General features: G+C 36.9%; 1 pseudogene; it reads left to right on the plus strand.

The window, feature by feature from the left end:
• The first annotated feature begins 23,761 nt into the window (after positions 1–23,761).
• LOC101039280 (Y-box-binding protein 1-like) lies at positions 23,762–24,838 on the plus strand (annotated as a pseudogene).
• The last annotated feature ends 47,251 nt before the right edge of the window (positions 24,839–72,089 follow it).

Below are 72,089 nucleotides of genomic sequence, written 5' to 3' on the forward strand. Positions count from 1 at the left end.
GCAGAATTTGATGAATTATGTGAACAGCAAACCCTTTTCTAATAATGGCCACTGTTATTCCTACCCTACTCTTAATGTGGCTCTCTAAAAATCCTATTTGGGTAGAACAGTAGTCTTTAAAGGGAGAGAAATTACATGAGCCCATGAATTAAATGAGTGAGGAGCAGTTAAAAGCAGGCCATACAGAACCATCTAACAGCCTTTGGAATGAACCCATTTTTATCATTCCCAAAATGTCTGGCAAATGGTGACTTTTGCATGACTTATGAATTATAAACACTAATCTGCAACATATAGAGCCTCTTCAACAGGAGCTCCCTTCCCCCACAGCAATTCCTAGAGATTGGCCTATAGTAATTATTGACTTAAAATACTACTTTTATACTATTCCCAATGCAGAACAGGACAGAGAAAAATTTGCATTTACAATACCAGCTATCAATAATGAAAGGCCACCTTGCTGATTTCATTGGAAAGTGCTTCCTCAAGGAATGCTGAAAAGTCCTACCATGTGTCAATATCACATAAATCAGGCTTTGCTCCCCAGTAGAAAAGAATTTCCTAATTGTAAGATTATTCATTTTATGGATGATATTTTACTAGCAGCCCCAATGGAGCCAGTACTTTTAAGTTTATATGCCTCTGTCTAAAGGAATACACAGTTAAGAGGTTTAATCATAGCACCTGAAAGAGTACAAATGTCCTCTCCTTTGAAATATCTTGGATACATACTAACTTTCCAGTAAAACCTAAAAAGGTTAAATTAAATATTAGCAACTTATATACCTTAAATGATTATCAAAAATCACTTGACAATATTAACTGGCTTTGCCCCACCTTGCGCATAACTACTGATAAGTTGCAAAACCTGTTTTCTATCCTAAAGAGTGATACAACCCTAGATTCTCCCAGGTATTTCATTGCTGCAGCAAAAAAGGAATTTGAGGAAATAGAGTAAGCTATTTCTCAGAGGCAACTAGATCACATAGATTCACAATATTTAGTTCAGTTGTTTGTTTTTCCTACTAAACATTCCCCAACAGGATTGCTAGGTTAGATGGCCCCAGGACTATGCTTCCTAGACTGTGGTTTTTGCTCACATGCCACGACTAAAACACTATCTCCCTATATCCAGCTAATTAGTAAAGTCATCCATATGGCCTGCAGATGATGCAATCTGTTGCTAGGTTATGACCCTGATGTTTTAAGAATTCTTTTGACTAAAAAGCAATTTGAAGCAGTACTCCCCTATCTCTAGATCTTTAGATAGCACTTTCTGATTATGCAGGCTATATAGAACATGCTGCCCTTCCTGCTGACAAACTATTACAGTTCTTACCTTGTACTCCTGTAGTTTTACCTACAAAAGTAGTTCACTCCACCATTAAAAATATGCTCAGAAATTTAAAACGAGGGGGAATGGGTAAAGACCCTGCAACACTACTAGCACAAGTCTTATTTACCCTTAATTTCTTAAAATTTAGATAATAAATTTCAATCAGCCATAGAAAAGCATTTTGAAAACCTCTCAAGACATAAAACCTGCAGTTTTGTGGAAAGATGTAAATAGTAATGTATAGTGTGGTCCAAATGACTTGCTAACATGGGGAAGAGGATATGCTTGTGTTCACACCCCGTCAGGCCCTCTGGATTCCAGCATGATGCATCAAACCATGCTATGGTGTGGCTAGGACCAACCTGGTACCAGAAATGAAGGAAATGATCCCGCAGGACCCGCAGACCTGGACAATGAGGCTTCCTCAAATGATACATACCCCAGACAAGATACTGAAGAAACCAACTCAGGAGGCTGAGCAAATCCTGCTCCAAACACAAACACCATTCACTCCAGATAATTTGTTTCTTATTCTCTCACTCCGCCTGCAACCCACACATGCAACACTCTATTGTGCTCATCTCCTAGATCCACCTTTTTTTCTGCCTGTTACTTAAGCAGACACTCTCTTACCCGCTGAGGTGCCAAGTAACACTACATGTCACTCCTTGATTGGAAAAGAATGTTACTGCTTATACTCATGTTTGTCTCATGTTATTTACTAATTCTAGGATGCAAAGCCAGAACACGAGTTATAAGTGCTATGCCTGACAAAACTGTTGCTGCACACATCTGTACTCTTCAATCAAAAAAACCTGATGTAAAACACAGAAAAGGAGGCGAGGTAGGAGGTTGGTCAGGGTGGTGGGAAAATTTATAGGAAAGATGCAAACTCTCTTGGAAGGCCGGGAGGTTTTGCAAAACCTTCCGGAAAGGGTTATGGCTGAAGGCAGCCTAATCAGCTTACCTTGAGCTAATGGCAGAGGGCAGATAGCAAAGGAATTTATCTAGATACATTTGTTTACCTATTTCTCCTAAAACGAACCTTTGACCATTTGCGCAGGCAGAACTGCCCCCTACTCAGGGGTCCACAAAGTTAATTACCCACAAATTGTGTATGCTCTAAGCCTTTGTCATTAAATCTGTACTAAATAAATGCAATTGTCTGTGGCCTATCGAGCCACACTTTCTCATCAGCTGTGCTAAGCCATGCCGTCCCCTAGCCGCATACACAGGCAAAATATCTGTGTCTGCAAACTTTGTTCATTAGTGGCTTGGCCAGAGTCTGTGGGACAGACTAGGCAAGTCACTTTAAGTGATTTTCTACTCTGCATTTAAATTTTCTAAAATTTTTCCCTGCAGTATCTAAGTTGCAGTTAATTTTATCCATAATACGTTCATTTATATTTTTCATCATTACAAGTTCCATCTGGCATTGATTTTTTTTTAATCTCAAATTTCTTTTCTTGTTATATTTTCCTTTTCATCCATGAGCATATTGAGTGTACTTATAATAGTTTAACTTCTCAGTTTGTTATTGATAGTTTCATCATCTCTGTCCTTTCTGGATATGTTTCTATTGACAGAGGTTTCTCCTGGTTAGAGGTCAATTTCTATATCTGGTCCTGATGAAGAAAGAGCTTTTTATAATTAGCATTCACTGCTCAGAAATAAAGATTATATGCTGGGCTAAGAAAATATGTTATTAAGCTGAAAAGAGATATGCTCTATCAAAGTTTTTCAATCCTCTTCCCCATTTCCAGTTATAAAGAAATTACATAAAATCAAACCTTTGAAAAAATTCAGCAAATTAAATGTGAGTTAAAATCAAAATACAAACAAAATTAACATCCAAGGGAAAGTAACTAAACAGTAAAAAGGAAAAGCAAAATTTTAAACACAGGAAATATCCATACAAAGTCTCTTCAGAATAATTCAACTGATAAAAAACAAACAAAAACACAATGAAACACTTTTGATAAGAAACAATCTACTTTTGAAAGTTAAAAGCAGCTGCATGAAGAACCACCTCTTAATAGATATGTAAAATAGTAGCAGGTGGGGGATGCATGGCAAAAGGTTGAACAACTTGAAAGATGCAACCGAGCATTTCTTTCAGAACACGAATTAAAAGGACAAAATGGTGAAAAGCATGGAAAGATGAAAAAGAGAGCCAGGAGTTCCAACATTTGTCTAAGATTTTCAAAAGCTGTCTACTTGTAAAATACATACAGAATTGAAATAATACAATAAGGAATATTAGAGGGAAAAATATCTCTGAGCTGGAAAAACAAACAAACAAAATTGTTTCAGATTGAGAAACCGGCAGAAATATAAGAAATGGAAAACATCTTAAATAGCCTGATGAAATCCAAAAAAAAAAGAAAAGAAAAAGAAAAAGAAAAAAGAAAATTCTAAAAGCATCTAGAATAAAAATAAAACAAAACCAACGAATAGATTTGCTAACAACTATTCCAAAGCTTTGTAGTCATCTCTCCAAGAATATTTAGGAAATCTGAATGCTCCCCTACTTATTACTATTTTTAGTGTAAACAGGAATGAATCTAGGGATAAAAATAGGTAAACACAATTTTAATTGTGTATTCAAACGTTTATTCTCCTTTTACATTATTTTTCCCATGGCACTTTAGCTTTTTACTTACTGTATAATTTACATATTTATAAAATTTAATGGCTATGTTTCCTTAAACAAGATAAGCTCCATGAAGGTATATGTTTTTGTTTACTGATTGTCCCCAAAAGTTAGAATAGTTACTGAAACAAAATAGCTTCTCAGAATTTGCAACATAAATTCTTTATAATATAAAATATTGGAAACTACCTTACTGTTCATCAATAAGAAAATAGTTATACAACATATAGTATATAGTCTATATCTTGACCATGTATCGTTAAAGTGACAAAATTCAATATTTTTGAGTACAAAGCCACAAGCCCATCTGTAAGTATGAAGATGTCTAAAACAACTAGTATATTGTGAAATACTAACTATAACTATCAGTTGGAATTGAGAAATGGTCAGTCGATACTCAAGAAGCATTTTACAATGATTCACATGCCAAGTAATATTCTGGGAATTGGGGTAAAACAATGAACAGATTCTTACAGCAAAGGTGACTTTATTTTAGTGAGTGGAAAATAATTTACAAGCATAACTAAGTTAATTTCCGAAAATGAGAAGTACCACAAAGAAGATGAAACAAGGTTGGATTGTGGAAATTAACATGGGAGATGTTGACTGTCTTTTATTGGTTGGTGGGGTTATTTTATAGTTTGGTTTGGACAGTGTCTCTGAATGAGGAATGTTTAACCTGAAACCTAGATATGAGAAGGAGGGCAGAAAAAAGATTATGAAGATTCAGAGATTAAGCATTGGAAGCAGAAAAAGAAAAGAAAATCAGCAAACGCAAAAGACCTGGGATTGGAACGTACCCAGCAATATGCGAAGAACAAAGGAAGACCAAACCATGTGGCGCATGGTAAATGAGGACACGGCTTGAAGGGACAAAATGAGAGAGGCAGGCCAGGATCCCGTTTCAGCCATGTGACATCAACATTGGAGTGCATGTTTAGTGGGGGAAGCATCAGTGGTGATGGTTTGGCTGTATCCCCACCCAAATCTTATCTTGAATTGTAGTTCCCATAATCCCCATGTGTCATGGGTGAGACCAGGTGGAAATAATTGAATCATGAATCATGAGGCAATTTCCCCCAACCTTTTCTCATGATAGTAAGTTAGTTCTCATGAGACCAAAAGGTTTCATAAGGGGCTTCCCCCTTCGCTGGGCACTCATTTCTCTCTCCTGCCACCATGTGAAGGAGGACATGTTTGTTTTCCTTTCCACCATGATTGTTAAGTATCCTGAGGCCTCCCCAACCCTGTGGAACTGTGAGTCAATTAAACCTCTTTCCTTTATAAATTATCCAGTCTCCGGCAGTTCTTTATAGAAGTATGAGAACAAACTAACACAACTGGAATTTCAGAAAGTCAGAGGTGTGGTCTGATTCACACTTAGAACTGGAGGATTCATCATCAGGAGGATAAAGAGTGTGTCCAGACTTAGACCTGTTAGAAGCTGATACAGTAATCCAGGTGAAAGACTGTGGCAATTCAGCAGTGTAGTGAGCAGTAGGACTTTCATTTATCAACATCTACTCTTTTGTGTGTCCTTTTCTCATCTCATTCTTTCTGCTCTTCCTTTCTCTGTCTCCTTCTCTTCCTCCCTCTCTTTGAGAGCATAAATTGCGTCATGCTGGCTACACAGAAATCTCTCCAAAATTCATATTATTCTAGATAAGGCTCTAGAGATCATTGTAATGGTGACACTGATTAGTAGCAGTCCTGTGACAGCCGGTTTGAAAACAGAGATTTATTTTATCCTACTTGTACTACTTTGGGGTATATTTAGTTTCAAGGGGGAGGTGCCATCTTCGCAATATTCATTTACAATCCATCATATGTACTGCAGTGGGAAGGGCATCCACATTTGTTGTGTTCTCAAAGGCTTGTCAAAAAGAGCTGACCTAAGAGACATTCACAGAATTTGGAGAAATACTTGTTTTACTCTAAAGTGTTTTCAAATAACAGTTTTCAGACTCAGAGTAGAATTGGAAATGTACTAAAATGTTTAGAAATCTCTCTCCACTATAGGGATTTTACTATTTGTATCTGCTAGGAAATAGCTTTCTATAGGCATAAATTTGAGTTATTATTTGAAAGGAAACAAAATCTGATTGCTAACATCCATGAAGGAAGAAGTTCAGGTTAGTAAATTAGAAATTTCTACTTTGGATCTGAAAATAATTTCTTATAACCCATAGAGAAAAGATTTGGCTGAACTGGTCCCTGCAAAAAGTTAAGAAAGGAGGTACAATTTTACTCCTAATTGGCTAAGTCAAAAACTTTGTTAACCCTTGGTATGAATGACATTTTGGGGAATATAACACTTTGTCATTTCATATTTGACCCATTTATGTGGGGCCAGTATGCAAATAAGCAAAAAACTGAGGCAGGCTGGTGCCCATTATAGCACTGCTGTTTATAATGCCAGCAACCTAGAGTTTGAGTTCTATATGGATTAAGTTACTAGACAGCAGAAATAGCTGTGCTTATTGGCATAGAAGTATTAACATAGAAGACAGAAAATGAAAAAAATCCATGTGAGAAACATAAAAAGTACAACTTACAGTCCTGCAAATATCAGGTGAATATACTGCTTTGTGGTCTGCTAAACAAACTAGAAATGAATAGAAAATACTTGTGAGAGTTTTAATTCCCATTTCCTATTGAGTAATTTTGAGTATGTATAGCATCTGAACATGAGACACTGCGTCTTAATTAGTAAAACAGCTATGATTATGCTTTCTGTAGCAAAAAATGTTGATTAATTTTGTTTCAACTCAGTAGAAACAATACAATGATCGCTAAGTTCAGATCTGCTCTCATGGCATTCTATATGCTTTAGCATTCGTCACCTTCAAAAGTTTCCAAGTTCTGATGACAAACAACATGGTCACCATAGCTCTTAGGCCCCTCTTGCTAATCTTGTTCGGGAATCCACCATATATATCCCTTAATCAGACCAAATGGCTCAAAGGAAGGTGACCATCTCCATGTGCCGAAGTAGGACCTGATATGTCTAATCTAGAGACTGGTTTAGAAACTCATGTTATGCTTTATGTAATCAGCAGGGGGTATTCTCCCAGGGACACTTTAAACTCTTAATCTTTACAGTGTACACATGACCTAAGTTATCCAACTCAAAAGAAATATTTCACACCTGGGGAAGGCAGAAAATTCTCTCTCCATGAGAAATAAACAGAAGAATACGGTCTTTAGGTTTGAAGGCAGTTATTTTGCACCCATGAGGGTAGGTAGCTTAAAGATGAAGCTGACTCAGACAGGCAAATTAAGGAAGTTTCTGGAGCCCTACTCATAGCCAATCTACCTTCATACATTCTGCTCTTTAAGACAATGAATTCCTTTATTGTTTATGGCAGTTTGAGGCAGTATTTTAAACATCCTAGTAAATATACTCATGAGGTTTTTCTAAAAATAAGATTATTCAAATAAAATGTTTTGCAAAGCATTTGGAATAGTAAACACAGTCATTTACTTTTAATATATCTGGAAGAATGCTGCTCCAGTAAATCAAAGTGAAAATACTCAAATATTCAGAATTTTGGACCTTAGATATGCAACATTCTTTTTAAACTCAAATAGAACACTTTCTAGAGAGAGGAGACATTTTCTCATATCAGCAACCAAAATCTAGACAAATTGGGTTAGAAGCTAGTAAGTACTTAGATATTCTTTCTTTGGATATAACTTCTCTTCAGCAACAACACTGTTTCTTGAGTGGAAATAACTTGTGACTAAAGATCAGTCTGACTCAAGGAACTATAATGGACATCTGCATGGGTATATAAATGTGCACATTTCTGGACTTCCAGTGTGTAGTCATTGTGCTTCCAGTAATAACATTTCAAAAATTGGGAAAAGAGAATCTATTCCTTTCGTCAAGCTATGCAGTTTGGAGAGGGTTCTACCCGCTCTCCTAAGACAAAGCATGTGTTCAAAGTCAAGTTGGAATCCGGGCGCACTTTTCTCCCTGGTCAGGAATAAACATGTGCCACGGCAGTGTACCTGCGCAGCAGATCAGCTGCTCACTGCATGCAGAGTCCAATTAACAAGAACAAGGGCTGCTGTAAAGAGGTTCATTCTGAAGCTAGCTTAGAGGAAGAGGTCTAAGCATCCTGTCTTTAAATGTAGTGCTTCACTTTTGGAGCAGAAAGCTGGTACTTCTATAAGGCAGGGCAGGAAGCAAGAAAGGGTGGTGGGTCCGTATGCTAGCTTGGTACCAGGGAGTTGAGTTGGCACCTTCAGAGGAAGAAATAAGTTGTAAAAAAAAAAAGTAGCCAAGTGGGCATGCTTTTGACTTGGCTTCCTGGAGATGAGAGTTCCAAGGTGACTCCCTGGAGGGTGAGAGTTCCGAGGCTGGTATCCTTTGGTCTGTAACTTGACCATTAACTCTCAAGGAGAGTTTCATCTTAGAACACATAGTTAAATGTAGTTGCCCTGTAGGGAATGCCTGGTGAAGGGGAGGTAAAAGGTCATATTTGCATTTCTAAAGTGCTAAGTAGGAAGCAGAGAACAGGGGAAAGGAGAAAATAGAATAGAAAATTTAAAAAGGTAATAGTAACTCAGTTGGGCACCATGGCTCACGCCTGTAATCCCAGCACTTTGGGAAGCTGAGGCAGGCAGATTGTTTGAGCCCAGGAGTTTAAGACCAGCCTGGCCAACATAGTGAGACCCTGTATCCACTAAGAGAAAAATACAAAAATTAGCCAGTCCTGGTGGTACATGCCTGTAGTCCCAGATACTTTCAAGGCTGAGGTGGGAGGATCATTTGAGCCTGGAAGGCGGAGGCAGCAGTGAGCCAAGATTGTACCACTGCACTCCAGCCAGGACAACAGAGCAAGACCCTGTCTCCAAAAAAAAGATTAGTAATTCATTGCCTTTTTCTTGGAAAGAGTGAGGGTACTTGGTTACATCAAAACAAACCAACTAGAGTGAGAATCACAAGGTTTCTGCTAACACAACTAAAGAATAGTATATTCTCATTCTCTGCTTGAGTTTGAGAGCTTCTGTGGCTACAGCTGCTATGACTTTAAAAAATTTCATGTTTCATGCCACTTATGTAGCTGCCTCAATTAAGAACTTCTATAGCTGTTTTCCTCCTCTCCACTTTGCTGCAAGCCCATTTTCCAAAGTGTTGTAATCCTACAATGTAATTACTTCATGGAAAAAGTAAATTTTGTGTTGGGTATCACATATACTAGTACCAGTCCTGAGATTTATCAGACAATAAGAGACATAGACCCCATCCTTGAGGGTCCTCAATGAAAAGTCTGCAAAACATGTTGTCCAGGTTGTATGGCGATTAAAATAGCTCAGCTCCTGAATATCTTTGTTTCAGGTATTTCAAGTACTAGTCATTGTATCAATAGCCCCTTCTGCAGTGTAATGAAAGAGTCACATGCCTATTTCTTTTGTTGTAAAAAAAAGTTATAAATTTGATAATCAAATTATAAAACCATCTTAGAAGCCAGTATTAAATTCAGAGCCTCTCTTCTAGTTTTCCCCATAGCACAATTAATACAGAAGTAAACAAGAGTTTTTAGATTTCTGAGTCTGATACAAATCATGCTAGCCAGCTTCAAGCAATTGGGGAATGTATTATCATCAGGAGGGAGGAGGCCTCCAGGCATTTTCTCAGTGTCAGTACCCAAGAAGACCTAAAACTAGAAGGAAGACAGCAGGCTTTGAACTTATAAAGATATCAGCAATTTATCCACAAATAGAATTGCTGAATTACCATATCTTTTGAGACTCTGGTTAAAAATAAAATAAAAATAGCAAGAAAAGGGAAAAAAAGCAACCCAAATTCAAGCCTGTCACTCACTTAATTTTCCATTTATTAGAGAAGAAAAATCAGAGCACCATTAGCAGAAAAGAAAGGCTGAATTAGTTCTGTGAAATCATAACAGGATAACTAACAACTCTAGAGGGAGATGAGGATCACGTGTTAAGAGGTAGGCCAAGCAGCTTTGCCCGCCATGCTCGACCCTTCAGAAATGTTAATTTTCACAAGAAGAATGGAAGGATTGTTTTATTTTTAGGAAGAGGGTGATGGGTAGTCTATTTTGATTTTAGGTATATAAAGTAGGGTGTCATGTGTCCCTGAACTCTCAATGGAAATGAGCCCTTGATTGGACTGTGCCTGCCTTGCCTACAGTAGGAAAAACCACTGAAAGATGAGAAAATGGCATGAATTAATGCTGAAAATTTCGCCAGAGGGGAGGCAGAGAGAGAAAGAGATGATCTGATTATACATTCAGGGATGACAGGTGAACCTCCAGAAGTTCAGAGGTTTAGTGCAGATATCCATCTCGACATTTAGCTGCTCATTTGAAGCTTTGCCAAGCACAAGGGAATATAATCTGTTTCAGAGACTGTTGACAATCTCTCAGGATCAGTGGGGCTTACCATAAGGCCTCTTGTGCCTGCATTTTTCCTCACTCTATCTCTTAATAAAAAGTTACCAAAATTGTGTATATTAAAATTTCCATTTACTGCATATTTTGCTATTGTTGCTACCCTTGCAGGTTCTGAAATATAATGGAATTTGCCTACATAAAGAATATTGCTGTTCTTAATACTTATTCTCAGCCCCAAATCAGTCAAATCATAAAAGAAAACAAAGGTAAAAGTTGCAGTATCAATATCCTAAATTTTGTTATTTAACTTTGTAGAAGTCTTATATTGACTTTATTTGGTCAGTTAGTAAATAATTAAATCATTCTCTTTTAACTAGTCAGCTCTGTGTCTAATTACAGAATAAGAACACACATTTGTTGTTAACCATACAAATTTTAACAGCACAGTCTACATAATTTTTACCACAGCCCAGCATTCAGTTATAGTCACTAATTTATTTGTCATAGAGTATAGGAGATTACAAAAACAAAGCAACGTAAAACTCACATGAACACTCTACACACACAAATTCTGACAAAACCAGGCCTAATTCTGTCTGTTGCCAAAACAAATCATCTCCATGTGCTTGCCATACAAAGTGTGATCTGCAGACCAGTAGCCCCGGCATCACCTGGAAGCCTGTTAGAAATACCTGGCTCAGAGTCCATCTCAAATAGATGTATTTCACCAAAGTCTGCATTTTAGCAAGTTCCCAGGTGATTCCTGTTTGCATAAAATCTCTGGGAAGGAATCATATACTACATTATGATTTTTCCTTGATAATAAAATTTTATTGGGACATCTCAGTTTTGGGGTAAAAAAGCCTTTTTAAATTCAAAATTAGTGTATCTTATTTTTCTCATTATAAGATTAGATATGTCTATTTAAAAATAAAACATTCCTGAATTTATAAAGAAAAAAAGTAAAATATCTCGTAACTTTATTCTCTACAAATGATCCCTATTAACAGTACAAAAAGTAATCAAAGGAATAACTACTTTGTGAGGCAAAAAGTACCGGAGACAAATCTCAATTTAGAAAGTTTATTTTGCCAAAGTTAAGATGCCCCTGTGTCCCAGCCTCAAGAGATCCTGATGACATGTGCCCAAGGTGGTTGGAGTATGGTACAGCCTGCTTTTATATATTTTAGGGGGATACTATACATCAATCAGTACATGCGAGATTTACATTGGTTCCTTCTGGAGGGGCGGGACAACTCAAAGTGGGAAGGCAGGGGAGGGGGCTTCCAGATCATAGGTGGATGTAAAAATGTCCTGATTGGTAATTGGTTAAAAAAGTTATCAATAGAAAGTAATATCTGGATTACCATAAGGGGTTGTAGAGACCAATGTTTTATCATGTAGGTAAAGCCTCCAAGTAACAGGTTTCAGACAGAAAAGATTGTAAATGTTTTTTATGAGCCTTAAGGTCTGTGTTGGTGTTAATGCTGGAGGGGAGGTGTACACGGAGGTATGCCTAAGCCCCTCTTCCATGGCGGCCTACACTAGATCTTCAGGTTAGGTCTAGAATGCCCTTGGCTGAGAGGATGAGTTCATTCATATGATTTGAGGGCCTTAGAATTTTATTTTCTGTTTACAACTTTCACTATTAAAATTTAACAAAACAACGCAATTTACTTAATATATCCATCTTAGAAAATCATTATCTCATTCATAACAATTAGGTTAGGGTTTAACTTTTAAAAACAATTCTAAGACTATCTGGGCATTATCTTCAGTAAGATATCAATAAAGACGACTTTGGAAGCTTAGAGGCAAGGGAAAACATGTAATCCATTGAGTTCACTCTAGAGCAGTTTGCATACATATCTGCCCTTCACCATGCTGCTCTTCACTTCTCCTTTTCTAATAAATTAACTTTGCCTACTTCCCCCTTACACAAACTATTTGATATTTAACAAAGGCAGAAACCAAACCATTAAGTGAAAATCCTGATAAAATTGATACATAAAGATTTAACATAGCAAAAGCCAATATCAAATGACAAAACAAAATGTATATGAGAAAAAAATGCTGTTTATATATGAACACAGAGGAACACTAATGAATATTCCAACAGGCAAAATATATGGACATATTAAAAATTATAAATGGCCAATAAGCATAGAAAAATCATTTTACCTTAAAAAATAAGACAAATGAAGTACTATTTTTTTTCACATGATGGAAAAGATATAGAAACAAAATGGAAAGCATATGAGGAAATATAACTTTCATATACTTATGAGTCATGAATTGGTGTATTTCTGAAGTGTAATTGCATGACATGCAACAAACTTGTTATAAGAGGCATACATATTTACTCAAATTCTTTTTCTCTAAGTTTTAAGATTACTGTGAAAACTTTATAAGTATGTTTATTAAAACAGCTTTTATAATATAAACTATGAATAAAAAATCATGGTATCGGTAGAAGAAAAAGGGATTGCTTTATTGTCCATTATAAAAAAGAGAAACCACTGGGTGCGGTGGCTCAAGCCTGTAATCCCAGCACTTTGGGAGGCCGAGGCAGGTGGATCACGAGCTTAAGAGATCGAGACCATCCTGGTCAACATGGTAAAACCCCGTCTCTACTAAAAATACAAAACATTAGCTGGGCATGGCGGCACGTGCCTGTAATCCCAGCTACTCAGGAGGCTGAGGCAGGAGAACTGCCTGAACCCAGGAGGCGGAGGTTGCGGTGAGCTGAGATCGCGCCATTGCACTCCAGCCTGGGTAACAAAAGTGAAACTCTGTCTCAAAAAAAAAAAAAAAAAAAAAAATTAATTCAAAAAAGAAATAAGAGAAACCACTGCAGATTGAAGAGGCACAGCATTTAGTACAACTGAAAGTGTGCTGTTCTCCAAAGAACAAAAAAAAGTTAGAGATTTTATTAAAAAGATAACTGTTATGAACTGCTTTTTGAACAACGTCATTGGCACCAATAAGGTTTTGAAGATCTGGCCAGCTCTAATTGGTAAGTGATTGTGGTGGGCAGAATTAGTCTGAGTTGTGGCAGGTCTTTTAAGTAATCATCAGAGAAAACTGGTCTCAGGTTACTGCCGGCAGTTGTAGCTGCCAGGCTTGCAGAGAATTACATTTTATGTTTCATGCCCTGAGTGCTTTCTCCCCCTGGCTTCTCAACTCTGTTTAGTTGGGTATGACAAGAACAACCCAATTCATATGAACAACTTCCACAAATTAAAAGATAAACTAGATGTCCAAAAATTTAAGGTTTGTTAAATAGATTATACTAGATTCATACAATGGAATGTTGAGCAATTATTAAAATTATACTTCAAAATATTTTATATTACTCATAAAATGGAAGAAAATGATAGTTTCTTGAGTGAAAATATATATGATCCTTTTGTAGCAATTTTTATTTTGCAATTTTGAAATTAGACAATTTTGTAGCTACTAAGTCTTCTAACCATTTTTTCCCCACATGAATAAAAGTGGAAGTAAAGTATAGTGATTTTAAAATATTAGAAGGGAGAGGACAGGCAAATCCCCAACACCCTCTTCATCATGATGTTGGGGATTTGTTTATTCACATTTGATTCAACAATTCTGAGGTCAGGGTCTGGCATTAAGACAGCTGTTACCATATCTTTCAAAGCCCAGGAAAACTGGCATATTCATAGCCAAAACCCCACAATCTGCTAAGTACCATGCTATTCCAGGGAAGCCTCTGCCTGTCCCTTAACCTATTATTAGTTCTTTCACTTCGTTCATATGCACAGGAAAACAACACTGAGTAAACAACGACAGTTTCTGTCTGCAAAAACTATCCATCCATCCATCTATCCAGTGTAACTGATGGCTTTAACTTTTTGGTCCATCATTCATTACTTCCTTCCTTGTCTCCAAGTTAGGTCACAAAGCTGAGAAATGAGAGATAAATGTGCACATAGGCTTAGCTGGGATCCCAGACATATCAAGGCAATATGGAAAGCATTGTCCATCTTACCTCACACAACAAGCAGATATTGGGGTTTATTGCAGAGGAGAGTTCTTTAATGGGAATTTGCGAGAGTAACTTTTCACCAGCTCAACTTCTAAGTCTGGGGTGATGAGGGGACTGGGGATAGACAGGTGGGTGCAAGAGAATCTCTTGAAGAACAAGGAAGGGAACTGGCATTTTACAGCTACATTTAATGCTTGCTGAGCTGCAGGAATTTTTAGTCCTTTACCCTGCTGTTAATAGAAAGATATGTAATGTAGAAGACTTATTGGGAGAACTTGATATGTGTTAAGGGGTGGACTGAGGCAGCCAGCAAAAAAATGCATGAGGAAAGAGGGCAGTGAAGGGAGAAGGCTACGTATATCCTTACCATTTTGCTGGACAAGGGCTAGTGAGAGGCAATACGCTACAAAGATGAACAGTTGTCAATTACCTGAAAGACCCTGCACAAGACGCCCACTTGCCTGCCTGGGTGAGGCGACCTGGGCAGAAAGAGGCACAAGCTATCTGGTAAGTCCTGGGAAGTAACCCGACTGTGTCTCCTGCAACAGGAAGCTAACTGAACAATGCACTCTTCCTCCCTGACCCACAAGATCACAAAGAACACTCTAGAGCACTTTCCAACATACAGGGTGTTTTGTAGTTAAGAATCACTACAAAAATCTCAACAGCTAAGGAAACAAGCCTGTAACTTTTCCCTCCCTGGTCTTTCCTCTCCTTTACCTGACCCCAAGGGAAAAAGAAGAGATAGAGAGTGACATGTAGGGCGAGTACCACTTTCCGTACTGTTGCCCATTGAGCCATTCTTTATTTTGGATCTGAAGGGCAGGACAAAATGTGTTTTTTTCTAATTTTTATTTTTAGACAGTCTCGCCCTGACTGGAGTGCAATGATGTGATCTCTGCTAATTGCAGCCTCTACCTCTTGGGTTCAAGCGATTCTCGTGCCTCGGCCTCTGGAGTAGCTGGTGTTACAGGCACGTGCCACCATACCCAACTAATTTTTGTACTTGTAGTAGAGATGGTGTTTCACTATGTTGCCCAGGCTAATCTTGAACTCCTGATATCAAGTGATCTGCCCAGCTCAGACTCTCAAAGTTCTGGGATTACAGGCGTGAGCCACTGTGCCCAGCCAATAGGGAAAAATCTTTAATTTGACTGTGAGATTAAAGTTTTTATTTAGATTAGCTTAAATTCATGAACACCCTGAAAATGAAACTGTTCTAAGACTCTAACATGTTAAAATCACTACAAGTATATGGCATCAGCCAGAATTTTGCCTATAGCAAGAAAAAAGATCTAACAAATCATGTTTGAAGGCATTTGTAAGAGAAAAAAAATGCTGTTTCTTGATTGCACCCCAATGAGTTCAGCTGACTCAAAAAAACTGCCTTATACATACATTCAATGTGGGGTCATTCACTTGGAAGTGTGCTTTATATAAATTACTTTGTTTTTAAAGTAAAGTATGCTGAAAACCCCCAGATATATCACATACAACAGAATGCAAAATAAGTTATTTCCTGTCAAATATAACTTTTAGAAACTTCAACCACATTAATCTATCAACAAATAGCTATTTCACATTCATTCATTCAAATATATATTGAGTACTGCAAATAAGCACTAAAACTATAAATACAGGCCTGGAAGTCTTATATATACACGTTTTGTATAAACCTTAATATAAAAAAAGAACACATTCATGCATTTTCCATGTGTTAAACATTGTACTTGTGATTTTCTTGCCAACCTCACCATTAGAGTGATACCAGAAACTGGACTTAACGATAAAAAAGCATACACTAAGAAATACAAATAAAATGCCATGGATTGCAAAAGAAGAATCCCATGATAACAGAAGGCATTTCAGGCACAGGAAATTAAGATGCTAGATTGTGATCACAATAATGAACTGGGAACCAGTGTTTAACAATCCAATTTCCAGACTTACTCTGCCTTACGCCTCCTACACTCTAACAAGAATAGTAGCTCCATGCCTGAGGTCTTTTCGAGGGCTCTGCACTGCCCTGAAGTATCATTACATCTTTACAACAACTTCCATGTTAGGACATACCGTACCCTTAATAGAGAGGAGGAAATTAAGAGTTTGTCCGTTTTCCTTGTTTCTCCACTCACAGCTTTGATCACATTATTCTTTCTACTTCCACGCCCTTCAATCTGGGGCATCCCTCTTTCCACATTAGGTTCAAGTGTCATTGTAGAGGGAAAGATAGAGGATCTAAAGTTAGAAGTCTGAGATTTGTGTCCTGGGTCTGCTACTTACTTAACATGTTAGTGATTCATTTCCAAACTGAGCTTCATTTTACTTTTCATAGGAATTTCTCTAACATTTGTGAACATATCGTATAGTACCATTTTTGGAAATACTCTGCAGGCTAGAACGCACAAGTGATACAGGTGTAAACCTTCTAAAACAGTAGAATTAAATCGGTCACTTCTCTATTTTTCCAACAATACATTGGTTGCATCAACGTATATTTTGGCACTTGTCACTATATAGTTTTAATCTTTTTCTCCCCCACCCAATAATGGATTCACAAAGAGGAAGGATTGTTCCTATTCTTTGCAGCCCAGTCCATAGCACGGCCTGTAGTAGATGCAAGAGGGTTAGTCAAAGAGCAGGTTAGTGGTGAGAGGGAAAACGCTAAGATTATTTCAACCACAGCCATATTAATTAGAGGCCCAAACATAACCATGAATATAAAATGTAACAATTTATAAGCAGAATCAATGTAGAAGTAACAGTGAACTTGTTTACAGGATGTTTAAGGAGCTTAGGAAAAATGGGTAAGCATTTAGCCAATATAATATATCGTATCATTTGATCTTTTAAATAAATGAAATTAAAGCTCTATCTAAAAGAGCATTCCTACCCTTTTCCCCATCTATCAGGAGACTGATTTCTAATAGGGTTTTGAATGATCTTAGCAGTTTACTTAACTTCTCTATGATGCTCTCTTTTTCTAAAATGGTGGTAAAACCCCCTTTGATCTATTTCATAGGATGAAGATAAAGTTATGCATATGAAAAGCTTGGAGTTTGTTTTCTTTTTGCTTTCCCCTCCTCCCCCCCGGAAGGGTCTTTTAGTCTTCAATTCGATGTCCTTTCCACATCCATGACATTTGAGTTATTGTTTTAATTTGTGTTTCCTTCAGGGCACTGGCCCATGGATAATCCTGACAGAGGAAATTTGTTTTCTGCATGGGTTCTCCTTGGTGTTGGTGAAGCTGCTGAGCTGGGTGCCTGTCGCATGTCGCTGGGCATCTGTCCCAGTGTAGGAAGGACCTGTGCTGCTCTTGGGGATGAATTTTGCTAGCGCTGTTTTTAGTGAAGAATGGCTGTCCTCACTGAAATGCCCTCTCCAGAATCCTGCTGCTCCCATCCCTCTCTCACTGCCGGGGAAGCTGTCACTGCCCACGTTTAGTGCAGAAGCTACTCCCAGTGGTTCTGCCACACTAATTACCCCAGACCAGACCTACTCACCTCATCATGGACAGGTTTACCCTCCTGCCACATGACTCCCAGCCCCTCTACTAAATCTGCTCCTCCAGGTTGACTGAGGCCTTCGTCCTTACCTTTCCTGTTATCTTGGGATGAAGAACAGTGGAATCTCCCTGTGAGAAGCTGCTGCCTGAGCCTGCTTGTTAATACTGCCTTAGAATCCTATCTCCTCATATATAGCCAAAGGAATTTTAAATGACTCTCCTTCTGTTGGTCTTATTGACCTTATTCTTATCTTGTTCTGTCAATGTCTTCCTCTCGATATTCCAAACTCAGTGGTGTTCCTGTGGTCCAGAGTCCACCTCAGTATTCCTGGTGAGGCCTGGCTGTTCCACAAGGCAGGTGATGTATCATACTTCAGTCTGGGTGTAGTTCTATATTTGTGTTGAAACCAGTAGCTATCCCATAAAATTTCTGGCATTTCGATGGTTCTCTGAACTTGTTTCCCAGACAGATTCAAACGTCCTATCATTTTACATAATTGCTGAGGGGTATATGGCAGAGTATCATGAAGGTGTCAAGCTTCCATCTCTTCCTCACAGATAAGTCTTGACACTCGAATAACTGAATATTCTTGCAGGCACTTCATTTTTTTTTTCTTTTTTAGTATGTTGGGAAAGATTGCCTTTAATAGTATCTACTATCTTTGCACACTACATCATAATGTCTGTCCAACAGTTTTAGGACTCCTTGTGGCTTCACATGTACCTTAAGTAACTTGTACCTTCACTTGTATTTCAGCACTGAAAACTCACCTGGAACTTCCCATCTCCAGAAGTAAAATAAACATCATCAGCTTCTTTTATGCAGTTTGTTCTCTTTTACAGTAGCCCGACTAAGCCCTTCAAGTCTGTGTCAAATGTACTTTTTTTCCATTTTTTTTTACTTCAAAAAAAAAAAAAAAGCTCAGAATGGATTTAAGTTGTTGTTACAAATAAAACGTAAGCTTAAAGAATATCTTTGGAGGAATCTCTGGATACTTAACAATAGAAGCTATATTATCAGTTATACAGAGTCTCTGTACAGGGATGAAAGATATTTTAAACATGGAAGGTACTTTTTTTTTTTTTTTAAGCAGAAAAGGCCTTTTCTAATTTTTCTTGGCCTTGTCTCCTGGGAGTGTTTTTAGAAAAATTAACGAGATATGGTCGAGAAATCACTTGTGCTCCTTAGAGCGGTGCTATGCAAATTTAAGGTAACAGCAACAGGAGCCATCACATTAAGAGTCAGGTAATTATTTGAAAGACTGAGAAACTTAATTTTAACCCATATTGATTGAAGTATTTGTTGAAATTTTGAAACGATTAATATCCAATTCCAAATGAGAATCATCATCATTGTTGGAACCCTTGGAAAGCATCATCAAACAGGATTCCTTCTGCTGTGTTAAGCATCTTTTAAAAATAATTATAGTCATTTTCCCACAGGAGAAAATATAAAATAGTTTGCTTTGGGTAGTTTTAAAGCATTTCCAGGGAGAGCTTTTATTTTTATTTACTATTCACAGAGGTGTTTTACTACAGTGCACAGTCCACAGCCCACTTAACTAGCTTTTCAGTGTCATAAACCTAAGGTTACCTTGGGTTAATTTTCCTCTGTGTCCACCTGATCTGCCAGCATTTTTTTTTTTTTTTTTTTTTTGGTCCTTAAAACTGACAGCAAGATGACTGATTACAGGCAACTGCAAGGCCCCTTTTAGAATGCATAACCTTTTCTGGAATCAAGTTAGAAATTCAGAGGATGTAAAGAAATCACTGTACATTAAGAAAGGAAAAGAGTCTAACACCCACTGACCAGCTGAACAAATCATCATGTTCATTTGCTCCTAGAAATCATTTGCAATAGATATTCTTTCAATTACAGAGAAAATTAACTACCTCACAAGAACCAAATTAAGAAGTCCAGTGCAATGAGTTGGGAAGGTCTTTATGAATGACAGGGCCACCTGATGAGCCACGATTTCACATTAAATTACAATGGTGTATAATTTATAACTCTCCCTTCTTTCAAATTATGCCTCACTGGTAGTTTCCAGCTGAGGAAACTCTATGCTGTGAGGAATTATATGCTCTGTGAGGAATTGTTGCTGTGAGTAGGCTCTGCATAGGACCATTTGATCACATCTATGTGACACAGACAAAGGAATCATAACAAATAGTACTCATTTTGCTCCAAGAAGACACCAAATGTCTTTAGCAGAATTTCTCACACAGAGCTCCAAGCCTATGTTTTGATTACATGTCCTTCTCGACAGTCTGTGTGTCTGGCAAGTAAGATAAAGGGAACTTAACAGAGAGTATTACTTGATGTGTCCCCCACTTACTCATACTGGACAACAAGGTATCTTTAAGTCAAATAATGATCACTGGGACACATTCTGAATCTTGGTGAGGTAGGGAGGCCAGAAAACAATGCAGGAGAAGAGAGAAATGCCTATTAGCTTCGTAGGGTATTACTTACTTGTGATATCAGATAGGATCTGTGAGATTCCCAATGGGAAAGACAAAGTGGCCGTAGCCTCAGACCTGTACCTTGCACTCTAGGTTAGTCTCACTATAGTGTGGAACTCAGGAAATCAAATTTAGCTTATCATCTAGAAATTTTGAATACTTCTTTCATATATTTTTAAACTGTCATTTAACAAATAACAATACTGTAAAAAAAAAAAGGATGTAGCTATTTGTTAAAATCATAACCTCTCTACCTCCATTCATCATACATTATAATCTGACCATCCTCAACTCTATCAAAATATTTTTAATCCTTAGAGAATAACCTCACAATTTATAGTTTTATATGACAGTGGGGAGACAGTTTTAAATATTGAACCTGCATCTATTTTAAAATACAACATTTAATAGGTTATAATTCAGTAAATTAATTTTAAATGATTTAAAAAATGGTTTTATTTTATTTTTTTTTTAATTTTTTTTTTATTGCATTTTAGGTTTTGGGGTACATGTGATGAACATGCAAGATTGTTGCATAGGTACACACTTGGCAGTGTGGTTTGCTGCCTTCCGTCCCCTCACCTGTATCTGTCATTTCTCCCCATGTTATCTCTTCCCACCTCCCCACCCCCCGCCCCTCCCCCATTTCCCCCCAACGGACCCCAGTGTGTAGTGCTCCCCTCCCTGTGTCCATGTGTTCTCATTGTTCAACACCCGCCTATGAGTGAGAATATACGGTGTTTGATTTTCTGCAAGGAAAAGGCTGGCACAATATTTAAGGAAGAAACATTAGCTACATTAAAAGTCAGGAAAAATATATCTAGTTCAGCACAATTATTTAATATTTTAAGAAACCACTGAAACTATAAAACATTGCAATCAGAGAAGAAAAATAAATATACAAAAATAGGATTCACAGATCCTTCCTAGAAGGGAGAAGAATTTTTCAAAGATTTTCGATTACAACAGAACCATCCTTCAAAGGGCCCAAGTCTTGCCTTGCCTGTTCTGAGAGGTTTCATACTAACTACACTAGAAAGGTCAAATGTTAATGAGTGGCTAGTTAGACATAGTCTTGGAACATTAAAGAGTTAGCTCTAATTTATACACTCATTTGGGTTAATGGACTGAGAATTCTTCCATGGATTGCAGGACTTCGGCCTAGTTCGGCTAAAGACGGGGTGTTTTCCCTCCCAGAGACATGAAATTCAGTCTTGCAGATGGTCTGAAGGGTGAATAAAGCAGGGTTTTATTGGGTGAAAAAGGAAAAAGGCGGAACAGGGACTCTGCAAGGTCAAGAGTTCCTGCCCAAGAGCTTCCAGCCTCGCCTTTTGAATCCCAGGTTCTACACAGGAAGGGGAGGAGCCAGGCTCCTTTATGCTGCAAACCGTGAGAACCTGTGGCTCCGCCCCAGTGCCCAGGCCCGTTGGAGTTTTGCCAGGGAGTCCCTCCCATCTGGCTGTCTCACCTGGAAGGAAGCAAGATGGCTTTCTGGGTATGGGGCCACTGTGTCAGCTTTCACCCAGCTCCTTGGCACTCACCACTAAACATCTTTTCTGGAACCCCGTCCGGCACCACAAGTTCCATCTGGCTCATCTTTCTTGCCACACTTGTCTTTGTTCCCCAAACTGACCATTCCTTCTGATGCCCAGAGCCTTTACACACACTCTCTACTGCCTGGTAACCTATCATTCTTCAACCCTTCCTTTAGTCAAAATCTGTCCTCATTAAACTTGAAACCCTGATGCCACTTCAGATAATCCACGAGATTCCTGTCAAAATACTCATAGTGTTTCGCTATCCTCTTTCACAAGTATTTAAGTTGTAATCCAATTATTCTGAAATCGGTGGTACGGCATCTGTCTGCCTCCTACTTTATCCATTATGAGTTCAAGATTAAATTGGTCACCACTGAAAACCCAGACCTTGCCCATTACCTGTATTATCAGAGGCATATTTGGTAAATGATTTCTACTAGAGACCTCATATTTTTAGAAAGATATCCTCTCCCACAGAGAACACACACACATGTATAGATATGTATACATATGTGAGTGTTCTCTATCTTGTGCTCTAAATTATTCTCACTGTAGTGAAGAATTTAGGAAATCAAATTTAGGTCATCCTCTGGAAGAGTTATAACCCTTCTTTCATGTATTTTTAAACTATCCTTTAACAAATAGCAACATTATAGAAAACATATATCACATATATCATTGGCATATTGATCCATGATATATATCACATGTATCATGGGTATATCAATACATATGTGTGATTGATAGGATATATATGAATATATATCATATATATGAAGATATATGATAATACATATTACAAAAATTGTTCTTTCATCTTTTTCTCTTCAATCTAAGAGTAGTCCTTTGAGTCAATCAAAGTCTGCTTTTTCTTTCATAAAAACAACTGTCTAAATTCCCAAGACAGTTCTGATGCCCTCTATTTTCTTTTCTTACTGACCATCATGCACTCATTCATTGGAAAAGCATTGATTGAATATCTAGTTGGACTAGATGTAAAAGTCCAGAGCTTTTCCTCACTCCTCATGTGACACTAGGTATTTCAGGCTTTTCATCTCAGTGCCAGTATGGAGAAATCTTCAGAACATTGTGTTTCTATTTCTTTCCCTCCAGCCCATTTTCCACCACCCCTGGTTCTTTTCTTTAGTCTGCACTTTATCTAGTTTCTGCTATCTGAGAAACGCCCTGGTATGTACCTCTTGTTCTGTTTCAGTATTCCCGAAATTAGACTGTTTCCCCAGTAGATATTTGATGTTTATGAGTGGGTAGAAGGTGGTGACAGCAAAGAGGTTTACTGGGTTCAGTTGCAAGAATTACATAAGTCATAGATGTAGAATAGAGTACAGAGCAAACACTTAATACTTAGATTTTCACACAACTTTTATGCCCATTAAAAAAAAAAAAGGAAGCTATACTACAATATAAAATTCAAAAAGGTGCCTTATTTCACAATGGAAACTCTGAAGGAACTGTCTTTTCTATATAAAGAGGCAAAAACTTGAAACAGAAAATATTCTGTATAAGATGTGAACAAAATAAATAGCTTGAAAAATCAAAAAAGGACACACTTCTGCTTATATAGCAAGTCTGGGAGACGAAACTTATGCATGTAGGATTTTCTTTTTTTGTCGCTGTGGTTCTTGGGGCACCCTGGGGTACTCTTGATGAGAAAGAGGAAATAATTTAGGTTGTGCCAACTTAACGATCGCAGTATAGTAGGCTATATGCATTAGTTCTAATTCTAACTTGAAGTACAGCACAAAATGAGAGAGTTTTGTCAAGGGCAAATGTCCCAAAAATATCTTTATCAGCAATGAGAGGTGAGGCTATCCAGTATGGGATTTTAAAAGTGAAAGAAATAACAAACTCGAGTTGGATCGGTAGCGGGAGCGGAGAGCGGACCCCAGAGAGCCCTGAGCAGCCCCACCGCCGCCGCCGGCCTAGTTACCATCACATCCCGGGAGGAGCCGCAGCTGCCGCAGCCGGCCCCAGTCACCATCACCGCAACCATGAGCAGCGAGGCCGAGACCCAGCAGCCGCCCGCCGCCCCCGCCCTCAGCGCCGCCGACACCAAGCCCGGCACTACGGGCAGCGGCGCAGGGAGCGGTGGCCCGGGCGGCCTCACATCAGCGGCGCCTGCCAGCGGGGACAAAAAGGTCATCGCAACGAAGGTTTTGGGAACAGTAAAATGGTTCAATGTAAGGAACGGATATGGTTTCATCAACAGGAATGACACCAAGGAAGATGCATTTGTACACCAGACTGCCATAAAGACGAATAACCCCAGGAAGTGTCTTCCCAGTGTAGGAGATGGAGAGACTGTGGAGTTTGATGTTGTTGAAGGAGAAAAGGGTGCGGAGGCAGCAAATGTTACAGGTCCTGGTGGCTCCAGTTCAAGGCAGTCAATACGCAGCAGACCGTAACCATTACAGACGCTATCCACGTCGTAGGGGTCCTCCACGCAATTACCAGCAAAATTACCAGACTAGTGAGAGTGGGGAAAAGAACGAGGGATCAGAGAGCGCTCCCGAAGGCCAGGCCCAACAACGCCGGCCCTGCCGCAGGCGAAGGTTCCCACCTGACTACACGCGGAGACCCGTCCACCGCAATATTCCAACCCTCCTGTGCAGGGAGAAGTGATGGAGGGTGCTGACAACCAGGGTGCAGGAGAACAAGGGAGACCAGTGAGGCAGCGTATGTATCGGGGATATAGACCACGATTCCGCAGGGGCCCTCCTCGCCAAAGACAGCCTAGGGAGGACAGCAGTGAAGAGGAGAAAGAAATTCAAGGAGATGAGACCCAAGGTCAGCAGCCACCTCAACGTCGGTACCGCCGCAACTTCAATTACCGACGCAGATGCCCAGAAAACCCTAAACCACAAGATGGCAAAGAGACAAAAGCAGCCGATCCACCAGCTGAGAATTCGTCCGCTGCCCAGGCTGAGCAGGGCGGGGCTGAGTAAACGCCGGCTTACCATCTCTACCATCACCCGGTTTAGTCATCCAAGAAGAAGAAATAAGAAATTCCAGCAATAAGAAATGAACAAAAGATTGGAGCTGAAGACCTTAAGTGCTCCCTTTTGCCCATTGACCAGATAAACAGAATTATCTGCATTATCTATGCAGCATGGGGTTTTTATTATTTTTACCTAAAGATGTCTCTTTTTGGTAATAACAAACAGGTTTTTTAAAAAAGCCTGGTTTTTCTCAATACGCCTTTAAAGGTTTTTAAATTGTTTCATATCTGGTCAAGTTGAGATTTTTAAGAATTTCGTTTTTAATTTGTAATAAAAGTTTACAACTTGATTTTTTCAAAAAAGTCAACAAACTGCAAGCACCTGTTAATAAAGGTCTTAAATAATTTTAAAAAAAGAAAGAAAAGAAAAAAATAACAAACTCACAACTTTCCTAAAAGTCTACTCATATTAATCAATTTCTGTATTTCTAAATGTGGTCTGGGTACAACAAGATGTCATCGTTTTATTTTTCTTCATTGTCCTTTCAGTTTACATAGTCTTGTTTTTTCCTATTGCAAAATAAAATTTTGGATATGTCCTATAACTTTTCTGATCTATTTTAGTTAGAAGGATCTCCCTCAGTTCACTAAATAAATTACAGTCTCAATAATGAATTTTTTTCTCTTTATACTGCAACCACCATTCTGGAATCCCCACAGACTAGAAAGGAGAAATTACTACTGCTTGAATTGCCTGTACCAACGGAGATTGACCACTTTCCTTTATGATTTCAGTGTCCTTAGTTCCTGTTTCATTGTTTCAGTTTCTGAGTCCTGAGCATGAACTGAGAGAGATCACCATGATACATTTTCATTTCTAAGTATGAGCAATTAAGAGAAACTTACTATCTGTTTGAGGGAAAATCAGCAAGTGGAGCAAATGGCTTCTACTGAAACACAATAAATGTGGAAGGATTTAAGGTCTCAGCATTTTCAATGAAATCTGATCATTGATAATAAAAAGATGCAGTAATAAAATGAAACTCTGAGGAAAATAATTATTGAATATTAACCTGTTCCAGCAAAAATCTCAAAATACGATTTTGGAAATGAAAAGAATTTCAAGAGAAAAAGAATAGAAAAAATGATAAGAGTTTATCACAAGATTTTAAATTAAATGAGGAACTAGGGCTTGAGAATGAAGAAAGAATAAAACATAAATGACATCATATACATGAGATCAAATAATTTTTAAAATAAAAGTTTCAAATAGAAAACAAATGACAGGAGGTTGTTTTTCCATCTGGAAATAAAATTTAAAAATTATACAATTTTATCATTCTGAACTTCGGTTCCCATATTCCCAAAACTTCCACCTTTCAAAAATTTTTCTGTTTGCATGTTCATTTACATATTAGTTCACTCCACTCATTCCTGTGTTAATTTATTTAACCAACATTTACTAGAAAATCATGCTTAAGAGCACTAGGCACACAAATTTTTTTAAGATGGTGTTCTTGCTTTTAAGAGTTTCATGTTGGGAGGATACCATGCCATAATACATATGAATGTTTGCAGCTCAGAGGCAGGCACCTGGCAAAACAAATGTCAATTTCCTTATTTCATTGCCATATCCCATACACACTCTCCATTATAGTGAAAATAATCATAAGAGCTAGTTTTGTGATGGGAACTAGATTTTATGTGATAGAGGTTTATCTGCAATATATTGCAGATAAGGTAATAGTATCATACCTTATTTTGCAGTAAACCATTTTATTCCATTTTCCTTCAACATAGAAACATTTCTATATGAAATGAATTTATATTGAAGCAAATATTTTTAATAGAAAAGAAAACCTATTCATCCTCACTGATCATGCCATTTTAAATATATTTAAAATAATTTAAGTTATATGGGAGCTGGAATTGCACCAACGGCAGCTGAGGGGTCTATATTGTATATGTACCTGTTGCCCTATCACTTCTTCCTGAAATTGATTCATGTGATTCTATTTTCTCAAGATTTTAAACATTCCAAGAATAGGGGCCATGCCACTTTTCCTTTAATTAGGTTTCCAGTGCTTAATAATTACTGTAGGCAGATATTAACTATGAATGGTGACTGCCTCACTTTATAATATGCCTATATGTCCAACCTATGCTAATCTACATTGTGCAAAGGGTAATTCATTTAGAGGTCAACATTTTCATATGCCTTTATTAATATCCTTCAAGAGCGAAGTCTTCTCTGGGAAGTTTCAGTTAAATTCTGGTTAGTGTTTAGTTAGCATTTCAGAAATTTGTATGTGATACCAATGATAAAGAGGAAACAAATAACTAAGAAATCTCCACAAAGGCGTATCTCCACCTGATACGTGTTTATTTTGTAAAATTTGTATTGCATAACCTTTTAAATGTACATTTAAAATTTTTATACTTATAAAGTTAAAATATTTCTAAATTTCCCTGAAAATTGACAATCATCTTGTTGTCAATCACATATTTTAATTGTCAAAAGTGTTGTCATTTTTAACTTTTGAAAGTCCATGGACACGTTTTCCCCATGACAATATTAATGCTCCTTATTAAAGATGTCGTTATCCCAGTTTGGGGCAGAATTGTAAGCAATATTATATAAATGTGAAGTACTGCATATTTATACCTGAAAGAAATGTTGGGATTTTCCATGTTCTGGCAACAGCTGTCAATAGAACTAACATGTATCAGTAATGTCATTCCTGAGAAGAGGACAAGATGATTAAGGTTGAAGTGGTGGCAGGGCGGTGTTGGGGCAGGGATTATTGATTGCAACAGAAATAGAACTTCCTAGCTGATCTTGAGCATTAGGTATACAATGCAATAAAATAAATTTTAATAATTATTTTATAAAAAGATCAGCCATGATTAAAATAACTCAGGATTTTTATACACTAATAGTCACTGAGGAAATGAATTGAAATGAATGGTTAAATTTATAGAGGAATATTACCATAGTCAAATATATTATTTTACTACTTAATCAGTATGTCCTCCCATTCTATTCAAAGTCTCTTCTCTGCTCATCGAGATAAATGCATATCTGATTGCCGCCTTTGGATAGGCTAATTAGAAACTCAAAAGAATGCAACCATTTGTCTCTTATGACTTGGAAGCCTATGACCTGGAAGCCTCCTCCCCAATTTGAGTTGTCCTGCCTTTCCACACAGAATCAGTGTTCATCTCACATATGTTGATTGATGTCTCATGCATAAAACCAAACTGTGCTCTGACCACTTTGTATAAAACCAAACTAAAATGTATAAAACCAAACTGTGCTCTGACCACTTTGGGTACATGTCATCAGGACCTCCTAAGGCTGTGTCATGGGTACATATCCTCAACCTTGGCAAAATAAACTTTCTAAATTAACTGAGACCTGTCTCAGATGTTCAGGGTTCATGCCTTCAATGAGTCCATTGGTAGACTTGGCATGACCCAAATGTGGTGGTGGGGGGAGATTAATTAGCTTATAGACATGTCAGTAGAAACTTTCTGAACTGAAAGTCAAAGGAAAAAATGAGTAATTTTTTTTTTAAAGAGAAAAAAGGATTAGGACATTAACAAATTTGGGGTGGAAATTTGAGTTGAATTCCCTAATTCAAATCATAAAGCACTGGTTATAAAGTATCTTTATTACACATAAAGTGATACATTGCTATTTAAAAGTGGATCTAGATTAGTTGTGATTGTACTTCAAATTTTTAAGGCAACTCAAAATCTTAAAAAGTATAATTGAATAGCAAGAGAGGAGAGATTGAAATCATAAAATGTTCATTTAAAAGTAGATAAGGCAGAAAGGGGGAAGACTAAAAGAAAAAAGAGCAACAAGTAGAAAATGGTTACAAATGTAATAAATATGTCTTAGTCCTTCTGAATTGCTATAACAATAACACAGACTGATTAATTTATAAGGAGCAGTTTTTATTGGCTCATGGTTCTCAAGGCTGAAAAGTCTGAGACTGAGGGAAAGGCATCTTCTGAGGGCCTTCTTGCTGCATCCTCCCATGGTGGGAGGGCAACAAGGGCAAAACCAGGTTTAACTCATACTTTATATAAGAGACTCACTCCTGCTATAACAAATCCACTCTTATAATAACAGCATTAATTCACTCATGAGAGAGGTGCTCACAGGATCCAAACACCTCCCATTAGGCTCCACCTCCCAACAGGCACTACCTCCCAACACCAATACATTGGGGATCAAGCTTTCAACATATTAACTTTAAGGGACACATTAAAATAGCATGATGCTAAATCAACTATATCAATAATCACTGCATATGTGAATCACTTAAATCAATTAAAAAATAGATTGTCAGAATGGGGGAGAAAAACCAACAAGACCCAACTATTATAAGAATATAAATATAAGGAATTTCTGGAACAAGTAAGAGATTATAGCAAAGCTTCAGGATGTAAGGTCAATAGACAAATATCAATTACCATCCTATATGCAAACAATTGTTACAAACAATTGGAACTTGAAGTTTAAAAAGCAATACCAATATTGTTAGCATACCTCCTCAGAAATGAAACACTGTGATAAACCTAACAAAGCATGTACAGCATCTATATATGAGACACATTCAATGCAAGCCCAATAAAAATCTCAGTAACTATTTGTAGATACTGAAAAAGTGAGCTAAAGAGTATATGAAAAGATGAGATTTCTACAATAGCTAACACAACACTGAAAAATAACAAAACTTGGGGAATGAAGTACCCTACTTCAAGTTTAATCAACAGCGAACTGTAAACTGCACATCACGGTATTGGAGAAAGGATAAACATCATAGATAAATGGAACAGAACAAGGAGTCCAGATATGGGCACTCTGATCCTTGATAAAGCAGCAAAACACATTTCAATGCAAAAAGTATAGTTTTTAAGCAAATGAAGCTGGGACAATTGGAAATCCATATGCAAAATGTAATCCTACATACCAGCCTTATAACTTTTGCAAAAATTAACTCAAATAGGACCTTAAACCCAAATGCTAAACTACAAAACTTGTAAACTTTGAAAACTTCTAGAAGAAAACATCAGAAAATATCTAGGTAACTGAGTTTGAGCATCAGTTTTTAGACACAATATCAAAAGAACAATTCATGAAAGAAAAAAATTGATGTGATATTTAAAACCTCTTTTCCGTGAAAGATACTTTTAAGCAAATGAAAAGACAAGCCATGGACTGGAAAAAAAAATACTTATAAATCCTGTTACTGATAATTTGTATTCAAAATATAAAAAAAAAACCCTCAAAAATTACCAATATGAAAACCTGATTAAAAAACGGGCAAAAGATCTGATTAAAATCTCAAGAAGATACACAGATAGAAAATTATGAAAGTTTATAATATTTTTCAGGAGGGAACTACAAATTAAAATAATAATGAAATACCACTATATTAATTAGCCTACTAGAAGGACTGAACACTTTATTTTAAAACTGACAAAACCAAACGCCTGTGAGGTTGAGGAGCAAAAAGTACTTTTCACTCATTTATGATAGGTACTGTCTTCCAACGGCACAGCCACCTTAGAAAACAGCTTGGCAGTTTATTTTAATGTAAGATCTAACCTTTGTGCATACGTATATTTACCCAATTGATTCGAAATCTTTTGTACACATTAAAACTGTACATAAATGCTAAGGCATTATTCATAATTGGAAACTGGAAACAATCAAGCTGTCCTTCAATAGGTGAACAGATAAACAAAATGTTATGGTGCATCCATGCAATGAAATATTATTCAGTGATTAAAACAAAAAAGAGCTATCGAGCCATGGAAAAATATGGATAAATCTTAAATGCAAGTTGTTAAGTGAAAAAAAAAGTCTGAAAGGGCTACATACTTTATGGTTTAAACTCTATGAAATTCTGAAAAAAAGGCAAATCAATAGAAACAAAAGGATCAGTCACTGACAAGGGTTCTTGGGGAGTGGGGAAGGTTCAATAGGTGAAACAAGCAAACTATTCTGTATAATCCTGTAATGGTGTATACACAGCATTATGCATTTGTCAGATAGATATTACAACATAAAAAGTTAAACTCCATGTGTGCACATTTAAAGGCCATTTAGGAGATTGAAGTGGGGATACCAGGAAGGAATTCAAACTCTGATAAAACTGTGTAACAAATGTAGCATACTGAAACATTAAGGGGAATTTACGGAATTAAATGCATATATTTGAAGAAAATAAAAATTGCATATCAGTGATGTTATGTATCAAGAAATAAGCAAAAGAACAGCAAAACGAAGAAAACAGAAATAAGAATTTGAATGGAATAATAAACAGTTGGTGATATTGTCCAAGGAGGTGGGGAGGGAAGAGAGGAAATACAAACAAATGTCCTTATAGACGGGATTAAAAAGGCCAAGTGCAGTGGCTCAGGCCTCTATTACCAGCACTTTGGGAGGCCGAGGAGAGTGGATCACGAGGTGAGGAGTTCAAGACAAGCCTGGCCAAGATAGTGAAACCCTGTATCTACCAAAAATACAAAAATTAGCTGGCCCTGGTGGTGGGTGCCTGTAATCCCAGTTACTCAGGAAGCTGAGGCAGAAAATTGCTTGGACCAGGGAGGCGGAGGTTGCAGTGAGTCGAGATCACTCCACTGCACAACAGCCTGGGTGACAGAGCAAGACTCTGTCTCAAAAATAAAAGAAAAAAAGAAGGGATGAAAAAGGAGCCATCACCATAGTTCCTACAGATACGGAAACACTAAGACTATTAAAAACTAACTTATGCCAACACATTTGAAAATTTAGATAATATAGACAAATTCTTGCACAAATAACTAAGGGTGACACAAGAACAGATAAAAATGAAATCATACATTGATTCAACAAGTTAAATTCATATTGATATTTACATATATGTGTACATGTAAATATAATAGTTTATATACACACACCTCTCTATATGAACTATCTGACCAAATTATGTTTATTTCAGAAATTTGAGGTTAGAATTTGAAAACCAGTCAATGTAATTCACCAGATTAAGTACAAAATACATATACATATATCAAAAGATTTTTAAAAATTTTGTAAAAATAATACATGATAAAAACTAAGGCAAAATAGAAAGATAAGGAAATTGCCAGCATCATAGGCAGAATTTTAATAATGGCACTAAATGATCCTTGTGTTTGTATAACACTCTGCCTCTTGAATGTGAGTGGAACCTGTTAATTTGATGTGATGTTACTCCAATGATGTTTCATTTTATCTTAAAAGGGTGGGGCTTAACATTATGTAATGGCCAAAAACCCTTTATAAACAGTTTCCTCTTTCTGACAGCAGAAAGTAAGGGAGACTCAAAGGCACCAGGAGCTGTGACTAATATTGAGCAGGGCAAAAGGGACCTCAATTCTTCATTCACACTGAATTTAATTTTGCTAACAACCTGAGTGAGCCTGCAACTGAATTTTTCTCCAGTTTTTAGATAAGACCCTAGCCAACATCTTGATTTTGACCTTCTAGACCTTAAGCACAGAACCCAACAGAAGCCACCAACTTGATCTGTGGAACTATGATCTAATAAATATTGTGTTGTAAGCTATTAAATTTTTGATGAATTGTTATATAGCAACACATCTAATCTGACAAATTATGCTCCTTCCAAATAAGCAAACAAAAACCTATATAGCATATCACAATTAAAGGTGAAATATTTTTTACTTCGAAATTAAAACTTATTGGCCAGGTGTGGTGGCTCACACCTGTAATCCCAGTACTTTGGGAGGCCGAGGCAGGCGGATGACTTGAGGTCAGGAGGTCGAGACCAGCCTGGCCAACAGGGTGAAACACTGTCACTACGAAAAATACAAAAATTAGCCAGACGTAGTGGCGGGTGCCTGTAATCCCAGCTACTCCAGAGTCTGTGGTAGGAAAATCACTTGAACCTGGGAGGCAGAGGTTGCAGTGAGCCGAGCTTGGACCACTGCACTCCAGCCTGTGCAACAAGAGTGAAATTCCGTCTCAAAAAAAAAAAAAAAATTAAAACTCATTAAAAATTATCAACATCTATAAACTATGTTTTTGCTAGATATCTCAGCCAGTACAAATGAAGTGTCATTTTTCATAATTTTGAACATAGTATCGACAACTAAAAATAGGATCATCTAGAATTCTCATTGAATTCAAGGTTATTATACAAAATCAATTATATTTCTATATACTAGCTACAGTGAATAAATTGAAAATAAGAAAAATATAACATTCACACTAGTTTCTGGATCAAAGGCACTATATTTACAGGAAAATCTCATATAAACTGTGTCACCTCTCAAAGAATGGTATTTGAAATATTGTGGAATTTTTTCACAAGTTAGAAATTTCCAGTCTTAGAATTTTCGGCCACCTAGGTTTTAATCAAAGTGACTTTCTTCCATGTTTAAAAGCTTTGTATTTCCACTATTTGCCATGTGTTTCTGGAATGTCCGTATTCAAGCAAATAAAGGTAAATAGCAGGCATTTTTTAGCCTGTGAACAGTCACTGCCCCCAATGCCTCTTGCTGTGGATTGCTTGAGCCCTTTTTCACCCACCCTGGCTGTGACTTAGAATCACTGAGGGAAGCTGTGCAAAATATTGGTTTCCAGACCTCACCCTCTGGCTTTGGGTACAAGCTCAGATTTATTTTAGCAGCTTTCAATGAGACTCTAACATACCTCTAAGGTAGAGAATCATTTACTGAGGCTTATAAAACAGTAGTTCTTAACTATGGCTGCACATTAGACTCACCTGAAGAGCTTTTAAAAATACTGATGACTAGGTCCTACCCCAAATTAATTAAGTCAAAATCTCTGAAGTATGTCTGTGATTGCAGTAGTTTTAAAAAGCTCTCCAGGTGATTCCAGTGTGCTGTCAGGATTGAGACTCTCTAGTACACAACTTGCTTCTTAGGGAAGTAGTCTCACTTATCACCACATTTGTTTCAGCTGGAGAATAACCTTCTCCAGGTTAATTAACTGATGTTGTTGATTCTCTTAGAAACAAGTGGAGATCTATGCCACTGAAGTTTGATTTTCAAGACACTGGCTTTCTATAATTTTTGAACATACTAAGTATGGATTAGCATTTATTTATATTTATTTTCCTAAAGTGATGGGATATGATGGCCCATTTACCTCTACTATTTCTATACTACTTATTTATTTTTATAAATTTAGGGGGCACAAGTGCAGTTGTTACATGGCTATATCATATAATGGTGAAATATGGGCTTTACTAAAAGCCCATATTTACTAAAGTACCCGTCACCTGAATAGTGTACTTTGTACACAACAGGTAGTATTTTATCCTTCACCCCCTCACCCATAGGCTGGCACATTCAAGAAGACTCAGTAATTTCTTATAACTTAACCAGCTTCTTAAATTGATGTTTCTCTCTCTTTCCTTGATTACATGTAGGGGCAGTATAATTTCTTGGCTAGTCCATTTGTACAGCTATAACAGAATACCTGAGACTGGATAAATTATAAATAACAGAAACTTATTTCTTACAGTTCTGAAGGGTGGGAAATCCGAGATCAAGACACCAGCATCCACAACAGACTTCCTGCTGCAGCCTCAAGCAGCAGAAGGCGGAAGAGCAGGCCCTTATATAAGGGCGCCTAATCCGGTGAGGGAGAAGCCCTCGTGATCTAATCACCTCTTAAAGCCCCACCTCTTAACGTCATCACATTGGCAACACCTGAATTTTGGAAGAGGCACATTCAAACTGTAACACTAGCATTCTGTGCATTCATGCTTTTTAAAAAAAAAAAATTTGCTTTATGCCCCAGGTATATAATTTTCTAATATCATCCTTTAATTTTGTTTTGCATTCTCTTTTAGTGAGAAAAGGGATATTCAGAAATTGGGGTCTGATAAAAGCATCCACAGTTTGACAAAATCCTGTGCTCTTTTTTAAAAAAAAATAAATAAATATTATTACTCCTTTCAGTCATGGTATCTCATTATGTTGTTCAGGCTCAGTGCAGTGGCTATTCACAGCTACAATAATAGCACACAACAGCATAGAACTCTTGGCCTCAAGTGATGCTTCTGCCTCAGAAGTCCCTGAGAAGCAGGGACTACAGGCACATGCCACCACACTTAGCTCTTCTTTTTTTTGAATTGGATAATCCCACATAGGAAATATACTGCCCTCAAAACATTCAACCCAGGTCTGAATGTAATCTGTGATTTTCCTGCCTGCTCTCTTGTTCTATATTTCACCTTTCCTATGTTGGCCTTAAGGTGTTAATCTAAGGCACAGTAAATATCCATGTGCTCATTTTGGTATGGTTCTATCACTTTGAAACTAAAATACTTATGCTTTGTTGATGGTGTTGTTTTTCTTTTTTTTTTTCCTCTGATCTCCCTGGTCTTCCCATATCCAATCTTTCCAGATTTTCTGCAAGCACTTTGTAAAGCCATCATCACCTGTACAGGGTAGCACCTCAATTGCTAATTATTCTAAATTATCTTTTCATGTCTTTAAGAAGCTACCATGAATTTTTGCTTAGACTCTGGCTACTCCTGGAGATTATTTCAGATTTGGCTTCTCTTTTGTCAAATTTTTCTAGTTCCCTACAGCTTTTACTGATTTAACGGCAAATAAATTTTCCCCTTTCCCACAGATACTTTAAGAGAAGCTAGAAATGAGTATATGGTTTTCTCTATTTGCATATCACGACTTGTAAGATATAAACTAATCTTCATGTCTATCTAGTTTTCTCCTAATATGTGCACCTTTCTCCTAGTGAAATCTCTGTCGTTACCCTGAAAGTAATAATTTTGTCTTTCTTTCTTTGATTTTCAGCCTTTACCACTCTTGATATAAAAGCAAAGCTAATTCGTACTTTCTCACCTTTGTTAATACCTTCTACTTTTTTAATTTTATGTGCAAACTGGACTTTTCAGTTTGCACATAAAATTTAAAATTGCCTTTTTATTCCTTGTGTGTGTAATAAACTGAGTTTGTTATCTTGCTCCAAGCAGAAAATATGGCATATCCTATTTCTGATTTGGGCTCCCTTTACTTTTGTTGATTCATAAAATATCTCTCTTATTATAAGTGAATTAGCTAAAATCCATAGTTAGAGCATGTATAAATATACTGAGCCAAGTTGGAAACACGCAGGGAAAGCAACCTTTAAGAGCTTATAAAAGTCATCTGAGTTGAAGAATTTAGCCTTTTCTCAGATTACTCCTTTGGAAGTGAATGCAGTTTAAAAAACAAACAGAAACATGAAAAACAACATAAATTGGGTGGCTTCCAGTATGTGCAGATTGGTTCTTTTTAGAAGAAATAGATCCTAGTTGTTAGAAGACCAGACTAAAAAATTCTGAAAAAAATACATTTGTGTTCGGCCTCCTAATTTCTAAGAGGGCTACAAAACGAAAGACTCCCTTTAACAAATGCAATTCTCGCCCCAAGCAATTCAGCAAATATTGGACAAACATATACCAGGGAAAAGCTGCAGAAGCCTCTTCTTTAGAACCTACATCATTTAAAGTTTGAGCTTTTTCTGATTCTGATTGATCTGTCTTTGTGAGGCTGTTAAGGCCCTACTACAGCTGAATTTTTCTCGTTGAGACTCTTAAGAATGCCTAGAATTTGCAAAGGCTCAAGCAAGTTGTGTATGGCTAATTCATTTAAACCATCCAGTAATCATTAGGCAAAGTCAGTTTTAACACTAAAACAAATCCCAGAACTCCTGGTACTGGAATTGATATTTCAAGAACACACCAGTTAGTACTAAATTATAATACTTTAGGAAAGGGTTTTTTTTCTATGAAAATATTATAGGTGACCTAGCACTTAAAATCTACTTGGGTATGCAGTTACTAGGCAACTTCAAAAAACATCCACGTAGAACAATCTAAACTGCTGCAAACCACCAGGTTTCAACTATAATTTTAGTGGCATTATATTTCCAAATTTTCATTTCTTCTCAGTCTTTAACCCAATGTTTCATTTTTCTGAAGTAAAATTACCTCTATGTACCATACCTCTACACCTTGCAGGGACAGGCCTAAACCATTAGCATGTGAAGCACAAAGGAAAAAAGCAGAATGTATGCTGTTTTATCTCTGTTGCTTTCTAAGAGGAGGAGGCAGAAGCAACTGATATAAACATGCCCATAGGCCTCTCCTAAACTCACCTTTCCCCTAGAAAGGAGCGAGGAGGTAAGGATTGACCACACATTTTACTATACAATGGAGCTTCCTCCACAAGTTCCATTGTAAGTAGGGAAAAAGTTTGTTCTCTGCATTATGACCCCTTCCATTCCAGAAAAAATTGTGATTACAAGCTGAAAGACAACTTGAAAATTTCTTGGGAATCTTACTGCAAATGATTACTGATTTAATTCCCACGTTAAATTATTTTTTGCTTAAAGGTTTTGTCCAAAGGAAAAAAAAATAAGTTAACAAATCTGATACCAGATCACATCTAGAACATTGTTCTCTGAAAATTATAGGCCTGCTTTTGTACTAAGATGAAAGATGCTTCTCCAGGGATTAGGAATCTCCATTTAGACGTGGCTATAGGTGGGCTGAACAAGAAGACCTAGAGTTGCCAGGCTATGGTTTACAGGCCAGGAAATAACAAGAGGGAATGTCTAGAAAAACGTACATGATTCTTTCAACATATGGTAATCAGAGGGTTTGTTTACAGTCAGGCTTCATTTTCATACCTAAGAGAAGAGGGATGGTTTTTAGCCCAGTTGCCTCCCACTTCTTATTGGTTCACCAAGTTTGGGAGACCCTACTGTCTTTCCTTTGTAGGTGCCAAGGAGCACACAGCTTTTCTATGTTTTCTTTTAAATTTATCGCTTGTATAAATATAAGCCTGCATTTTGTTGGGGTTTTATTTTTCCATCCATTTGAATAAGAATAGAAAAAGGATGATTAATCTAAGAAGATTTGGTAAACTGAGAAGGAAAGATTAGGCATAGAGTTTAGGTTATGAACTTCCATTAAGTAGAGCTGATGGAAAAGAAAGTTTGAACACAGAGATATGGGCAAATGTAAGCAAAATGAAAGCAAAAGTGGCAGTATTAATATAAGACAGAATAGACTTCAAGGACAATGTCATTAAACAGGACAAAGATTTTTACTATAAAATAATAAAAGGTGAAAGCTGAGAATAATCTATAGTCATAAAACTTTATGCACCAAACGATGTACCACACAAATCTATGAATGCCTAAAAACACAGAGAAGCATGTATTAAAAAAATAATTTATAGCAGTTGATAGCGTAACACCTCTTACAGAATTTGACATGTCAAGCTGACAAGGAAAGCTAAGTGAATAATATACTATTTTAATAGATATACATAGATATATATATATATATATTTCAGAAAGAGAATTTTCTTGTGTTCTTGGAATAGTTAAAAAATTGATTAACATATATTTCAAGAAAAAAAAACTTATGAATTATAGGAGACTATTTTGTGAAAATTTGTGGAGTGCATTTGAAATAAAATGGGTATTACTTGGTAGAATAAACCAAAATTGCTGCTAGTAATTGAAGAAACTGTGAGAAAATAATAACCACAACAAGGTTGAAAAATAAAGATAAACATCGTCTTAAAGGAAAATTATGTTCACATTTTAAAAACAACATTCCCTATGTTGTTTAGTCTAAGTTAAAGAAAAATATGAAAAATGTCTTAATTCTGATTAGGATTCCTAGACAACTTAATGCCAAAGTCTGATAGGTATTGTGGAAATCTCTTAATAGAGATAGAGCTAATACCCTTTATAAAATAATAGCAAAATAAATCCAGAAGTGTATTAAAAATACTGATTCACAATGATCAAATATAAAAAATTGCATATGGTTCACCATTATGGAGAATAACAGATTAATTTATGACATCAATGTAACAAAGAAGTAAACAATACGGTTGTATCAGTAGACACTGAGATGACATTGATGAGATTCAGCAACCATTTCTAAATAAAACTCTACTTTAAACATGACTAGAAGAAAACTACTTTAAATAATAAGACTTTATCAAACAAATATAAACAGAAAATATATAAATTGTAAAATGTTAAAACTACTATTAAAATTAGGGCTATGACAGTATCACCTTTAGGACTACTATTATTCACCATGGCTGCTGACTGATCAAGGTGGTGGTTGCTGAAGACTGGAGTGGTTTTGGTAATCTCTTAACATGAAATGACAATAAAGTTCACTAAATCAATTGACTTTTCCTTTTATGAAAGATGCTTATGTGGAATTCCATGCTGTTTGATAGTATTTTACCCAGAGTAGGACCTTCTTCCAAATTAGAGTTAATCTTCTCAAAGCCCACCACTGTTTTACCAACTAAGTTTTTATAAAATTCAAAATCCTTTGTTGTCATTTCAAGGATGTAAACAGCATCTTCACCAGGAGTAGATTCCATCTCAAGAAACCACTCTCATCCATAAGAAGCATTTCATCCCTTCAGGTTTGATCATGGTATTACAGCACAACTCAATCCCATTTTAGACTTCACTTCTAATTCTAGTTCTTTTGCTATTTCTATCACATCTGCTATTACTTTCTCTACTGAAGCCTTGAACTTCTCAAAGTCATCCGTGCGAGTTGGAATCAACTTCTTTCAAACTCCTATTAATGTTGATATTTTGACATCCTTCCATGAATGACAAATGTTCTTACTGGCACCCAGAATGATGAATCCTTTACATAAGGTTTTTAATTTAATTTTCCAGATTCATCAGGGGAATCACTATCTGGGCCAAATAGAACTTTACAAAGTGTAATTTCTAAGTAATAAGACTTGAAATTTGAAATTGCTCTTTGATCCATGGGCTGCAGAACATCCATTTCAATTTTCAAGTATTATTAAGAATTACATTTTATAAGGCTATACTTGCCATAGGATACAGTCCATGAAAACCATATTTATCTTCTTGTACTTCTCCATCAAAGTTTTTGACCTGACAAGGTGTATTGTCAATTACCAGTAATATTTTGAAAGAAATCTATCTTTCTAATCAGTAGGTCTCAACAATGGGCTTAAAATATTCATTAAACCATGCTATAAACAGATATACTGTCATCTAGGCTTTGTTATTTCATTTACAAAGCACAGACCCAGTAGATTTAGCATAATTCTTAAGGTTCCTAGGATTTTAAAAATGATAAATAGCATTGGCTGAAACTTAGTCACCAGCTACATGACTCCCTAATAATACAGTCAGCCTGTCCCTTGAACCTTTGAAGGAACTGACTTCTCCTCTCTAGCTGTGAAAGCCCTAGATGGTGTCTTCTTTTAATATAAGGCTGCTTTGTCTACACTGAAAGCTGTTAGTTAGTATAGTCACGTTCATCAGTGATCTTAGCTAGATCTTCTGGATAGATTTCTGCAGCTTTTTTTTATCAGCACTTGCTGCTTCACCTTGCACTTTTGTGTTATAAAGAAGGTTTCTCTTCCTAAACTTCATGAACCAACTTCTCCTACTTCCCAACTTATCTTCTGTAGCTTCTTCACCTCTCTCAGCTTTCAGACAATTTAAGAGAGGTAAGGCCTTTGTCTGGATTAGGTTTTGGCTTAAGGGAATGTTGTAGCTGGTTTGATCTTCTGATCATAACACTTAAACTTTTTCCATCTCAGTCGTAAGGCATTTCACTTTCTTATTAGTCCTGTGTTCACTGGAGTAGCATGTTTAATTCTTTCCAGAACTTTTCCTCTGCATTCATAGCTTGGCTGTTTGCACAAGAAGGCTAGCTTTCAGCCTATCTTGGCTCTTGACATGCCTTCCTCATTAAGCTTAATCATTTCTGGCTTTTGCCTTAAAGTGAGAGACATGTGACTCTTCATTTCACTTGAACACTTAAAGGCCCTTGTATGGTTATTAATTGGCCTAATTTTAATATCGTTGCATCTCAGAGAATAGACATATTCTATGAAGCTTGAAGACAGGGAGAGACAGGGGAATGGCCAGTCAGTGGAACAATCAGAACACACACAACATTTATTGATTATGTTCACTGTCTTATATGGGCACATTTTGTGGCACCCCAAAACAATTACAATAGTAATCTTAAAGATCACTGATCATGGATTACCATAATAAATACATACATTATTAAAAAGTGTGAAATATTGGGAGTATCATCAAAATGTGACAGAGACATGAAGTGAGCACAGGCTGTGGTAAAATGGTGCAGTGACAATGGACTTGCTGAACACAGGATTGCCACAAATTTTCAATGTGTAACAAATGCAGTATCTGTTATGTGCAATAAAGTGAAGTTCAATAAAGTGAGTATGCCTGTTCCTTATTCCAAATATTATGTTAGAACAAAATAACTTCTATCAGTAAGCCCAACACTTAAAAAACTTAGGGAGGTATTTTGATTCGGCAGGAGTAAATAGTTTCTAGTTAGACAGTGTCAGATTCTGTGTCCACAACAAAGCAAAGCAAGAATGCATAAAATGTAAGTTGGGAAACCTAAGAGAATATGTTTAGGCTTAAAACTAAACAATCTTTATTAGAAACTAAAGAGAAAATAATGTGCAAAATAGGATGAAACTGTAGGATTCTTTGGCTAATTCAGAAGCAAGCAGAGGTGGTTGAGCCTTCTACTCCTGCACAGGGATGGAGACAAAATGCCCCACTACGTAAGAGGCTGGAATTAGGATCCCTGCTTGAACATACACCTGAAACACAGTCTGAAAAAGCTGGAGCTAGACTTTACGTGAACTTACATGCTAGGGGAAACACACACATACATCTTGTAGTATAGATGGAGGGTGATGCAAGCTGAGGCAACGAGTGGATCTCTGGTCTCTCCAATATTAGTACAGGAAGAAACTAATGAATTGGGGGCCCCAGGGGACTGGGGCTAAACGAACTTAGTCAAATAAACTTCTGTTGACTGAATAAAATAAAACTAAGCTTTAAAAAAAAATTAAGGTTTGTTTTATTCAGAAGTCTTTCTGAGGATTGCAGACTGAGTCCTGTAGCCCGGGAGCAGTTCTTTCAGACTGTTTCAAGACAGTCTTTTAAATCACAGTTTATATACTGGTGGTGAAGATTCAGTATGTGCAAAAGCACATCAAAGTTTGGCTATAAGAGTACATCTGGTTACAGATTATAAAAGTACATTCGGTTATAGATTGAAGAAGCATAATCACTATCACTGACAGGCATTATCATAAGTGTAAGAAGCAGCCAGGCTGGGGACCTTTCTCTTTTGAGGAATGCAGTGACTCAGGTCAGAGATGCAGGGGGCCGAGTGCTCTATCCCATTTTATCTGCAAAGAATTATTCAGGAGAACTGCATTTTTAACACGAGTCAGCAGTTCAAGCAGAAATGAGCAAATATGCTTCTGCCTTTTACTTTTTTCACACTTCCAAAGTACATGAACAAAATAAGAAACGTTTTGAAATATGAATTTTTTTAGGTAGTGAAAGAAAATACCACTCATAGAAAAAGAAAAAACATTATGAAACCAATTGACGACCAACCAAAAAGCCCTAAAAAGAAATAATTATTGACAGATATGGAAAAATATTTTAAGAAATCCTGAAATTTAAAAATAGGGTTTTTGAAGGAAAAAAATTCTTCAGTGGATGAGGTATGATTAAGTCTGGACATAGTTGACAAGAAGACTATTTACCAGAACTACAATATGACCCAGAAATTCCTCTTCTGGGTATATGCCCACAGAAAATGTAGTAAGTACCTGAGATAGCTGCACTCCAATTTTCATTGCAACACTATTCACAATAGCCAAGATATGAAATCAACCTAGGTGTTTATTGACAGATAAATGGGTAAAGAAATTATGAAATAATATTCCACCAATGGAATATTTATTCAGTCTCACAAAAAATATACTACCATTTGCAAGCATATAGATACACCCAGAGAACATTATGCTAAGTAAAATAGGAGAGAAAAAAATATGATCTCACTTATATGTAGAATCAAAAAAAAATAGTTGACTAGATAGAAATGAAGAGTAAAGAGGAATTTACCGCAAATCAGGCAGTGGAAATGGAAAGGTACATGTCAAAAGGTACAAATTTACAGTTAGTTATGTAAAATAAATGTCTAGAGATCTAATGTATAGCAGGTAGCAAATAATTAATAACATATTAAATATTGACAATTTTCCTAGCCAACAAATTTTAGGTGCTCTTACCACACACAGGCATGAAAGGTAACTATGGAAAGTAATAGATATGTTAAATTTTTTACCTATAGCAATTATTTCACTGTGATACTTATATCAAAACATTAAGTTGTATATCTTAAATTTATACAACAGAAAATCCAATAAAGGATTAACAAATGTCCTGGTATAATTTTATTGATGATGGAAGAAAAAATATACACACATTTTTTTCTACCATGAAAGACCATAAATTTCAAATGCATCAAAGTTTGAAAATTTAGATGAAACCATCTACGAAATTTTGAAAAACGTTTAGAAGAAAAACTTTAAGATGCTTTGTATAGTCTTCTGGTATGTTCAGCTTTTAAGTAAGGTTAAAAAAAATAGGCTGTCAGTAAATATATATATATATATATTATTGTTCCATACAGAGAACTACATAATGTCAAAATGCAAATAAACTATTTGCAACATTCATATACAAATAGATTCTATAAGGTGATAAATAAAAGGCAAATAAAATAGAGGAGAGGGCAAAAAATGTTAACAAGTAAAAACCAGATGGCCATTAAAAATATTTTCTTAATAGAAATCAGGAAAATGCAAGTTATGAGTACAATGAGTATCTTTTTTTCATGTACACAATTGGTGAATATGATAAAATTGATATTCAATATTGGAGAGTATGATGAATATTTGTAATCTCATAGATTAGTAGTGAAAGCATGAATGATTACAACAGAAACAGAACAGGAATGCTATATAGTAATATTTACATAATTTAAGATATATTTTAACCTATAAATCCCACATTTTTGTTATCTATTCTCTAGAAATAAACATACCAGTAGAAAAGGATTGAGCAGTAATTACAATGAAAACATGAAAATCTTTTAGTGCAACTAGGAAAATACTGGGAAAATATGTTGTATTAGACCATTCTTATGCTGCTAATAAAGACATACCTGAGACTGGATAATTTATCAAGGACAGAGGTCTAATTGGCTCACAGTTCAGCACCGCTGGGGAGGTTTCAGGAAACTCACAATCATGGCAGAAGGGGAAGCAAACATGTTGTTTATTACATGGTGGCAGCTAGAAGGAAGAAAAGCCCCTTTTAAGACCATCAGGTCTCATGAGAATTCACTCACTATCATAAGAACAGCATGTAAGTATCTGCCCCCATGATTAAATTATCTCCCACCAGGTCCCTTCCAGGACATGTGGGGGTTATGGGAACTACAGTTCAAGGTGAGATTTGGGTGAGGACACAGCCAAATTATATCATTCCACCCCTGTTCCCTCCCAAATCTCATGTCCTCACATCTCAAAACACAACCATGCCCTTTCCACAGCCCCCCAAGGTCTTAACTCATTCCAGCATTAACTCAAAAGTCCAATTCCAAAGTCTCATCAGAGACAAGGCAAGTCTCTTCCACCTATGAGCCTGCAAAATCAAAAGCCAGTTAATCAATTCCTAAGTATAACAGGGGTAAAGACACTGCATAAATACAGCCTTTCCAAATGGGGGAAATCGGCCAAAACAAAGGTGCTACAGGTCACATGCATGTGCAAAATCTAATAGGCAATCATTACACCTTAAAGTTCCAAAATGATCTTTTCTGATTCCACGTCTCACATACGGTATGCACTGCTGCAAGACGTGGGCTCCCATGGTCTTAGGCAGTTCGACCCCTGTGACTTTGCAGGGTAGAGCTCTCCTCATGGCTGTTTTCATGGGCTGATGTTGAGTGTCTGTGGCTTTTTCATGCACTCAGTACAAGCTGTCAGTGGAGCTACCATTCTGTGGTCTCGAGGAAGGTGGCCCTCTTCTCACCCCTATACCAGGCAGTACCCCAGTGGGGACTCTGTGTGGGGCCTCTGACCCTACTTTTCTCTTCTGAACTTCCCTAGCAGGGGTTCTCCATGAGGGCTTTTTCCCTGCAGCACACTTTTGCCTGGGCATCCCAGCACTTCCATACATCCTCTGAAATCTAGTCAGAAGTTTCCAAACTTCAGTTCCTGATTTCCATGTACTCACAGTCTCAACAACATGTGTAAGCTGCCAAGGCCTGGGGCTTGCACCTTCTGAAACAGCTGCCTGAGTTGTATGTTGGCCCCTTTTAGCTATGGCTGCAGGTGAAGCAGCTGGGACACAGGGCACCATGTCTCAAGGCTGCATAGAGCAGGGGTGCCTTGGGCCTGGCCAAAGAAATCATTTTCTTCCTCCTAGCCCTCCAGGCCTGTGATGAAAGGGGCTGCTGTGAAGGTCTCTGACATTCCCTGAAGACATTTTCCCCATTGCCTTGGTGATTAACATTTAGCTCTTTGTTACTTATGCAAATTTTTGCTGCTGGCTTGAATTTTTCCCAAGAAAAAGGAGTTTTCTTTTCTATTGCATTATCAGGCTTCAAATTTTCTGAACTTTTATGCTCTGCTTCCTCTTGAATGCTTTGTCCCTTAGAAATGTCTTCCACCAGATATCAGAAATCATTTATCTCAAGTTCAAAGTTCCATAGATCTCTAAGTCAGGGGCAAAATGCTGCCAGTCTCTTTGCATAGCAAGAACGACCTTTACTCCAGTTCCCAACAAGTTCCTCATCTCCATCAGTCTGGACTTTATTGCCGATATCATTATCATTTGGCATTTTGGTCAAAGTCATTCAACAAGTCTCTAGGAAGTTCCAAACTTTTTCACATCGTCCTGTCTTCTGAGCCCTGCAAGTCTCTAGGAAGTTCCAAACTTTCCCACATTTTCTTGTCTTCGTCTGAGCTCTCCAAATTGTCCCAACCTCTTCTTGTTACCCAGTTCCAAAGTTGCTTTCACATTTTTAGGTATTTTTACAGCACCCACTCTTGGTACCAATTTACTGTATTAGTCTGTTCTCATGTTGCTAATAAAGATATACCCGAGACTTGGTAATTTATAAAGAAAAGAGATTTTATTGACTCACAGTTCAGCATGATAGGGAAGGCCTCAGGAAACTTACTATCATGGCAGAAGGGGAAGCAAACACACCCTTTTCACATGACAGCAGCAAGAAGAAGTGCCAAGCAAAAGGAGTAAAAGCTCCTTGTAAATTTATCAGATATCATGAGAATGTACTCACTAGCATGAGAACATCATGAGGGTAACTCTCCTTTTGATTGAACTACCTAACACTGGGTCCCTCCCATGCATGTGAGGGTTATGGGACTACATTCAAGATGAGATTTGGTTAGGGACATAGCCAAACCATATCATATGCCTCCTAAGGAAGCAGAATTGGCTGGTTACTGTTGAGTTGTGCTTATGCTCTGCAAGGATAATGAGAGATGGGAGTTGTTAACAGCCAAGTTGGATAACCACAATGCCCAAGTTGTGGCTTCTAAAGAGAACCTTATCACCTCTAGTAGGAGGAGAGTCATAATTGGTAAAGTAACCTGAATGTCTAATTTTGAGAGCTGCAGAGCTTGATAGATAATTGAACTCTCAACCAAGGTGGGTTATGCTGAGGTCAGGATGCTGATCAGGAAAACCTGGAATCCTGAAAACATGCGTGGAGACATCTGGAACCCAACTGGTGACAAGCTGACATTAAAAAGGAGAAAAGACTATACAACTAAGAAATTACAAGAATCAGCTGGCACGTGCCAGCAGGAGCCACAGAAATTCTCTGGACTTTATTGTCTGAAATTGGATGTTGAAGGTGCTGGATCAAGGAACTAGAATGTTAGGCTGAAATTCAGGCATTCATTGACATGAGAACATTTTCTTGAGAAGAGATTTAACACCCTAGCAAGGACCCTGGGGGATAGGTTAAACTCACTGCCCCCTGCTGGGTGGCTCTTAGAAATCTGGAATAAACACTGGCCACTTCTCAGTGACATCAAAACGCCTGTTTTTCCTAGCAGAGTATAAAAAAGGGAACAAAAAGGCTGAGAAAAGTAAATAATAAGGCTTGCTTATTAGGTCAAGCCAGATGCACTAGGTAAGGCCAGAAAAATCCACCAGAGGAGTATGCTCCATGCAAGGGGCTCAGAGACTACATTTTCCAAGGCCATCAGAAATGTGTTGCTGAGAGGGACACCAACATCAGTAAGAAGTGCAGCGGTGGCTCTTCTCTGCAAGGCAGGCATGCAGGTGGGAGAGGCACTCATAAAACTGAGCCCATTAACATCCTTTGGGATGAAGAATCCCAAAGTAATAGAGGTCAAACAGCAGTGGTTAATCACCAGAAACCAGGAGCCCACAGTGTTCATAAAATAGGTAAGGTAGGAGGAGCAGGAGGAGAAGCCCCGAGGGCTTGACCAGCAGGGGATTATAGAGATGGAGAATAGAGCACAGTGTCTTTAGAGGCAAAATAAATGGACAACCAATAAGAGTTAAATTGCTACTTTAAATCAGACATTTTGAGGCACACTGGAAACAGGATTTGTGTTGACATTGATATTCAAAGACACAAAACCTCATCATAGTCTCCTTCTTAGAGTGGAAATCTATAAGGGCCAAGTAGCAAGAAGGTCCTAGTTACAGTCTGACTCCCAGTGATCCTGCCTGCCCCAGACAATGGATGACCAGTTTCCCAATGATTGTGTGCATAAATGGCTGCTAGAATTAACTTCCACATTGCGTTCTTGGTCTATAGAGTAAGAGCTAACATACTGGTGAAGGCCAAATGAAAACTTCTGAAACTGCCCTCTCCTCTTGCCCTTCCTCCCAAATATATCCAAACCAGTATATATCCCTGGAAGAAAGTACTGATTAGTACCATAACAGATGTAAGGATTGTTGTCCCTGTAATATCTCTATTTGATTCTGGCTCCTGCTGAAATCAGAGGGATCCTGGAGAATGATGACAGACCATACTGAAGGTATAGCCAGGCAGCAGCCCCAGTCATAGCTACTGTGCTGGATGTGGTATCTTTGCTAGAATGTATTACTAAGACCTCAGGTACACAGTATGAAGTAATTACATTGTATTCCAATTAGAATAATCTGAAACAGTTTGCATTCATATGAGAAGCAAAATTGTTCTTTAAATGTTTGCAATGGAGTTGCAATAAATTGCCCTCTGCCATTCTATAGTGCACAGAGATCTGGAACACCAGGACACCCCATAAAACAACACACAACTCATTACAGTGAGAACAAGTGGACGAGGCAAATAAGAGGGACTTGGTATACTGGAAACATTTCTAAGACACATGTGCTCTAAAAGTTTGGATATAAATCCTACAAAGATTCAGTACCTGGCTGAGTCACTGAAGTTTTTAGGGTTCCAGTGGCCAGGGGCACACTGAAATATCCCCTTGAAGGTCACATATTGCTGAATCTTGCATCTCTCGGTACAAAGAGAACAACATATTCATTGGCAACTTTAGATTCTTAGGGCAACATTTTCCATATCTTCATGCCAGGTGACACAGAGGGTTACCAGCTTTGGGTGAGGTCTGAAGCGGGAAAGGGAACTGCAATAGATCCGGACTGAGTAAATAAGCCCTGCCACTTGGACCATGTCTTCTCTGTAGCAGACCTGCGGAGTTGGAGGTGTTCATGAGGGGGTAATGATGCAGTCTGGAACTTATGGCTAGTTCCCCTGTAACTCTGAAGTGAGGCCATGCCATCAGCAACAGAGAATTCCACACCCTTTGAGAAACAGACCTTTCACTGGACTCTGATATTGATGAGATTCTTGATTGCAGGGCACAAAATTATCAAGCACCTAGAACCACCCATTTTAGATTGAATTCTGTCAGCCAAGCCTATCCATAATTGGATTGGCTCCACTTCCCTTCACATGAACATTATCTTAATAAAATCCTTGTGTGTTTAATCTTATATTGGTATTTGCCTCTCAGAGGACAGGCACTAACATGCCTGCCTTTTATTCATTTCTTTTTCCTAATGTTGCTTGAGACGTTATCAGATAGCAGAAAATGCAGTTCTCTGAAACATAAACACCATGAGGAGAAGAATTTGTGTCTGTTTGTTTACCTGTTCCTGGCACTGTGCCTGACCCAGCTCAGCATTCGGTGGATAGATGTTCAATAAATAAAGGTGCCATCTGGGATAATAAAATATGAATAAGGGTCTGAAATGAAAATACATTCTCTAGCTGAGCAGTAGATGATTCAAATGTGCAATACACTATCTCTGAATAGCATAAGGTAAAAATCAATTCCTCATTGTAATAAACTACAAGATGATGAAATTCCCACAGTGAAAAACAGGAGCAACTGATAACATATAGGACACAATTAACCAGCATTTACCAAAAATCGTACAGCCAAGTCTGACAAAAGGCACTATATTTGCCTTAGCTCCAAAAGTTTAAATAACAAACCTGCACAGGTACCTCGCAAATTTTTAAAAAGTTTATATAAGAAGACAAAACATATATGCCTAAGAAACAGCATGAGAATTACTGCAGTGTTTCTGTAAACACAAGATGAAACAACATAGTTCAAAATCCATGTGCCAGAGTCATCTAATACCTGTAGTGATTAGAGAATTGAATCCCAAAAGACTTGGAAAACAAATCCTGTGCTGTATGTATTCACAGAAGCTAGAAACTCGGGGCTTCAGGGATAAATATTCAAGTTTTAAAACATTATTCTTAATTAAGCTGTGGAGGGCATTAATACAAAATAGGAATTTTAGAGGCATCTGAAGAACTAAAAAAATTATTTTAGCACCTTTATATTAAAAAATGCTTTAGTTTCACTATAAGAAATTGAGTACACAATGTCCAGTTGCTTTCCTGCAGGTCAAGTCATGGTGGTTTGGGAACCACTCTATGAAGTGTACGTTTCTTTAAAAATGCTGATGAATGTTTTGTAAAAGTTTTGATGCATAGACAGTGCAATTCAGGCTAAAATTTCCCCTGAAAGTCAGAGATGACTCATTTTCATTGTCCGTTTGCTAACAGTAACACCTTCGTAAGAAAGTATCTTTAAAAGTAGGATGAAGAGATGAAGAGGAAAGTAAAGAATAACATGAATCTTTAAAAAAACTCTATAAAGAAATACACCTGATATAATATTTGAGCTTTTTTCAATAAGTTGAATTTTGCCTTTCTTATATGAATTACACTCAGGAAGAGAAAAGGAGTGAAAAGATGCCTGCAAGATGTTTCATTCAAATATGAGAGAATACAACAAAAGTCCATTAATATGACTATCAGGAGAGGAATAATAGAGCTAAGAAGTGCTTATGGATCCAGAGCAGCAAAAGAAGACACATGTTTCACAAATACCTCCAAAATAATTTATGACAATAAAACATCTTTTTGTGCTTTAAAATATATGACAAATGCTGATTAAAATCACCCTTAGAGCATGTCAATTTGAAAAGGGGATTATAAATGTACATACCACCAGGTGCTCCCCTTTCTAAGGGGGGGCAGTGTGCATATCCATTTAAATCATTCAAATATGGTGTTAGCACTGGCGCATTTAGAATGAAAGCAAACTGATGAAAATTGGAATAACATTGGCCTTCTGGAGGGTTAGGGAGGCTTTCCTGCAGCAGGTTGGCAATTTGTCACATCAGCCCCTTCATGAACTATCAACCTCATTACCACGGTTCACTGCACAGTTGCCCCTTGGGAATCTAATACTAATAGCATGTAGAGGGTGATGAGGCCTGTAGTCTCAATTACTTCATTATTGACCCACTTAAAAATATTCCACCTACATATTTGAATAAAATAGGGGATACACTAAAAGGGGAAAAACACCAAAAACATCTAAAATCAATTGAAGTAGGGATGAAAAACAAGAAAGGGATCCTGGCAGTAACAGCACCACAAAAGCAAGTCTTGGAAAGGTAGAGGGTGAATAATTTTGTGTGACAGCTACAATTTGTTTATTCTGTTGTGTGAGACCATGCATCAACCTTTAACAGGTGTAACTGTACATTAACTAGAGCTATTAAGTGAAATAGGTCTTGGATATATTTTTAAGACACTGCAAAGACATACAGAGCCAGGATGTTTGAAGGACATATATTTAACCAACAAAATACACATCAAGAGTCTTTTCAATGACTTTAGCCAAAAAAGATGAGAATGGTTCATTTCTAATGCTCCAAGCTGATGAGAAATGTATGCATATTTATTAACACATCGTGTTATGTATTTCCTCCAATATATCTAAATACATATAAATATATAAAACAAACATTTAACAGAGATCCATCTCTGGAGAGCCAGAACTCACTGTGAGAAAGTATCTGGTTACTTGAAGTTTCTCTCATTTAGCATCAATGGATTTTTACTATATCGATTGCTTCAAGCATTGAAAGAACATGTATGTGTGTGTGAGTGTGTGTGTCTGTATGAATGCTGTTTTCTTTATGTTTTATATTTATTGATTAATTGATATGCAAAAAATACATAAGCAGCAACATTGTTGAAAGGTTAACATACACTGAGATATTTCAACTATAAGTACTTGCAGACTATAGATTGTATGGTATGATACAGTAGCCACTAGCTTCAATGGTTATTAAACTTTAAGTTAATTAACATCAAATAAAATTTAAAGATCAGTTCATCAGCCACACCAGCCCTATTTTAAATGGTGAGCATGTGTGACTCATGGCTACGGTATTAGGCAGCACAGGTATACATTTCCAACAAGGAGAAATTTCTATGGGACAGTGATGATTTAGCATTTAACTTCTATTTGCTTTCAATAAAGCTTCAAATAACACATCTGAAAAGAAATTTAAAGTCGATTAAAATGTGTAGCAAATTTGAATTTTCATAAAGTTACACTTTTTTTCTGGCATCAGTCACTCACTGTATTTCTGACACTATCATCTAAAAATATTTTACATTTAACACATATATTTAAATTACTCTGGTGAACATTTGTAAAATGACTAAAATATGGTTCTCAGATTTGATCATGCAAATGTCCTTTTTCACATGGAAATGTGGATTGAAGCAGCAAAAATTTTAGTAGAAGTATGCAACCTTTAGTTGTAATCATAATTACGATTAGTTTTGTTGCCAGTCATCACACATCTGACTATTTAAGTAAGATGGGATGGACCTTCTGACTGCAAAGTGCCAGCTGCTGAAAAAGCATTAGGTTTTCAATAATTAAGCTATACACAAAATGTCTGAAAATGGTTAAAAACAGAACCATCTTAAATTTAGCAAGTAAATTAAAATGTGGTTTAGCATAAAGCTTTATAACACGTCCCTGTTTCTGAGGTCATTTCTCTGCGTTTTAGCATAAAGCTTTCTAACACGTATGTGTTTCTGAGGTCATTTCTACGGACGAACAAACTAGTGAGATAAAGCGTGAATGAGGCCCCCACAGCAGGATCTAAAGCTAATCTTTTCTGATATTCTTAAAGATTTCTGTAACTTTTATTTTCCATGGTCTTTTTGTTGGGTGCAGTGTATGCACATGCATGTATGCACGTGCATTTTAAGATAAGGCAAACCCATATTTCAGGCATTAAAGAAATAGAAGGTTTGAAACAGTGTGAAAGTGGTTCAGCATAGCTGGAGGCTACCAGAAATCTTAGGAGGATTCGGATAAAAATATTTCCAGCTCAGTTTGAGAGAATTCTGAAGACAGAAATTGCATCAGAACTTTTGAACCCAAGGCTTTGTTCCCACTGACTGCCCTCTTTGGAGCTGTAATAGACAAAAGTAAAAGTATTTAGCACATCCAAAGTAGCTCATTTCTGTATGTCACATATTTTTCTTGGCCTTCATTATTGCTGCTTATGATTTCTTTGAGTCTCTTTTGCTTGATAATTGTTTAGGATGAAATCTCTTCATTTCCCTTTCTAACCTCACTGTTGAAAGATATCTAGAAGGCCCACTGGATGTGGGTTATTATTCCGTAATGTTTTGTCTTCTCTGTTACTCCCCATTACTTATAAAGTAAAAAAATAAAGTCTTTAGGTTAGCGTTAATGATTTTCCTAATCTGCCCAATATCGTGATTCTTCTTTATAAACCCTCTGCTTCAGTTAGATTAGTCTAACTATTGTTTCTCCCAAGTCCTGACCTCTTCATAGCACTATCTTATTAGAGAGAAGCTGTCTAGATTGATCTCAACTCTCAAAGTACCATATCATCTTTAAAAACTCCATAAAACTGTCATGAACTATTAGTATCTAATCGACACTCCTTTCTAAGTTCTCAGAGGAATGTGTTACATAACGTTTAAGAAGAGTCTAGATCCGGCTGCCGACACTCTAAATAGGGCAAAGCTAGGGATTAAAGTGGCCTAAGCAAGAACAAGTTCATTTGGACCTCTGATTCATCATTTACATAACTGCAAACTCTACCTCAAAGGATAAATGTGAAGATTTAGTATTATAATAATCTATGTAAAAGCTCAGTGACCAGCACTTCGTAAGCACTCAATATTAACTATTATTTTTGTTTGGTATTTTTATCATGAGTTACCTGTGACAGCTGCCATTACCAAACCAACTGTAATGAAAACTATCTGAAAACAATTCCTGGTCTTAGTGGGTTTAGTTTTTCCTCACCACAGCATCTAGTACAATATTCAGCACTCTTTAGCTGGTGATAGCTGAATCTTATTCAAGGAATGTGTTTCAGAATACATATTTAAAAACCTCTTTTTAAATGTGGAACTCTAAAACAATAGAGTACCTGAGGAATGTATAATTTACTTCCAAATAACAACAGATTACTTCTGGTACATGTGGCAACAAACCAGTGCCTGACAAATAGTTTAAAAACTGTAAGAGAAATACAAGTAAACGTGGTAAAACGTTAATTGCAAGAGTCGTCTCAATTTAGTAAAAAAAAAAAAAAAAAAAAAAAAAAAGTATAATGTTTGTTTATGTTCTGGCAAATTAAATATAATATGAAGAAGACGCAGTGGTATCATTTTTAAAAGATGACAGAATTCCAATTTTTTTTTATAGACAGCATGATTTTCTACTTGGAATCCCAAGAATAAAGAGAGTTAATGAAAGGATTTAACAGAGCTCCTAGATATAAAGATGAATATGCCTAACTCAGTAGTTATCCTGTGTACCAGCAATGACCAATTACAAAATATAATAGGAGAAAAAAATAAAATATTGCGTCTATTACATATCAGAAGTTATTTCACTCTTCTGAAGTTACAGTTTTAATTTTTATATTTATCTTTATTATATATGCTGGTTTTTCTATAAAATATCATGACTACATATTACTTTATTAAAATAAAATAATTGCAGTTTTAAAAATGGGAGAGTAAAAGTTGATGATACAATTTGACAGTAATAGTTGATTCTGAAACTTCTGTATTGTGTACATGCTTAAAAGTGTGATTCTTTAGCAAACTCAGAGTGATCCAATATATAATAGGAGAGTCAGTTTTGCTTAAACTGATTAAAAATTCAGATTTTATGCAATATATCCCTGCATACATTATGAAATCCCCATATTTTGAAATACCATCACTTCTTTACATACATTCACCTTCTACAGCTGTTATATTATTAGTAATGAAATTTTCCCCCCACAGAAACTAAACAAGGTTTTGGATTGTTATTCCTCTGTTATAACCAATTCCTGCTTCTATACCCTTCCTGTGATGATGCTGAGGCTTCATCTCTACAGTTTCCTGGACTCCCTTCTCAGCTGAGGTATTGTTACGTACTAAGTAAGAGAAATAGTCTGTACATTGAGGGCAGGAAGAAGGAAGAAGTTACTTTTTTCCCGTTCCAGATCCTATGAGTAGCTCGTCTGCAGCAAAGAACAACTATGATTCAAATGCCAACTTTTTTGGCATTCCCAGGCACATTCCCTCAGACATACAGCGTTAGATAGCTGTATCCATCTTGGTGACCTAAGTAACAGTTCCATTACATCCCATCTGTTAAACTTATGTCTCAAAAAATTACAAGCTACTTTAGTCCAAGGCTTTTGTGATCATTTTGATAATCAAAATAGATCTATTGAAATGTCAAGCATCTTTTGTGTTCCAATAGAGAATTATGAGTGCTGGTTCTTTTCCCTTTTATGAAATTAATGAGGGGCTACAAATTCCTAATAGATTCTTATATTGTCAAATAAAAGTAATCCAACTGCCGGGCGTGGTGGCTCAAGCCTGTAATCCCAGCACTTTGGGAGGCCGAGGCGGGTGGATCACGAGGTCGAGAGATCGAGACCATCCTGGTCAACATGGTGAAACCCCGTCTCTACTGAAAATACAAAAAATTAGCTGGGCATGGTGGCACGTGCCTGTAATCCCAGCTACTCAGGAGGCTGAGGCAGGAGAATTGCCTGAGCCCAGGAGGCGGAGGTTGCGGTGAGCCGAGATCGCGCCATTGCACTCCAGCCTGGGTAACAAGAGCGAAACTCCGTCTAAAAAAAAAAAAAAAAAAAAAGTAATCCAACTAACAATCTGGACTATGTGGCCAGAAATAAACTCCTACCAAAGTTTTAAGATGTAAATGCTTTTGAACTACATCTGTAAAATTAGAAACAACAAATAATCATATCTATAACATTGTTTTCATACATCTAAGTATGAACAGACATGTAAATTTTCACAGGCTTTTAGCTAAATGTCAACTTTTTTTTTTAAGAACTGACTTTACCTCTGCTTTATATTTTGTGTTTTGTCTAAGACTGGATACCTCATCAATCTTTCTCTCATTTATATTACTTCTTTTCTAATTTACCTCAAAACCTTCTCCCCTCAACTATGTATTTTTATTCATAGAATTACTGATAATAATAAATGATTCAAAATAATTTGAAGGATTTCATATGTTCTACTTCCCTTGTTTATATATAAAAGATGAAATTGTTACTTTACCCATGAAAATAACTTTTACTAAAATAAAACCATTAATGTAACTAACAGGGGTTACATATTCAAACTAGCAGACAATGTATATTTTGGCTTAAGGGTAAACTTTCTAATTGTACTAAAATGTAAATTTATTTGTTTTTCTGCTGATTGCAATCTTTCCAAAATTAAGCAAATAATAAAAATAACACTGTGAAAACAATTCAGAAAGCACTAAAAAGTTGTCTTTACCCTGTTTAATTTGCTATATTTCCACTTCATAATACATATAGAGAAATGATGTATTCTTAATCTAGAAGCAACATTAACATTTGCATTTATTCCTGTATTTCCTAGGGGAGTGGAGAATTTACTGTAAGGAAAGCAAAATCATACTTGAAACTATAGGGATTCTCACTTAGATTAATCCTAATATAAATCTTAAAAAAAAAAAGCAAAGATTTTTCTTTATCTTTGAGAGTTTGAGGCTTACTTGGAATTCTGCAATAAAAATTGATTGTCTATTATATACAGTTGCAAAATAAGTGCAATTTTAATATCTTTTCCCTTCAGAGTGATCAAAGGCAATTGGTCTAACATATAAAAACAAAAAACAGTTTTGGTAGTGATAGATAAGATTGCCCTTACCATATAAAAATGTAGAAGCATAATATGATTTTTGGAAGCCTCCAATATTCATTTTTTATCCGTTTTTCAATCTTATGGATGTTCCCAAATGAATACTCTATTGTTTAGCTACACAAAGGGGACCATTCCATTCGACCCACGAGGTGATCAGCCAGAGCCTCAAGTGGGAGAGTTCATTACCTGGAGCTTGGCATGAATAATGATGAATGCCATTAGTCATCATAAAATTTTCCAACAGCTTTCAAAATTCTAGCCACAGTATTTGATTCCAGGACTTCTTGCAACAATGAACCCCACAGGCTAGCTGCATACGATGTAATTAAAGATTTTTTTCATTTACTGTATATTAATATACCATTAATTTCACATGTATCAGAGGACAATATACATATAAAACAACTATTAGAACGTCCCAGTGATTTTCTGTATATACAGTCTTGATGGAAAATAAAACATTCTTTTCTGAAATACCTTTTAATAGGAAGATTATTCTATTTCCTCTGGGCTAAGACCAGGTGTCCTTAGATTTTAAAATATATTTTATATCTATGCTATATTTATGTTACACTAAGGCTCTAGAATTTAGATTTTAGAATTTAGAATTTAGATTTTAGATTTTAGAATTTTCACTCTAGAATTTAGGATTTCTAGAGTGATATAAATAGGTATAAGACAATGTTTTCACAAAATATAAGCAACATTTTTGCAAACATGACATGATAGAGTAGACCATGTTTGGCAGATAATCAGTCCCGTCTTCTCTCACTGTTGAGTGTACTTCCCTGATCCATTGATGTTTAGCTTGGCCATGTGACTTGCTTTAGCCAATAGGATGATTAGCAGAGGTGATACAAGTGGAGGAGTGGAGGTTTCAAATGTACTTGTCCAGTGTGGCTTGATTCCTTCTACCTGTGATCTACCATGAGAAGAGCAGGCCCTTGGAAGCCACTGCCCTCCCATATTAGGCCCCAGATCAAGTATATGTGGAAGTAAATTGAACTGAACTGTAGTCTGGAGCCAAACTGAGCTGACTCTCAGCCTGAACCAGAATTAGCCAGCTCACCCAGCCTAGATCAGTCCAACTGTCAGCAAACCACAGACCTAGAGGCACGGGCATAAATGCCTGTTGTTCTAAGGCACTGAGATTTTGGGTGGTTTGTTAAACAGCATTATTGAAGCAATAAACTGACAGGTAAACCATGGAAAACAAACTGTTTTAGATTAATCGGTGATTCTGAAGTTATTCTAAGTTTACTTACCAGCTCTGACATGGAAGGGAAACATCACGAGGAATAGGGCATTTCCAGTTTTAGCTGCTTACATTAGAATGAAGTTCAATCATATTTTCTGGAAACAACCAGTTAGGAAATTACACAGTTAATGTATGAATTGTACTTTAAAAGATTTGACACTATTTTGGGACAGGAAATATGAGATAAATAGGGAGAGCAAAATGATAGATATCTACCTTCTGTTAAGACATTTTTGGTGCTCTAGATTTTTCCCAAATTGATTCTGTGTTTTTTTTAAAATTTCTGATTAAAGTAATATATTTTTTATGTTCCCAGCACTTAAAAAAATACAACTTATTTCTTTCCTTCCTTAGGCAAATCACACTGTACTATGCTAAATTTGTCATTTGTAAAGAAATATACATGTATTCTTAAATTTTTTCTCATGTGTCTCTTCAGGTCACACAAGCAGTATTTATTATGAAGGAGAAAAGGAAGATAGGAATGGCATGAAGGAAGAGCATTATACGAATGTTGCAATGTTCTCTACCTTATTCAATTTTAACAACATTTTTGCTGTGAACATTGAAAAGGTACTTTTTTAGAGATAGGTAATATTTTAGAGTAGGTAATTAAGTTAGAATAGGTAATATTTTTAGAATAGGTAATGTTTTGTTGAGAACATTAGGATAGGTAATACATTCACTTTTTTGGTGTTAGTTTGGTAAAAGCAAAACAAAACAAAACAAAACAGAACAAGGCCTAAAAAATTAATGAGTCATCGAGTTTTAAAATCACACAGCTGTTACCTGAAGTTAGCTCCTCTGACCCTATTGTTTTCAATTCTGAAAAGCAGCTTTCATAATAAATGGTAGTATACTTATCTCAATATATCATAGAATTCCACCCTATAAGAGTTAAGCAAGGCCTTATTTAAGTCTGGTTCAGACAGAAATTTCACATACATTTCATAAATTTTAAATTAAAAATATCTTCCCATATCCATTCCTGCCAATTCCAGTCCTCTTCCAAATATTGTCAAATATCAAGTAGTCCTTTTGTTTCTTGCTAGATTCTTACATTGCAATATTCAATTCATTACCCTATCCTAGTGTTTCTATACTCCAGATGGCTCTTGAATCTAATAATTTCTCTGCATTTATATTGCCCCTGACCTCTTCTGAATAAACATAAGGTTTTATCTAAACTAATTCAGCAGCTTTGGCCCTCACATGAGCTCCCATCATCATGGCTTCTGTGATGTAAGTTGGGACGTTTTTTTTATCTCTCTGATCTCCCTCTGTTCAGTCTGTAGCTCCAGACTGGGAATCTGGATCTCGGAATTAAATAACTTATTTTGTTAGAAATATGTTAGATTATTTATTCGATTGTGTTAAAAATAGGGGGGAAAACATTTTTTTTTTCTTTCTCTCTCTCTTCTCACTAATCACAGAATAATTCACTTCTGGTCACCAAAATATGTGGGGATTCCTCCCTCTGTTGCTCAAGAAATTTGCCAGTGGACTTCAGCTAGGTGCCCTGGAATTCAATTCAATTCTGACAGTATCTACCTAGAGATAGCACCAGATCACACAGGTTAAAGGCTGAGACCCACAAGACTGTCCCTACCTCAAAGACCAGTCTCAGGTACAGTCATGCATCACTTAATGACTGGGACACTTTCTGAGAAATGTGTTGTCAGGTGATTTCATCATTGCATGAACATCATAGAGTGTTTTATACAAACTTAGGTGACATAACCTAGTCTTACCTAAGCTACACTGAGATAGGAATAATACAGGGTAGGCACAGGAGAACAGAAAATTCCAGGCAGCAGCTTCACATGACTAGCAAAAAGAAATGATTGAAATAGCTGCAGAAGCTAGGGGCTGATAGGACCCTAAAAAGACAGGAGATGGGACAAGCTAGATAAGATCCACTGGACCCAACATGCTACTGGACTTGACCTTAGAGGACCTCAGTATACGCTCATTAACAGACTGACTCACACACCCATCAGCACCATGGCAGCTCTAAGAAATCTTCACCTTTATCCAGGAGTCTTCATGAATATTCCCCAGGTTAAAGAAGCTCATAAAGCTACAAGTCCCTAACCCTGTTATGTGACACTTTCTTGAGTACATCCACACTCCCCGTTCTTGAATTTGTCCTTTTCACTTTGCAATAAAACTCTGTACTTTCACTATTTTCCAAATTGTCCTTTAATTTCTTCTTGTAATGATGTCAACAGCCTGGGTACCAGCTGCAGTTGAGGTCCCACTGATGTTTAGGGACCTCCCCCAGCCCACTGATATCAATATGGCATAGACTATTATTGCTCCTAGGCTACATATCTGCACAGCATGTTACTCTACTGGATATTGTAGGCAGTTGTAACACAATGCTAAGTATTTATTGAAACATATATAAACATAAAAAAGTTAATGTGTTGTTCTTCAACAATATCAGGAAGTCACTAGGGCACCAGGCTGACATTTTTCAGCACCATTATGGGGCCACCATTACATATGCATTCTATTATTGATGGATGTGAACTTACGTGGTACATGGTTGTAGTAGGTCACCACTGATACTTCTGACTAGCTGGCTATAAATCAGGGGTTCCCACAAACCCCTCCTCAAGTTCTATTAATTGCCAGTGCAGCTCATAGAACTCAGGAAAGAACTTTACTTAGGTTTACACATTTATTATAAAGCATATTACCAAGGACATAGAAGAATAGCAAGATGGGAGAAACATGGAACAAGGCATGGGGACGGGCATGGAGCTTCCATGCTCTCTCATAGTGGCCACTCTCCAGGCACTTTTACATGGTCAGCTGTATGGAAGCTTCTGGAACCCAGTCCTTTTAGATTTTTATGAAGGCTTCATTATATAGGCATGATTTATTATATCATTGTTCATTGATGATCAATCTTTTCTCCCTGAAGATTGGAGGGTGGGAGTGAAAGTCCCAACCTTCTAATCATATCTTAAACTGATTATCATGCAAAAGATGCTTTAATCACTTCAGAGATTCCAAGAATTTTTGGACTATGTACCAGAAAGCCAAACACATATTTCATAATATCACAGTTTGCTTGCTCGCTTTCTTTCTTTGTCTTTCTTTCTTTCTTTTTTTCTTTCTCTTTCTTTCTTTCTTTCTCTTTCTTTCTTTCTTTCTTTCTTTCTTTTTTTCTTTCTCCTTTTCTTTCTTTCTCTTTCTTTTCCTTTCTTTCTCTTTCTTTCTTTCTTCCTTTCTTTCTTTCTTTCTTTCAGATGGAATCTAATTCTGTCACCAGGCTGGAGTGCAGTGGTGCAATCTGAACTTACTGCAACCTCTGCTTCCTGGGTTCAAGCAATTCTCCTGCCTCAGCCTCCCGAGTAGCTGGGACTATAGGCACATGCCACCATGCCCAGTTAATTTTTGCATTTTTAGTAGAGATGGGGTTTCACCATGTTGACCAAGATGATCTCAATCTGTTGACCTTGTGATCTACCCGTCTCAGCCTCCCAAAGTGCTGGGATTACAGGCGTGAGCCTCCCAAAGTGCTGGGATTACCAGTTTGCTATTTCTTATTGTGGTCTTCCTGAAATTATTTTTCTAGGTAATTCATGGCTTAGCCCATTTAAATTTCCCCAGTATTTCTGTCATGAAAACTGAAGCAAAACAAACAAACAAACAAAAAATAAGAATGAGAAGGCAAACATGAGAGAAAGAAAGCAAAAAAAACGCAAAGTAAAAATTCCTTTATTTACCCAAACTCCTGAAACAGCTGTAGAAGTAGTTACAGTTGCTCTCTGATGTCCAAGTGTCAGTGATCTGAGAAGCAAGTATGTTAAGTCTTGTAGTCTATAGCACCTATCAGACTGGATGGTGAAAGCTGGGAACTACATATCGTCGCAGCTTTTCTTACTTCCCCAGGACACAGAAAGTGGAGGAGGATTGGTTTCGGGAAGACATAGGAATCAGTGTGAATACTGAAGAAGCACAGTGAGCTTCACCCCAAAACATGGCTCCCTCGTATAACGAGTATTTTGAATTAAAGGCCCTTAGAGATCAACAGATGCTGGAAAGGATTTTTTTCTTTCTCTACATAAGGAGACCAGAGGGATCCACTAAGGACAGTTGTTTTTCCTTCCCCTTTTCCACCTCGCCCAAAGACAGTATGAAGCTGTTTGCTGTAATTCCTTTACCTGCCTAAACTCTGGACCTAACAAAGAAGAAAATAATCACTATTCCTCCCTTCCCTGAGTTTCCATTAACTGAATTCATATTCCAGAAAAAAGACTGAAGTTTATCAATAAACGTGGAGACACTTTTTCACAAAGCATTGCCCACTCTGCAGGCCCAACAGAATTTGCCCCAGATCACTGTATGTTCTTCAAGTGTATTTAATTAACCTGAAAATCATTTACTACCCTCCTAAAATTATCCACACTTTCAGCATCTGTACCCTTTGGGATATTGGGCAACTGTCTGTGATTCTACATGCACATTAATGTAGAAATGTGCATTAAATAAGTGGAGAAAACTCCAGTTTCCTGACAACCTGTCCACCACACCATTCAACTTCAGTTTTAGGAGCTCCAACATCCTGTGAGTTCCTAGAAAGCTGGCCTTTCCATATTTGTGTCCTTAATGTCCAGCCAAGTTCCTGGCACATAGGAAATACTCAACAAATCTTTGATGAATGAATGAGTGTCCTGCCTGGAAGCGTTAGTAAGAACCATAGCCAGTCTTATATGCAGAATCTAGACATGATCCCAGGATTATTATGCAAGAAGTTCCACTGTCACTTCAGTAGTTTTGCAGAGCAAGAGCAAGCTGAATCAAGTACAGCCTATCTCCCGGATCCAACAGTTAATTAATTATGGTTTTAGAAAAACTAATTCATCTGCTTTTTGTGAGTTGATTTTTCAGTGAAATTTCTGAGGATAAAAGGGAAGTTTTTCCTTCACCCCTACAATAATGCTCCTAGGAATAAGCACTGTTAATATTATTGTTTCCTGTATATATGCCCAGATTATTCTGTATATGAACCTGTAGGATTTTTTTAAATACAAATTTTAAATAAATAATAACAAAATGATATGAACAGGAGGCAGGGAAATACTGGGTAGAAGAGGACGGTCACTAGTGACAGCCACACCCTCAAGCCTGGTGTGAACCCTGGTTTAGACCCACGGCCCAAAGCGAGAACAGGCATTCCTGTTTTCCTGCCTGAATATTGCCTTGTCCAAAACCACCCTGGCCCATCCCTACCTGCTTCCTGTACAAAAAAAAAAAAAAAAAAAAAAAAAAAAAAAAAAAAAAAAACCCAGGCTCCTCTGGCAGAGTGGCAGAGAAGGAGATAAAAGAAGCAGGCAGACATCAGAGAGAAGCAGCTTAAATTCAGAGGGATGACTTGACAGTGAGACTTCAGAGAAGAGTTCAGCTGGAAATGGCCACACTTCAGGGGAACACTGCCTTCCCGCTCCATCTCCTTTCCAGCTCTCCTTCCTGCTGAGAGCCACTTCTACTGCTCAGTAAAATTCTCCACATTTACTACCCTTCAATTCATTCAAGTGACCTGATTCTTCCTGGATGGTGGACAAGTACTTGGGTACCAAGACGGCAGGTGCAAAAGGCTGTCACCCTGACCCTCCACTGAGCTCTGAAACACTTGTCCATCCATGGACAGCAAAGCTAAAAGAATACAGTGTAACACACATACCCTCTGTGGCTCTGGGGCTCACAGGTATCCCCTCAGATGGTGCCCTGGGGCTGCACAGCGTTCTACTTCTGCCACTGACCAGAAGCGCTTGTCCTGGCCCCTGTACCTGCTCACCTGCGTGCTCCCCATCCTGTGAGTGGTTGAGAGCTGCAGGCTGAGTATACATGCCAACCCCATTGTGAATCCCATAAAGGTCAAGGGAATTATCTTGTTTCATCGACATCTTATATTTTATATGCCAGAAAAGAAACATCACACCGAGGTAAGCAGAGTCCCAGAAACAAACAACAAACAAAACAAAACAAAAAACGAATAGCTTTCTGCAATTTCACTGCTGAAGAACAAAGGGGCTCAGATAACCCCCGTGAGAGCCTACATGGCTAGGGATCTGGAACCAGGGTTAGTACACAAAAGTGGATCTGAGATAGAACTCCTCAGTGTACACCAAAGGTGAGAAGAGCTGGGATGACGGCCTGGAGTTGTGGCCTGTGAAGAGGCCTTTGCATGGAGAGAACTTGAGAGCAGAAAAGGCACATACTGAGAGTCAGGGCTACTGTGGAACTGGCTAGGATTTACATGAGCTAGATAGTCTGAAGTGAACAACATTAAGTGTTATTTGGAATTGAGTGACCCCAAAATATTAAGTTGAAGGTACTACAAAATATCCAGACTTGGGGGTAGAGAAAAGAGAATGAAAAATGAATTTCAAAATAAACAAAAACCTAATTCCCACTTAAAGCAAATTTACATATGAACATTTCAAAAGTGTGGTACAAAATTAACTTTAAATTACAGCTCACAATGAATGTGTAAAGAAATTCCCAGAGCAATGAAAAATAAAGTAAATAATTAAGATAAGCACAGTTTAAGATTCTCAGGAGGTTGTGAATGAACCTCTTGATTAATCAAGAACAAGTTGAAATAAAAATTAAACAACTAGAAATATTCAAAATTCAATATTAATAAATACCTTTAACACATCACAAAGAGATATTAAGTAAACTGGCAGATTGTAATTAGTATAGCAACTAATAGGTCAGAAAATAAAGATTCTATAGAGGTACACAATATTTGAATGACACAATTAATATTCTTGATTTCCTAAAAATTCTAGAAGTGACTATGATAAAAATAATATCTTTTTATTGTGGAAAAATATAAAATACATAAAACTTATTATTTTTACCATTTTAAAGTGTACAATTCAGTGGCATTAAGTACATTTCCATTGTTTTACAATCATCACCATCATTTATCTCCAGAACTTTTATATACCCCCAACTGAAACTCTGTATAATTAAACAATAACTTCCATTCCCCATTCCTTCAACCCCTGGTAACCATCAGGGGCTATCTCTATGAATCTCACTACTCTAGGTACCTCATAAAAGTGGAATCATACAACATTCAGTATAATTCATCCATGTAACAGAATATTTCTGAAATTTCCTTACTTTATAAGTCTAAAAGATTCTGTCACACACACACACACACACACACACACACACACACACACACACATCACCTTATATTTTTTGCTCATAGTTTATCTGCTGATGGACATTTGGGTTGTTTCCACCTTTTGTCTGTCGTACCTAATCCTGTTATGAACATTGGTATACGAATACCTGTTTGAGTTCGGTATAAATTTTTTTATTATTGTTATCTAGCCATAAATAGAATTGCTAGATCATTCTAGGCTTACTTTTTGGAGGAACTGCCGAAATGTTTTCTACAGTATCTGAGCGATTTTACATTCCCATCAGCAATGCAGAAGGTTTCCAGTTTCTCCATATTCCAGCCAATGCTTGTAATTTGCTGTTTTTTGGCTTTGTTTTTTTGATGATAGCCTAATAGGTGTGAGGAGCTATCTCATTGTGGTTTTGGTTTGTATTGCCCTAATGATTAATGACGATGAGTATTTTCCTGTGCTTATTGGCCATCTGTATACCTTCTCTAGAAAAATGTGTATTCAAGTTCTTGCCATTTTAAAGTTTGTTTTTGTTGTTGAAGTAGGAATAATATTGTAAAATATAAGCAGAATAGGCAGCCCCTTTTCTTAAAATCCTAGAATGGTGTCTTAGTTTTCTTGGGAAGCTATAACAAAATACCATAAACTAAGTAGTTTATAAACAACAGAATATACATATTTCTCACAATCTGGAGGTTGGGAAGTTTAAGATCAAGGCAGATTCAGTGTCTGCTGAGGGCTCATTTCCCCATAGACAGCCATCTTCTCATTGTCACCTCACATGACTGGATGGATATCTGTGGGGTTTCTTTTACAAGGGCAATAATCTCATTCATTAGAGCTATGCTCTTATGACCTTATCACCCCCCCAAAACCCCATATTCAAATATCATCGTTTTGCGGCTTCGGGCTTCAATATGTGAATTTTGGGAGGACACAAATATTTAGAGCATGACACATGACTTCCAATAGCAGTAGAATAACAGCCTTGTGTTTGGCTGTGTGTGCTGCATATGTGGCTCTGCTGGCCTCCAAGTCAGTTTTTCACATTCTATGCTCCCCATCCAATGTCCTTTCACAGTCTCAACTGTCAAGCTCCTCCTGCTTCCAGGCATCCATAGCAGCTGTTACATCTAAGCTTAAATATGTGCAGTCACCTTCAAATTATTGGTTCCTTATCCACCAAGCCTCAGCTTAAATGCCACTTGTCTCCTTTTTTCCTTAAGAGGACTCACAGTATTTTATTTTATGTATTTGTCTATCAGTTTATTTACTAAAATCCTATCTTGTCTTCTAGATCATGTACCAGCTAGGGGATCGCTCTCCTCTCAGTTTCAAGTGAACACTGAGGACCCAGAGTGGTACCTGTCATCTCTTGGGTGCTAAGAAAATGTTTGTGAATCCGTATGATGTAGTGTGGGTTTGTGCTGTGGGTAGGCAGTGGGTTACGGTTACGGGAACTGAAGGGCCCCTCCTCAGGTGTGCAGAGGACAGTAGAATCACTCTCTGTATTACGGGAGGTCTGATCTTGTTTTCTCGTCATCCATATGGGCCATGACAAGACTCCTTTACACTTCGTGACACACCTCAAGAAGCCCCAGGTCAGATTTTCTGTAGCACACAGAAAATTCTTCATATTTATAGCCTTTCTCACAGACTGTAACTGTAACTTCCTTCAGCCTCCTTTGAGGCCTGTTTGAACAGAAATATTCTAACACAGTTCACTGAGGATTATAAGGGACAAGGGCAGCTGATGTATAGATGATTAGCTAGAGCCAGGCAGCCACAGCCACTGCAATGTGGTGGATGGGAGGAGTTGCAGTGTGGACACCTTTTGCTTCCCTCAAATTTACTATTATTTCATTATTAGTATTATGCCAGAATGTACTACAGCAGGTTGCTTCTTAAGATCTTTCTTCTAATCTAAAATTATAATTTACTTATTCTGTCTGTAGACCACTAAACTAGGCTTTAAAATTATACTATAAATAGTGCCACTTTAGTTTATTGCAGTCATTTCATATTTAAATAAGGAAATAGCACCAGTTTACCTTATATAATTTATTTTCAGATATGACTAATGAAATAATTCCAAAATATTTTTCAAGAGTTAAAAATATGTAAAATTGTTTCCTTAGAGATCGGCTTTATCATGTGGGAGCTTAAAGAAACTCTAATTTTGTTTCAACTCTCCACTGGAATAAAAGATTGCCTATTTTAATTAAAAACCATATAAATATAACTACTAAGTACCCAACAAAAGCACTAGGAGCAGATCTTAGTATACATCACATTAGCATTTTCAGGTTTAAGCTCTTTCGATATAGATAGAAATTCTTCTTTGTCAGTATCTTACAACTCCCAGAAAAGTATTTTTGGTACAGTTTTTAAAAGTTAATTCTGGTTCACTTTGCTTTCCCAAGAAATGTTTAATGGGATGATTTCACATCTTACATTTGAAGACATTGCTATTGGTGGAATTAATTATGCTAGCTCTCATGTTACTGTCTGTTTTCTCTTTAGGTTGGGTTTAAAGTGATGTTAAAAAGAGTGGCTTATTACATTGATTATTCAAAGAGAGAAGGTAGAAATATAACAATGGCTATTTCTGCCTTCCTTGCAGACCTCTTTCATTCCTTTCTGCTTTCATGCCCTTTTACTAACAATGCTGGTTTGAAATGACCACTCTCTATACTCCCTGTGTAATCTATTCCTCTGATCTTCTGTTAAATTATCCTCATGGAGCAATAGGGACATGACATTCTCTGCTTTCACTGAAGCCCCTTACACAGCCCCCTAGTTATTTCACAATCTTGCTGATAAAGCATGTGCTTTATGCCCCCAAATCAGAATATCAACTCCCTTACAGTCCATATACTACTTAAAATAGTGCTTTGTGTATAATACACTCAATACATGTTCTAAAATCAAGTAGAATGTTGTTCAGTGCTTAACATTTGCTGCAAATAAAAATTTGATAAGACAAGAATTTAGAAGATTAAGAGATGATTTCTTGCTGACTTTTTCTACTCTTCACACCTATAGGCATAAATGTTCTCTTCTACCATTTTTTCCAACAGTGACATCCTAATGCAGGTGTAAAGCTCTACAGTATACCTATTGATCTTAATTGAAATATAAATGTTCTACTAAAGAAGAAAACTTGGGGAGAAGAAAATAAAATATTAGATTAGATAGTAGCATTGATTTCTCCTTCGAATAGCTGCTTTTAAAAGTTGACATTTAAGTATAGTGAGAGTTATTTGTATATTCATAATTGGCTAAAAATAGTCCTATATTTTGTATCTTTCATTGTGTCAAAAGGTTAAACTTTTGAAATCCTTCTTCAGAATATTGATTTTAAGAAATTATTATTTTAAAGTGTCATTTTTACAGCATATTTGCTCTACATTTTTATCAAACAGGAATGAGAAGATAATCCATCAGTGACCACAAAGTCTGTGCTCCTCTGAAAACCGACGCTGCTCTTTAAAGTAAAGGGCTGTTACAGGATGTGGAAGAGAAATCCTAAGCAATAAGACACCACTCCTAGCTTTGTAATCAGATGGCAAAACCTTCCTCCCACTATATAGTAGCCACTTTAGAGTCATTTAATCTGTTTAATAATTGTGACTCGGAGCCAAGTTATCTAAGAAGCAGACTCTGAATTGGACACCAGCATGCAGACCCTTATCGAGGAGTTCTTTTAGGATTAGCACCTGATGAGGGAGCATAGGAAGCTCAGCTGGGCAGAGGGAGAAGCCGAACACTAGTACAGTCACAACAAAGGCATGAGAGAGCCATGCTAGCAAAGTCCATGCTGGACTATCACTGCCAAGGCATCATAAGTTGGTACAAGGAAGCAAGTCTTTATATGCCTGTGCTGCTAGTCATTGGATCCAAGCCATCCCAGGGAAGGGAGCATAAACTTGCATAAAGTGACTGACTATCTTCAAATAACTGCAGTCCCCACAAAAGGGATGAGAGCTGTTATCTGTCAATTCTCACAGTATTTGGGGTAATGAGTACTTTTAGTCCTCAAAGTGGGGAGTTGTGTGGCATATCACAGACCACTATGATTGTCTAGTAAAAGCAACTTTTAAATAAAAATATATTAATATAAACTACATTTTATGATTGCATATATTCTTTTTTTTTTTTTTTTTTTTGAGATGGAGTTTCGCTCCTGTGACCCAGGCTGGAGTGCAATGGCACAATCTCGGCTCACCACAACCTCCGCCTCCTGGGTTCAAGCAATTTTCCTGCCTCAGCCTCCCAAGTAGCTGGGACTACAGGCACGTGCCACCATGCCCAGCTATTTTTTTGTATTTTTAGTAGAAATGGGGTTTCACCATGTTGACTAGGATGGTCTCGATCTCTTGATCTCATGATCTACCCGCCTCGGCCTCCCAAAGTGCTCAGATTACAGGCATGAGCCACTGTGCCCGGCTGCCTCTTTGCATGTATTCTTACTTTATGATACTTTTCTTCAACTATAAGAAAGTTTAGAAAGAACTAACCTTGAAATTCATGTGACAGATTAATACTATCAAAGAATTCAAACAATGAATCAGTCAGCAATTTTCTAGCTTTATGAATTTTAGCTAAAATAAAACTTATTAAAACTACAAGATTCACATGTGATATATTTTAATACATACAGCAATATTTTAAATGTTTATTGTTGATCTTGGATTTAGAACTAATAATATCTTCTATTTATGAAGTAAAATATTTATGAAAATTTGCTAGAAAGTTGTATAAACTCACTGAGCTCAAGATAATTTATATCCTTAGAACTGTAATTATAAACTGAAACTATTACTCCTTTTTTTAAAGGGCCAAATGTAGGTGGATGTCTGTTGCCTAAAACTCCTTGGAGGACAGATTACAGGGGATGGGGTGGAGTAGGATATGAAAAGCTATTAAATGGAAAAAAATGTATATACGCACATACATGTGTCTACACACATATATACATATATTTGAATGTATGTGTATGTGCAAATGTAGGAGTAATTTCATTAAAATGTTTATTTAAAAAAAAAACCAAAACCTCTGGGTAAAGAGATGATAATTTTTTTATTTTCTCTTTTTACTTTCCATATTTCTTGTATTTTCTACTATATATATATATATATATATATATATATATATATATATATATATATAAACAATCTAATGATATAGTTCCTGGGAAAGCAAGCAAAGAATCAAGTTATTTTTCTTGTTTCTTAGCTTGTGTCTGCTGGGGCATAAAGTAGGAGCAACCCTGGATAATTCTGTCAACTTGAAACAAGAGAAAAGAATCAATTTCTTGCACAAGGTAACCAAAACCATAATGTTTTCTTTTTAATTGCTTGTCACATTTCCTCTTGTAAAAGATGTTTAAATGACAAAGGTGAATGACTGAAAAGCATTTTAAAATAGCTTTATCTCCTCTCCATCCCAAATTTAATAGTCATTTGGCTTTGGGATTTAGTTGTCATTAGTCTTACCTAGAATTGCTTCAATTGTTATTTTTTCCATTTGAAACGTTTTCCTTATTTACATTATTTGAACCTCAGTTCAGATGTTTCTTTTTTCTTTCCTTTGTTTATATTTTCAGTTGGGGATTTTTATTTAATTTTTCCTTTACTTATTTTATTGTGAAAACATTTACCAAAAAAGAATGTTCAAGAATAGACTCTCCAAATATTTCAGAAATTGCTAAATGTTTTTCATTTTTCATGTCTTTTGTTACTTGCCACCTACGGACATACTAAATGGTGCTTTTGCATTTTCTGTTTTCCTCCCATTCAGCACTCCTTTGCTTCTTTTATAGATAACACTTTACAGATTGGCTTTTCAATGGGATGTAGTCAACACTGATGCTTTTTCTGATCGATCAGAGGAGCTTCCTTGGTTGCTCACTGGCGACAGGGTTAGCGATTTCACTCACATCAGTCACTGTCAGACACAATATTATTGAAGTTTTTAAAAATGTATTTTCAAGTCTTTTTTTAAAGACCAATTTAGAGATTGGAGAAAAGCTATAAATACGCAATCATTTTGCAAAACTTCCTGCCCTAAAGGATTAGACATTGAGGAGAGCCTTTCCTATTGCTTCAGGAAGTTACTTGACATATCTGATACATTTCTTGCAGCAAAGTTTGGTAACTATAAAGCGGAAGAATGTCTTTTGGTGGGTAAAGAAACTCATTCTATGCTTGGACTCCAATCTTGGAATTTACCACCATTTGAGTTCTGCTTCTCAGCTTTATAGGCTTCATAACTCAATTTGCCTGTATCTTAAATTTTATCAGATTCTGGGATTCTTGCTTAGATTTGTCAAGTTGATAAGAGATCGATGTTCATCTACATATACAACATGGACATCTGTGTCTTAATTTACAGTGAAAATTTTGTTAGTTGGAAGAACTACTCACATTAGTTCAACATGAATATTTCTCTCTGTAGCATTCTAAATATCAGTAAGATTACTGGGTGATCACAGAATTAGCACACTGTAGTATGGATTAAGAATTTTTAGATAAGATAGCATATAAATTCATTTTCCCAAAGGGCATATCTTTACCAATATAAATCTAGCTTTTGATGTCCCTTGTAAACATTTTCTTTATCTTGCATAGTTCTTGGAATAATAATATGTCTTTCTGCTATGACTCCATTGTTGTGTTCTTCCAATGATCATCAGCACTTTTTCTAGTAGATACATGCTTTCTCTAGAGCTATTAATGGCTTCAAGGCTGGGCACAGTGGCTTACACCTGTAATCCCAGCACTTTGGGAGACTGAGGCAGGCGGATCGTTTGAGACCAGCCTAGCCAATATGGCAAAAACCTCTCTCTACGAAAAAAATAACAAAAATAATTAGCCAGGCGTGGTGATGCATGCCTGTAATCCCAGCTACTCAGGAGGCTGAGGGAAAAGAATGGCTTGAACATGGGAGGCAGAGGTGGCAGTAAGCTGAGCTCTGCCCCTGCACCGCAGCCTTGGCAACAGAGCAAGACTCTGCCTCAAAAAAAAAAAAAAAAAAAAGAAAGAAAGAAAGAAAGAAAGAAAGAGAAAAGAAAAAGGTATTAATGGCTTTAGGAAGGTATGGTTGTATATTGAACTTGAAGCCCTATTCTTTCATTTTAAAGAAACTTTACCTTTTTACCCTAATACATTATATGCCCATGTGTAGTTTAACTTTCACAGGGAATATTCTATTTCAAAT

The sequence above is a fragment of the Saimiri boliviensis genome, chromosome 3 (assembly GCF_048565385.1).
Source record: "Saimiri boliviensis isolate mSaiBol1 chromosome 3, mSaiBol1.pri, whole genome shotgun sequence".
In the NCBI taxonomy this organism is placed as follows: domain Eukaryota; kingdom Metazoa; phylum Chordata; class Mammalia; order Primates; family Cebidae; genus Saimiri; species Saimiri boliviensis.